The sequence below is a fragment of the Rosa rugosa genome, chromosome 4 (assembly GCF_958449725.1).
Source record: "Rosa rugosa chromosome 4, drRosRugo1.1, whole genome shotgun sequence".
Lineage (NCBI taxonomy): Eukaryota > Viridiplantae > Streptophyta > Magnoliopsida > Rosales > Rosaceae > Rosa > Rosa rugosa.
In genome coordinates, this window is record NC_084823.1 from 31,152,157 (window position 1) to 31,224,245 (window position 72,089).

General features: G+C 36.4%; 4 protein-coding genes and 1 pseudogene across 7 annotated transcripts in view; 2 read left to right on the forward strand and 3 right to left on the reverse strand.

Annotated features, from left to right (window-relative positions):
* Window positions 1-1,590: 1,590 nt before the first annotated feature.
* Window positions 1,591-5,162, reverse strand: LOC133742444 (catalase isozyme 1). The gene is made up of 8 exons (XM_062170099.1): window positions 5,004-5,162; window positions 4,723-4,819; window positions 4,176-4,453; window positions 2,864-3,640; window positions 2,593-2,682; window positions 2,190-2,257; window positions 2,013-2,106; window positions 1,591-1,878 (listed from the first exon to the last, which is right to left on the reverse strand). The coding sequence occupies exons 1-8, from the start codon at window positions 5,016-5,018 to the stop codon at window positions 1,819-1,821; spliced, it is 1,479 nt and encodes a 492-aa protein (XP_062026083.1). The 5' UTR covers window positions 5,019-5,162; the 3' UTR covers window positions 1,591-1,818.
* Window positions 5,163-7,122: 1,960 nt separating this feature from the next.
* Window positions 7,123-10,243, reverse strand: LOC133746090 (uncharacterized). Of its 4 annotated transcripts, none has more exons than XM_062174253.1 (6): window positions 10,149-10,240; window positions 9,810-9,893; window positions 8,356-9,080; window positions 8,160-8,243; window positions 7,721-7,875; window positions 7,123-7,623 (listed from the first exon to the last, which is right to left on the reverse strand). In XM_062174253.1, the coding sequence occupies exons 3-5, from the start codon at window positions 9,026-9,028 to the stop codon at window positions 7,775-7,777; spliced, it is 858 nt and encodes a 285-aa protein (XP_062030237.1). In that variant the 5' UTR covers window positions 9,029-9,080; window positions 9,810-9,893; window positions 10,149-10,240; the 3' UTR covers window positions 7,123-7,623; window positions 7,721-7,774. The 4 variants fall into 4 exon arrangements, with proteins under 4 accessions (XP_062030237.1, XP_062030238.1, XP_062030239.1 ...); XM_062174254.1 differs by having other exon boundaries at window positions 9,810-9,889; window positions 10,149-10,204; XM_062174255.1 differs by lacking the exon at window positions 9,810-9,893 and having other exon boundaries at window positions 10,149-10,243.
* Window positions 10,244-29,674: 19,431 nt separating this feature from the next.
* Window positions 29,675-30,306, reverse strand: LOC133742750 (UPF0235 protein At5g63440-like; annotated as a pseudogene).
* Window positions 30,307-34,569: 4,263 nt separating this feature from the next.
* On the forward strand, window positions 34,570-41,398 carry LOC133745391 (arabinosyltransferase XEG113). Its single transcript, XM_062173449.1, has 13 exons — window positions 34,570-34,976; window positions 35,431-35,727; window positions 35,875-36,080; window positions 36,185-36,290; window positions 37,060-37,316; window positions 37,458-37,593; window positions 38,139-38,233; window positions 38,340-38,393; window positions 39,013-39,126; window positions 39,926-40,024; window positions 40,100-40,219; window positions 40,671-40,757; window positions 40,861-41,398. Exons 1-13 carry the CDS (start codon window positions 34,823-34,825, stop codon window positions 41,026-41,028), a joined length of 1,893 nt encoding a protein of 630 aa, XP_062029433.1. The 5' UTR covers window positions 34,570-34,822; the 3' UTR covers window positions 41,029-41,398.
* A 29,734-nt stretch (window positions 41,399-71,132) lies between these two features.
* LOC133744359 (abscisic acid 8'-hydroxylase CYP707A2-like) overlaps window positions 71,133-72,089 on the forward strand; it is a 2,992-nt gene continuing 2,035 nt past the window's right edge. Inside the window, exons 1-3 of the mRNA XM_062172481.1 lie at window positions 71,133-71,464; window positions 71,561-71,879; window positions 72,012-72,089. The exon at window positions 72,012-72,089 is cut by the window's right edge and continues 312 nt beyond it. Of these exons, the coding sequence (XP_062028465.1) occupies window positions 71,256-71,464; window positions 71,561-71,879; window positions 72,012-72,089 (606 nt within the window). The 5' untranslated portion in view covers window positions 71,133-71,255. The remainder of the gene's footprint in view (window positions 71,465-71,560; window positions 71,880-72,011) is intronic.

Genomic DNA, 72,089 nt, shown 5'->3' on the forward strand with positions numbered 1-72,089 from the left:
CAATTAAAATTTATTTATATAATCACCTCATAAAGATCCCAATTCTCAAGAGAATCTTCTTTGTAATATTTTTAGTCATTAAAAAAATTAGATCATCTGGAAAATTCCAACTCATATTTTGTCATAACCAACCGGTTGATTAGGATGGCTACCTAGTTTCTGATCCAACTGTTGAATCTCCTCACCCCGTTACCATCACAAACTTTATTTAATTACGTTGTATTAAGTTTCTGCATTGTGAAATCATAGTTTCAGAGACATGTCTCATCTCATATTGTCACATCTCAATTAGGAGAAGAACTGATTGTCTTTGCAATTTGCATTTTATTTATATTCTAAAGTTGACGTCACAGATAACAAGTTGAACTTGTATTCTCCAAGTTAAATTTAATCATTGATTCTTTGAGATCCACTGCATTTTTTATAGTTGTGACTTCTCTAATCATTTTACACTTTCAACTTGCTCATCTTTGAAAAATTGTTTTCGAACTCCCCAGTGACTTTAGCCAGCTCTTGATGGATTCTACGATCTCACTTTCGTGTATTCCATTACTCAAATCGATCAATAAAAAATTAAATTCAATATCCTCTTAAACCCATATTGGATTACATGACTGTAGCTTTGCGCTTCCCTGTTCTCTTTCGAGAGCAATAAGGACAAGAACAAGGTTCTTGACGGTGGTGCATGGAGCTTTGTTAAGGCTCTAGTTTTCCTGGTGGAATAAGAGCCCAAGAAATTCAAATTGATTGGGAACCTACTTGGTGGATTTCTATATTTCTATTAGTTGATTAGCTGATATATCTAAAGGAGAGATGCGGATTCTGATACGATGTTTCAAAACTAGTGTTGAAAAGATTGGTGAAGCTCAATCCGGGCGTGGAGCAGAAATTAACATTCTTCTACAAGCACAGTGGCGGAAATTTTTTTTTTTCTTGATCCTGATATAAATGAATCGAGCCTAGAAACCTTACGGCTTTTTAATAAAGAAACATCTTGAGAAAAAATGTTTATGTAGTTTTGTGACCATCGTGAAGCACTGACATCAGTGATGTGCAAGTTGCGGTAAATAAAAAATAAAAAAATTAGGGAGCAGCCTTCAAAGGACCACAGCAGGAAAGTGCAACTTGAAGAAATTCACGACTCCAGCAAGAAGCAAATTTGATATGTTATTCTGTCGGAGGTAAAGGTGCAGATGCAAGGGGTTATTCTTTTGTTAGAACAATTGAAGAAACTATAAAATAAACAACTTCAGTTCACACCACTGGTTTCTTTCCCTCAATTATACGCACAGGCAGGGTAAATTTTTCTATTGTATATGCACACAGCAAACTCTGTACTGTTGCAGCAACAATGCCAACGAAAACAATTGAACAGAGATGCGAAACCAAAACAAAGTTTGATTTCATCGGGTCATAGCGCAGACTAGCCAGTGAGCATTGTGCATTGTAGAATTTCAATGCAAAATCAAAGCGGAATGTGCACGTTGGTGAACAATGAGAACCGAGCACCCCCTCACATCCTGCTTTGTTCATGCACTGAAATTTCACAATATAGAAAACCCTAATAGGCAATATGTCAGCACTCAGCAGTTTAAGCAAAATAGGTATATGTATAACTAAATAATTTATGTATGTTATGTTTGGAAACAAGATAAAATCGGCACATAAGACTGGCACTTATTACACTGTTGTAACAGGTCACATTACATGCAAGGTTTAGTGCAACACATTTCAAAGGAGTAACAAATTTAACATGTGATTTATCCTCTCTCAATATGTTTATCTTGCCCAACTTGAACATCTGGCTCAGTTTCAATCTCAAAAGCTTGGCCTCACATTGAGATGAGATGCGAGTTTCTGACCCAGAGATTTATCAGCCTGCATTGTCAATACCAGCATATAGCATCAGAACAACACGACTCCTTCAAACTAATACCAACTATTTATATTCCTGTATAGAATGATGTTCAAGTATACAAATTCACAACGTGATACTTTGCAAAAAGACTCACCTGCGACCAGTATGAGATCCAAATGCTGCGAATCTCATGGGTGCAACGTGGGTCAGATAGGGCGTCCACCCACCTGCGGATATATCGTTCTTGCCTGAAATAGAAGAAATAAAATGATGCAAGTTATACCATTTAAATACATTTATTTGCTTGTACAGACATCATAGGGCTAGGTACCTGTCTGGTGCAAAAGATCTGTATCTCTCTCCAGGTTGCTTGAAGTTGTTCTCCTTCTCAATGATGCTCTGCATAACCAACAAAGCGTATAATCACTTTTAATTACAAACAGCCATGCATGCAACTCAAAAACACTACAATAAGGAGAGGACACTGATCAAAAGTTGTGGATTTCTCAAGAGAGAATATGTTCCCTGAAGTACAAAGCCGTGCCGTGTGGCAAATCTTAAAAAGTCGCATATGATTTTCTATTCAACTAGAGATAAAAATATCATCTGCAATGCTGGAATACTAGAGAAGAGAGGGGAAAGAGAGCCGAAAATTTGATTTATATGCAGAGGGCACTGAAACGGGGAAGTCAGGGAAAACTCGAATCAACATTGCTGAATTGATAAAACTGTACCTTCTCACGCCTTCCAGTAATGACAGCAGAAGGAATGGGGTGGCTCTCAGCATGACGAACAGGGTCAAACCTTGATGGGAAGTAATTAACCTAAACAATAACAATAGAAACTCCATTAAGGGCAAATTTAGGTGAGTAAACAAGCATAGAGTTAGAGTAACCTCTCAGCTTCTTCAGTAACGAGAGTGTACAGCAACAACGGCATCAATTGAAAAAAAGAATGTTAACCAATATCATACTTTGAAGAAGGGAATCAGTAATAACGAAGTACCTCCTCATCCCTGTGCATGAAATTCATCAATCCCTCATGGTGATTGTTGTGGTGAGCATTCTTGGGAGCATTAACTGGGAGCTGCAGATAGTTTGGGCCAAGACGGTGCCTCTGAGTGTCAGAATATGAGAAGATACGAGTTTGGAGCAACTTGTCATCTGAATAATAGACACCGGGGACAATAATGGCAGGGCAGAATGCAAGTTGTTCATTCTCTGCAAAGAAGTTGTCGATGTTTCTATTCAGAACCAAACGGCCAACTGGCTGCAGGGGCAGAATATCCTCGGGCCAAGTCTTGGTCACATCAAGTGGATCAAAGTCAAATTTGTCCTCATGATCAGGATCAATTGTCTGAATGTAAAGTTTCCACTCAGGGTAATTCCCAGCTGCAATCGAGTCATAGAGATCTTGGGTAGCATGGCTGTGATTAGATCCTCCAACCTTAATAGCCTCTTCATCCAATAAACACTTGACTCCACACGTGGGTTTCCAGTGAAATTTCACGTAGTGTGCCTTCCCAGTTTTACTGATAAGAGTGTATGTATTAACACCAGAGCCTTCCATATGCCTGTAATCTTGTGGAACTCCCAGGTCATCAAATAGGAAAGTGAACATGTGCAGGCTTTCTGGATGGTGGGAAAAGAAGTCAAGAATCCTCCAATTCTCTTGGATGTGAGACTTTGGGTTAGGCTTGAGAGCATGGACCATGTCCGGGAATTTCATTCCATCACGGACAAAAAAGACAGGGAAATTGTTTCCCACCAAGTCAAAATTGCCCTATGTTCAAGAAGAACAATGCATAACATGAGTAAACCCAAATTACAACTACATTAAACTAGTAACCATATTAGCAAGAAACCAACTTTCTGCACAAGAAGAGGTTGCCAAAGAACTCCCATATGCATAACAAAATGGTACCCTGCATAGACATACTTCAACAGACAACTGATGCCAAACCACCACCCCCCACAAAACACACACACACACACCATCCCTTCTTTATTATTAAATAAACAATGAAATGTAAGAAATGAAATAAGTTATAAGACTGCATAGTTTTCTGAGACTGATTGGTTTAACTATCATAGTTTGTCAAAAGCGCCACCTGCATCAATTATATACAACTATGATTCTCACAATGTCAATCTCAGTTATTGCTATAGAGCTAAGTTCAGTATATTGAGTTCATTCGATATCATTACACCTACATCATCCATTGTACACAATTATGATATTCACTGATGCCTATCTGAGTAATGATTTGTACAGCTAAAGTCAGGATGTTGAGGTCATTCAATATCATCAACCTCACCTCTCTGGTGTAAAACTTCACTGCAAAACCACGAGGATCCCTCAGGGTTTCAGGGCTGCCACGCTCGTGGATAACAGTTGAGAAACGCACAATGACAGGTGTCTGAACTCCAGGGGCTCGGAGGAAGTCAGCACATGTAAGATGAGAAATATCATGGGTGACCTCAAAAAATCCCTTTGCACTGGCTCCCCTAGCATGGACAACACGCTCTGGGATTCGCTCCCTATCAAAATTGGCGAGTTTCTCAACCAAATGATAGTCCTCGAGGAGAATTGGACCTGAAAACAGACACAAGTATTTAATTCTTTAGACAAAGTACTTACTTCTTTAAATGCAACTACTACTGAGCTTCCTAAAGTTTTTTGGATCCATTTACGAAACTACATCACAATTTTCATAAGAAAGACGCAGGTAAAACACAGCAAAAATATAGTGGATGATGATGATGATGTAGATCGGAATAAGAACAAGAAAGGATACTGTTTTGCAATTGAAAAACCACAGAAACATATAAATAGATAAAATAAAAAAGGGAGGTAGGAAATACCTCTCTGTCCAACAGTTAAAGAAGAGTTGTTGTTCCACACTGGAGCACCGGAGTTGGTGGTCCAAAACGGGGAATCGAAAGCACTTGAAGGGCGGTACTGCACGAATCAAAACCATGACCAATTCAATTCAGAATTTTCACAATTTCAATTCAAAAGAGCTTGCAAAGACAAAGCTGCTAACTATTTGCGTGTGATTTCCTCCAATAATTGATGATTGATTAAGCAGCGGATAGTTCATCAATTAAAGAAAACGAATCAAAAAAATCGTTGAGATTCGTACCTTGTAAGGATCCATGGAAGAGATAGAAGAGATAGAGAAGGCAGCCACTCAAAATGGAAATCGTGTGGCAATCGGAGGTGGAGTTTGTAATTTTGGGAAATTTATAAACGCAGGGGGGGTCGTGGGTCCTTATCCACACAGACACACTCTCTCTCGAAGCTCGCACCCTCATACACATGATAAATACATCTTTCCCAATTTACCGTCTCACGAGTCGCTACCATTCTCGCCAGTCCTTTCATTCAACAAATAGTGGAACTTTCTTTTTAAGATTAAATATTTTATTTCATTAAAAGCAAAGATGATTAAATACGGTCCACTAAATACAATTTGGTTTAGTGATGTTAGTTTTCTTTTTATAAGTAAAATGTTCTAAATTTGATAAGAGTGCGCAAAAAAAAAAAACATAAACAAAAACAAAAACAGGAAAACTAATCAAGACTGACCGATTCGATCACATTTGGCCCGAACTGTTTAAAAAAATTTGAAGAATCGGGCTTGTCTAGGTTTGAACCGTATCAAACCCAGTTCGGTCTCAGTCCTGGATTTTAAAATATGATAAACCCCGATGGACCCGATTTCTTAATTAATATTACTTTTATTAAGTGTCAAGATAACAGAACTCCTCTATGATGTGTGCACAAATCTAAAATAGAGAAAATGGTGAAATCATGTACTTGATATATGTGTTTATGATTTAGTATAGTATAATTGATTTACGTGATAATATATAAATTATAATATTGGAGAGGGAAATGAACACCCTCCCCCTCCTCTACTTTTGCATTTATACCGTCAATATAATAATGAAAGGATGCACAAAAAAAGAGTGCACAATTTCAACACCTTTGTAAATTTATATGTCTCTTTGTGACGTGTCAATTGTGTGTTGGATAGAATTGTCATTTACATAACTATATAGTTAATTACTTAATTTTGTATTTATCCATGCTTAATTATTTTTATGCTTTAAATTTTAAGAGAATAATGAGACAGATGAAATGATTTTATTTACTTATTTAATACCTAAAGAAGGGAAGATGGCCATCCATGATGACGTGAAGAGGCGCTTTTCATCGAAAACTTGTAAAATTATCGCGAGTGAGAACATCATGCGACATATTGAAATCCTCGCCGATATTTCTATTATGATAGTTAAAGAACGGGGACCCACAAGGAAATATTTTTTATGGTACAGACTGTGAGATTCCTTGAGGCATGAAAATCATTTAATAATTGAGAACGTCATGGAGTCATGGTTCCTTATCCTCGCGCACAGCCACTTATGAATAGTTGTCATGCTCCACTCACAAGACGCCACGTCTGCAAATGAAGGGCCTCGAAACGTGTGCTATTGGCACACAAGCACAAACTATCAGCTAAGAGGCCAGGGGATATGCCTCTTCTCTTCCTATTTTGGTGTTATATGAGAAGACAGTGTGAACGCTTCCAATATTGGCTTATATTCTGATAAGGTTGGGATGGCCCTGTGAGGTAATTAGCTTGGCCACATTTTGTTACATAATATCAACCAGATAATCCTTTTTTTTTTTTTAGGAAAAAAATAAAATAAAATCAAAACTCGTTCTCGATTCTTCATTCTTTGTTTGTTTTTTTTTCTTTTTTTCTATGATGGAAAATACCACAACTACAAAAGATACTCTACACACCATAATCAGTTGGGAGGTTCTTCTTATTCGAGAGTTTAGAAGTATGCTTAGTGCAATTTTACTAAAATTATTAAACTGATAAACTGTGCCATTCAGAAATGCTGCACTCACTTCCCAATACCATAAGACTCAGCAGAATGTCTATTTTCAAACTAAGAATCCCTATTTGCTAAAATGAAATTTTGATGAAATCAGAAAATGATGTTAACAAAGAAACCACAAAAGTGGTTGTATTGATGACCCTTAGGGGGAAGACGGCAAATGTCCTCCTGTATTTGTTATATCACTCTCTTCTATACACTTGTCTTTTATATTACTCATAAAAGAGAATAACCAAGATCTTGGCCATAAAAGCAAAAAGCAGCATATAATTCACCCTATAAGACATCACAACCTAGAACTTTGTATTGAATGGAAGCTAATGCGTTTCACAGCTGCTGCAAGCCAAATAATTGTCAATCATGCTGTAGAAAAAAATAATAATAACAATAACAATTGCCACTGAGGATAATTTCAAGGCTCACAGTAACTGGATTAAGGCTAAAAGGCCAGTCATGTTTCTCAACTTGTTGATCGACAATGTAAGATGAACCACATTTTTGTACCATTGTATACCTAACATCATGGCACGCGAATGTGGTCCGAAATAGTTATTATTTAATTTGTAAACCAAATAACTTGGTCAATGTTGGATAAACAAGATACTGAAAATATAACCTCTTCTACTGTGGTAAAACAAGAATGCATAGGAAAGGCACCCAACGAAAGGGAAAGTTAAAGTTATATGTAACCACAAGAAGTTCTGGGGTTTTAGCTGAAATGGATTGAGATAAAAATCTGGTAACAGACTGCCTATTGAATTGCTGCAGTTCAGAAAAAGCAAGGGAGGGGCATATTACAGTAGAAGACACAGCATCGATTCCTCAATGTGAGAGGTTTCAGTAAATCACCTGGTTATCAGCAAATCAAAAACAGCAGTAAAGTTAAATTTACATCACCAGAGTACCTATAGAAGAAGATATGAATGAATGAGCTAAATTTATTCACCTGGTCATCACTAAAGCTAAAACAACGACACCCAAAGAATGTTGTAATTGCTTTTCACTTCTTGGATTGAACATGCTCAGATGACAATGGGGAATTGCTTGTCATTGGGGACTTGACCAAAATATTTAAAGCCTTCATCCTTTGGATCTCTTTTGCTGCATATGATGCATGGATTACTAAGTTAGTTTATTATATCAATGAAAGAGCCAGAAAATAAATTTGGTACCTACTGCATTATGCCATAATGAAATCTTAGAAAAAGACAAATCAGGAACGCGTTTAATGCTTTAAGAGGCACTCATTCATGCCATCTTCAATGAATGAAGGATTATGACTTTTGCATGGTAGTTTGAAAAAAAAATTAAGAAACATTGAATCACATTCAAATGTATTAACAAATCTTCACTCTAGTTTTCTTAGACATTTTGTATAGAATTACCTTCCTCGACTGATAGCAGCATTGATCGTTTCTCTAGCTCAACAGCATGTCTGTTAAGCTCAGATGATGATAAACAACGAAGCACTGATAACAATATAAACAAGGAGCATTTTTAGCACCGGCAAAACTAAAGGCAGAAAAGTATGTATAAACAACTTGCATATTTAGAAGCAGCACAGCTAATAGAATCACATACTCTGGATATATTCACCCTGATTAGACTCATCGATGAGCTTCAAGAGATTCTGCAGACATAGAAACCGCTCTGTCCTGTTCTCATCATTGTTCCTCTTAGGATCAACCAAGTTAGAAACCATACGATCAGGAGTAAATTTAAGGTGCCTGGAACGAGCACCTGGCGACGCATTACTAGACTTTCCAAGAAAAAGTGGAACTGGTGGTTTACCAGGTGAAAAGGTAATGGGAGAGGTCAAACAGTTTGGTGCAAATGAAGGTGAACAAGGACTCTCATTCTCCTGCTTCTTGGTTCTTTCATCAGTTACACCTGCCTGCTTCTGTAAATGTCGTTTGGAATTGAGACAATCAGCACTTTGTTCTGTCACGTCTTGAATTCTTCTCTTGCCTAGTGCTTGCTCACATGAACCACTGATGTTCGAGAACTGGTGGCAAGGGGAGCTCCGAGGACGCTCAGGGGTGACTATCTTAGTTCCAGAAACCTTAATAAGATCCCCAACTTGCCGTCCTAGATTACAAGAATTTTCAGGATGATTAGGCATATAGATCCTATTATCATTCTGCACATCTCGCAATGCCACCTTTTTCATTCTTAATGTTGATTGTTTATGAGAGATAGGTGAATTAACCACACTGTCACCCAGTGCATTGTTGTCGAGGCTAGAGTTCACCATTAATTTGAGGGACTAGCACAACAAACTTGAATTGAGTAGCCTAATGTCCTGGCTGCACAGGAATTAGCAGTAGAGAAAAATTCAAATGGTTATCCTTGCAATGATGAAAGTTTGTACATAAAGAATATGTAACTATGCCTAACACAGTTATCAAAATGGGATGCAAATTTCCTATCGATACCTACTATTTCTTACACAGGTGGTTCCAAAGGAAACACACATTGAATTAAACACATAGGTTAGAAAACAAATGGTTCCTTCTGATGGACAACTCGAGTGGAATAAACAAACAGAAACAATAATGTAGAACACACACAAGCAAACACATGCTTAGTGGCTTTCAATTACCTAGATCAAATTAACATAATTGACAACACCCCAAATCAATGCGTAAGACTAATGAGGTAATACCACTTCTTGAAGCATTCAGCAATTTGAGACGAAAATGTAATCATCGTAAAATTGACTCACATTCCCCATAATGAAATAATCATACCGAAATGAGTTAAATTACATTAGAAGAGCACGCAACTTTGGAGCGCGCCCTCCATTAGGAAAGCATCTCAAGTTTAACTTGCCCACTTAGAGAGGAAGGCAGTTACTTTCAATTACGTAACGCAAAATCAACAATCCAATCTAATTTCAACAAATGGTAACAGGAAAGGAAAAAAAGAAAATTGATCAGTCCACTACTCCAGATTAGATATGTAAACATCAATCGACTTCTTATAGCATATATATATATACAACAATAATAAACAGAATGACAAAAGGCACCTACATATCTCGTTTTTTATGGTCTAAACTGAGAGTATCACTTCAGATCTAACTTGGGTACTCATCCATTGATTTGCAGACAAACTACCTAGTACAATAGAGTTGCAGTCAAAATTGGAACCAGGGAAGTGAACAAAATCTGTAACTATTGTAAGGAAGTACAAGTTGACCCAAAATTAGATGCGAATTGAACAATTATGCCAGATTATATATAAACCCTAAGAAGAAGAACTTGACGAACCGTAGAAAGTGTAGGAAGATTCGATAATTACGTAATCAATACCAGTGCGTATTTGGGGTAAAGAAACAGTAGGAGAGTAAAAGGGGTGCAGAGAATAATTACCTGTTGAAGCCTTGGAAGGGATCTGAGGGTGTTTTGAGTTCTGAGGGAGGGAGATGAAGACCGGGAGCGTTCGAAAATGGAAAATTGGCTCCAAAGAAGAGGAGGCGTAGAGCTTTTAACTTTGTTTAAATAGGTTGTCGGAGGGTCCACAGTCCACACAACTTGTCTATGTCTTTTCCGAGTTTTTTTTAACAAAAAAAATAATAAAAACAAAATGGTGCGCCTATTGCTACCCCGTGAATTTCTCAATTCAGCCTCCTATTGATTTTGAACCAAACATAGTGATTTTCATTCAACTCAAACCAGAATGGCACGAGTCCGCACGACTATATATATTTCACTGCCAACACAACGGGCAAATAAGAAAAGTGGCATGCTAGCACCACTCACTATTATATTTAATGCTCACTTATAAAAAGCGAGCCTATGAACTATGAAACATACATAGAAAATAAGCACAAAAGAAACACCAAAGTGCATAGTTCCCTACAAAAATAGGGAATATGAAAGCAAAGAAAAACTAAGCTAATTAGAAGTGCAACAACCCAATGGTCTAAAAGAGAACATCCCAGTCCAAAGCCCAAACAGATGGCTTGGTCTACCTCAGCCAAAGGGAGGCACGTGTAGTCATCAATACACGCCGCAACCACCCTCATCCCATAGACCAGTCACCAGTGCCTCACGTCGCATAGAAACCGATGTCATCGAGCCGCCGCATGGAAATATATCCAAACCCAGCCACGACCATAATCCTCCACAAATCAGCCGCAAGACCGAGTCCGGCAACACCATCATATTCAGCCTTCACGCCAAGACTGTCTCAAAACCCACGAAGCACACCCTATATGCATTACTCGTCCGGCAGCGACACCACAACATCAGTGTCGGTGCCGAAGTCGGGCTACCGCTAGACGAGCGTTGATAGACTGAGGAGGACCTGAGTGGCAATAGGAGGAGAGAAAGTAAGGATTTTCTCAAATTGGTATCAAGTTTTTCTCACTCTTACATGTTTGGTTTACCCTTACAAAGGATAAGAAAAACAATAAACTAAAACAAAAAAGATAGGAAAAAAAAAACGTTTCAAAACAAAAATACCCAGCAATCCAACAGTGATTGCACCATCCCTGTCGACAACAAATGCACTTCCCCATGACCCGCGGCGATCATGAATAGGCCACCACCACTAAAATCTCATTCAGAAATCAACCTCACTTTAAACCTGAATTGAAATTTCCTCCAGGTATGATGCAATCCTGTTTCTCATCTCCATCACTACAAGAGAGAAGAAAACAAAGAGAGTAAGAAAAGAGAGAAGAAGAGAAAGAGAAGAAATTAAAGAAAGAGGAAAGAAACCGAAAACGGGTTGCTCTAAGTTATGGTTTGGTGGCATGTTCGTGTGAGGCTACTGCACCATGAGTGCGGTGGTTTGCGGCCGACTCTCTCACATTTTTTTTTCCTCCTCCCTAATTTCAGATTATTTTTTCTTTAAATTTAATACGAGGATAAATGTGGAAATTTTGAATGAAAGTTCAAATGTACGGTCGAATAAGAAATGGATAGGGTGGAAATAGCCTCAACTCAAAACAATATGTCACACTTTTTTTTTGGTACAGTCATCGGTCCAGAAAAGAAAAGAAAAATTTATTTAAAATGGCTCTCACAAATTTCTCTAGGCCTAATGAGTAACCATTGCAGCATCATCATATTCTTTATTTTTTTTTTTGAAAAGGGGTTTGGAACTCAGCCTAACTGGGAGGCTCAGCCCCACGCCCGTTATTATTATTATTATTAATTAAAAGATAATTATACTGCGAGGGGGACATATAACCTGAACCTCGAATACTAATACATGAATCCTCGTAGAGTACATCCTGGATCATCATTATATTCTTTATTGATGTGGATCATCATATTCTTTATTGATGTAGAAAGAGTAAGTTTTTCGGCCGTAGTCACAAAAAAAAAAAAAAAAAAGTTAGGATCGAAGAATGTACTTACATAATTCTAATCAATTATGGGAGCGTTCATCAAGGTTTTAAATATCAAAGTGGGAAAAAGCAAAACCTAGGATTCCAAGTATTCCAGCTGGAAGTCGTCGTGCCCAGCGACGCGTGCCATCGGGAGTACTTCAGAGGAGGATTGAGTCTCAAGGATAATTTTTTCCAGGACGAGTTGATTTGACAGCTTGAGCAAGGAAGAGTTTTCCTTTGATTCGTAAAGAAGGCAGCCCCCGTTGTAGTTTGCTTCTACGGCAGAGTCGATTCCAGTTTTAGGGAATTAGACTAGGGTTTTCTAATCGGTTGCCCTCCGTTTGGCCGATTGTGATTGCAATCCGGTGTTTTCCAAGGTGATTGAGTAGCATGAGTTTCATCTAAACAAGTTTTCTGGTGCGTGGTGTGGTGGTGAATGACCTCGGTGCATCATGGGCAAATGGACGGGTCGGCCGTCGGAGGTTCTGACAAAAATGATAGTAAGTATCAGAAAACTCTGGGAAGGATGGACGCTGAAATTATTGAGCTTGGGTGAATAGTGGGTCTCAAACACTATTTGATACAAACTTTATTTTTGGTATTGGGTTCATAGGAAAGATATCAGGATGCCACTATCTCATGAGTTCAAGGGTTATTGTTCTTAAACACATGGGGGACAAAATCATAGAACAAGTTCATATGTCATGAAATAGATAACTGTTATTGTGTATACGTAGACAAAAGAATCGAACGCATTTCATGAAAATTGAAGAAGTAATAACTCTGTTTTGATGGAAAGATCAAAATGTTTAGCAGTTGTTGAATGTGTGATATTAAACCTCAAAATTTGAGGAATTCTTCTCAAAGCTGAAATTGCTTAGATGCTCTAAGAGGGTCTTGAGGTTTTTTTTTTTTGTTTTTTTTTTTTACTTGAATCAACTTTCATTTCTAATATAGACTTGCTTGAGTGAAATATTGACAACTTAAACAGTATACTTCGTGGACTGCTTTGTTTATTCTCTCCTCTGTTGTGCTTCTACTTCCTTAATCTTTTTCTGTTGGGCTGCATTTTGATTAGATCATGGTGCTTCGCAGGGAAGGAAAACAAAATTCAAGATACTAACTCTCATGTAAAAGAAACAGTTGAATTTTAACCACTCTTAGAGGTAATATGTCCTTTCAAATTAAAGCTTTTTAATGCTTTAAACCTTTTGAGTACTCTTAAATAAAAATTTAATTAATCCAAATCTATACTTTGTATGTCAAAGCAACTTTTCTTTGCTGATATGGTTTCTGGCTACCATATCAATACTGTAGGTAATCCAGGAGTTTATCTTCTTAGGCCCCGTTTGGATGGCAGGAAATCATGGTATGGAATGGGAATTAATTTCATTTTCCATTCAGACGTGCCGTTTGGTTGTAATTAAAGATTGGAAAGGAAATAAAAAATAAGATTTGACTGGAAATTGACTCCCTCATAAAGCCTGAATAGAATTACCTATTCAGGGGTGGTATTCTATTTCCATTTCCCACTATCAAAGGAAAAATTACATTAATTATCCCTCTAAACATTTATATTCCCCACCAATATTCCTTATAAATTGATGTACTTTAATTAGTAAGAGGGCATTATTGAAAATTATAATTTCATATTTCATTCTTATGACTTACCAAACACTACAATAGAAATGAAAAACTAATTCCAAAATTTAATTTCTAGTAATATTCCAAACACTCACATGGAAATACCAAAACATATTCCATTCCATATCCGTCTGGAAAGGAAAATAAATCATTTTCCAATTTTGACATTCCTGCGAACCAAACGGGGCCTTAAATCAAAATATAGGTGAATTAGAGCTCGAAGAAGGGGAATGGCAAATGGTTTGGAGTTCATAGGTAATGGCAAATGGTTTGGAGTTCATAGGTAATCAGAGTCATGTTTGGCCTCGTTTGGTTCACGGTAGGGAAATCAATTCCCTTGTCTTTCCCATGGGGAAGGTAAACTAAAGTTCCTGTCAGGTTTCATTTCCTCTGTTTGGTAAAGCAAGGAAAGTATTCAGGAAACTTTCCCTTCCGGTGTTTGGTTGGTGCAGGAAAGGAAAGTAAAAATATATCAATGTTTCAATAATACCCTTGTATTTTAAAATAAAAACAGCATCATAAAAATTCAAAAGTACACCAATTTTTTATGCAAGAGAGGTATTGTTGTCCAAAACTTTTGTAATAAATGCTGGGAAATGGGAAGGAAAATCAATCCAATGGGGTTTGAGTGGAATGATTTTCCCCCTTACTTTCCCTTTTGTCAAGAAAGTATTTACGGAGTTTGTGGTTACCAAACAAACCAAAAGAGGCCTTTAATTAAAGATTTATATATATAAATGTGATTACAAAAAGCTTATTTGTTTAGTACTGCATTATCTAAAATCCTAAATGAAATAAAATAAAATAAAATAAAAAATGATGAAATATGTAAAATCAAGTTGTTTTACAACTGCTTATAATTGATCTCAGCCCTAAGAGTTGTGAGGAAAAGTGCATACATGCGTGATGTGCTATCTGAGTTTAAGTTTTTAATATGATTCGAGTAATCAAAGTATTAACTGAGAGACTAGAGAAAGTAGAGATGTAGAGTTAAGAATGAATACTTGAATCTCTTTAAATGATATCTAATTACATAAAATAGAGAGTTACATACTGGTTTTATGCTCCATGAGAATTCATGTACACTATAACAAGTTCAGCAAGTCCCCTATACTTAGCTTGGTGGATAACTCTGCCACTAAAACCTCTTTCGCAGCACAACTAATAAGATCAGAACAAAAAAACAACAGAAAACCAGTAGCAGATCTCTCTGATGGATTACTAGCTCAATCAGCATCTATATTGCCATACGTGAATTTTAGCATTCCCTGTTACTTTTTGGATCTTGCTACATTGTTTTGAAGTTACTTTTCATAGAGCAATTTTCGAGGATTATAAGCTGGTAGGGACTATTTCAGTAATGCTTGGGGTATTCCATTCTGAACTGTGAATTTTGTTTCTCATTTGCTGTTGGTATCAATTTTTCTTGATGTGGTAGACCTTGACAACAATATTGTCTTTCATTGATTTGTTTTTGTTCAAGCAAATAACATTAACTTATATAAGAGTACAGATTGTGTTACATATGAGATCTGCTTTTTTTTTTTTTTTACATTTTCTCCCACCATGATACTTAATGTTAACTTTGTTCCCTTTGTATGTGGTAGGAAGAGATAGATAGTTAGCTCGAGAACGCTGCCTATTTCGTACCTTTTCATGCAATTTGCAAATCTAGAGGAGTTCCAAGAAGAGTTTAAGGATATTAACCAAGAAGAGCAAATATGCAGACTTCACAAAATGCTTGCTCCTCATCTTCTTTCAAGTATAAATGCAAATTAAACTCTATCAAGCATATGTAAATGTGCACTGTTTCAAAGTATGTAAATGTTCAATGTTTCTTAAGACTATATATGAATGTGTGAAATTTAGCAAGCAAACTACAAACCCGCAGCATCGCGCGGGCTATCCCGCTAGTTTTATATGCTAAAACGAAGATGAAGGATGCTCTCTTCTTTGAATGTATCTAGGTCGTTGTGCATCCTTTGAAGTAGAGTACTATGAAATCCTCAAAATAAGCACACAATTTAACCCTCATTGTAATCGTTAGATTGTAGTATATTGCTAAATGGATTGTTCACGCCAATGATTAGGAGGGATACTTTGCTTTCCATGTGAAAGCCTACAAAACAAAGACAAGAAAAAGTTCGAAACAAGATTGAAAACGAAATTAAAATCAAACTACCTAAAACTCAAAGAAATTCAAAGAAAAGAAAGCAACGAAAAACAATTTGGATTATTGAAAACGTAAAGAACAAAGAAAATACTTTTAGAATCATTTTTAGGGATGTGATCAATGAGATGAAACACGTTAAGGGCACTACCAATCCACCACCGTTTACATACAATACTTAAAAAAAGATTTTAGAAATATTTAATTGACATGTGATTGACAACAAACAAGAATAATCATGAAACACATTGAAATTGTCTTTATTACTTTTCTTAAGTTACTTAACACGGTGAAACGCACTCTTTCGTTAAAAGCATTCATGAACATGCAAACTAGATTTGAATGCAATTCTAATAAGTCATGCAAAAATCATTAAGCACAAATAAAGTTTCTCCGTTGATTAAGTTAATCTTAGTGTGAAACGCACTCCAAGAAGATACATTGAGCATATTTCGACTACACCTTTGTTTGTTGGAGAGGAAAGATCCCACATTGGTGTTGAGTAAAAATTGCACACAGTGAGCGAAAATATCACCTAACATAATTTCACTCGTATTCATTTAGTGAATAGACTTTTTATTATTTTGGGTTCGACCCATTCAAGACAGAATGTGTCTCTTAATTACAATCCCTTGTTACAGGGGAACACCCTTTGATTCCATTTATGAAGAAACCAATTGATGGGATGTATGTTTGTTTTTGCGGTTGCACCTGGATATTTGACTGGGTTGCCTACATACCCTTGGAGAGGGATCAAGCCACTCGTAGTTCAAGAGTTCCAATGAGTGAATGACTCATTGGAGGACTTTGATTTTGGAAAGAGAATAGTGTTTGGGACGAATTTGGTTGAAGTGGACCAGGGATTCGGTTTTGTGTTTAGGATGCGGTTGCATCTAGATAAATTTGGTTCTAGATTGCCTACATACCCTTTGCGGGATCAAACCACATGTAGTTCCGGCATTTGAGATTTAAATGGGTAGATGACCCATTTATTTTGGATTTGTGTTTGGGAGATTTGAAATGTTTAGAGCCTTTAAATTTTGTGTGATTTGGGAATGAATTGATTTTCTGGTGCTGGGAGAATTTGACTGGAGTCAATGATTCAATGTAGGACTGGTTGAATTTGACTGGTGGAGTCAGAGATTCTGTTTGGATTTGTGGTTGCATCTAGTGGGTTGCTAGATTGCCTACGTACCCAATGTGGGATCAAACCAACCGTAGTTCATAGGAATTGGTATTTTCGGTTTTGTACCGACATTTTTTGTTCGATGGATGTGTATATATATATTTTTTTTTAACCAGTCAAATGTATTTCTTTTGGACAACCAATTTTGGTAGAGTGTCCGCTAATTTGATTTAGGCGCCTATCATGTCGAGCTGTGCAATTGCCTTTGTGGCACTTTCCACTTGTTGCCGAATCATACAACGGAACCATAGTGATCTGCTTCAAGTGAGTAATTGATTTGGACACCTCTTGCTTTCATTTCAAGGTTTGCTTACACAATTTTTAACCTCCCTTGTACTCTGGCAAGATAGACGTTCACATTGGCTTTGTAGGTACAATTTGGAGAAGTGTAGACCCGGGTAGCTATTTAGGAGGTAATCTCATACTTTCTAGGATTGATTATGCATGTTCAATCCTTTGTACATGCTAGACACAATGGCTTGTGAGTGGTGGCAAACAAAGGCTTTTATCATTGCATTCTTTGCTTACAATGTGGTGCCCAGCAAAATCCCATATACATGTTGTGCATAAAGACAAACACCATATATCTTGAACTTCAAAATTCATATTTGGCATGGCATACTTGATTTTGGACTTATATGGCACTTGAAGCGGTGGAACTGCAGGCTTCCAACTTCCTCTTCAATTAAGGAATGAACAACTTCTATTTGTTTAATTATTTTTTTGAGAGAAGACATTTAGCGCACCAAACAATTTGATCAGTGCTTCTTTTGCTCTTGTAGAGGATGCTCACTACATATATATTCGACGAAAGTCCACTGCATTCATGTGTGGCTACTTCCGCTTTCTTTCTTCATCGATTTGTCTCTGAAGCAAATTTTGATGAAGCTTCACGAATGACGAGCCGACTAAATGAACAGTGGTTTAAGTGAGCTTTGAAGCGTGTTCTTTCACTTGTTTGTTGACCTCTCCCTTGTACACGAAAGGTAACAGAACTCAGCTCCTTTTGTTTTCTTCCTCCACTTGGTATGCACCAGCAGAACTGCCAAAGCTTGAAGTCAGTGGCATTGGGCAGGGCTGTAGCTTCGTCTTGTTGACATCTGCATAGTACCAGCTTCCTCCTGTGGCTAGAGAGCTGGCAGCTCACTTCGCTTTTGCCACCTATAACCAGGACGCACCGCTATATAGGCATCAAAAGTTAGAAGTAAAATTCTTTGCTCCTTCTCTAGGCTTACACTTTGCTTTCGCCACCTATACGCAGGACGCACCGCCATATAGACATCGAAAAACAAAAGTGAGCATAGAATGACACCGCGGCTGTGAGTGAGGGCCTGTGGCCAGAGAGTTGGCAACTCACTTCACTTTCGCTGCCTATACGCAGGACGCACCGCCATATAGACATCGAAAGACAAAGTGAGTATAGAGTGATACTGCGGTTGTGAATGAGGGTTCGATGTCGACTTTGTGTCTTTCCCAGAAGTCGTTGATCATTGGCCGAGATTTGAGAGGACGAAAGTAGCAAATGACTTCATTGCTAGAGAGAGCAGAGCATAGAAGAAACATGTCTTTTCTTTTGTCTGCACCACGTAAGAAAAGATCAGTAATTTCAGGTGATAGCCAATATCATATACCTGTGATTTGTTTGAAGCTTTTGCTCCTGCAATGTTGGTTTTCCGTGAACAGCTTCTCTTAGAAAGCTTGTAAGGAAGGACTGCAGCGCTTCGGCTCCGGTTGAATTGCTCTGTTTCTTCCGCCTCCCTTCTTTTTTCTGCTCTTCACTCTCTATTTTTTTTAGCCTTTCTGTGCCTTCCTCCCCCTATCTTTTTTTTCCATCGGTTGGTAGCTCCTTTTATAGGAGAGTAATGGATGAGGTAGAGTTGAGGATGACTCCAGTTTGAATTTTAAATGATTTGATATTCAAAATCAGTTTGACCAAGTTTGTAGGTGTTCAGTGCATCCCGACAAAGCTGCTGGGATTTGAATTGATGATAGCTAGCTTGGCTTTGATCTTATCATAATTGAAAAGTCCAACTAAACACCTTGGACGTTGATTTGCATGCATGCCTCCTTTTTCCAAAAATCATCCACTTGTTTTGCTGAAATTGATGATTTTGAATTTGAATTGGGATGCAAATATCCAGTTAGCTATCTTCACTCCAATTTGAACGATAAGGCTGTGCCACATTCATTTGTTGTTCTGCTGGAGATAAGGATGAAACTAATTGCCATCATATTACTTTGAACCGGCTCTGTATTTTGATCTCCACCTTTTGAACAAACATGTAAGTTGTCATGTTATTTTCATCCAACACGCAACACAACATATTTTCTAAATAAAGGCCTTTGTTGAGTTGGGTTTGCAATTTTTTTCATTTCAACAATTGGAAAAGTGACAAATAAAATATAACTTATAAGTGGGTGGATCACACCCAATTGTACCAAAGCCTTTTATAATTAAAACTCAACACCTAACATGTGGTTAAGTTGGGACAATATCGGTACAATGGTGGATCACGAGCCACACTTGTCGCTGTTTAACATAGTATCAGAGCGGGTCTCTCTCCAATTGCGTCTCCAATTGCCATGAGTCCAAATTTGTGTTCCTTATATTGCCATCGGAATATTCCGATTGGATTGTTAACAAGTGTCCATTGTGGGCCTTGGATTGTTATATTAACCAAGTATCCAATATGAGACTTGTGTCCCAATTTCCAATGTGGGAATTAGATTGTTAATTAATTTCACGTGCAGACCTAGAGCTAAGTTGCACGTGAGGGGGCGTGTTGGAGAGGAAATATCTCACATTGAAAAAGTGACAAATAAAATATAACTTATAAGTGGGTGGATCACATCCAATTGTACCGAGACATTTTATAATTAAAACTCAACACCTAACAGGTGGTTAAGTTGGGACAGTATCGATACAATGGTGGATTACGGGCCACAGTTGTTGCTGTTTAACATTGTTCAAAGTGGTTACTACTTAGTGGGGAAAAGAATCGAAACGATTCGATTAGGTGAATTATCTCTTTAATGCTAGCTCCAATTATATGCAAATTAATCTAAGTTGCGCACCAAATAAAATCAACATGAAAAAGTTATCTATAAATCAAATCGAAATATACCAATCACACAATCAATCAAATAATTTTTAAGTTAAAACATTATAAGCATGCACATAAACATGGCTTCATAGTGACGCCCCTAACTTAAAGAAAGTTAGTTACTCATGGTTTTGAAAACAAATATCAATATCATAAATATCAATAATTATGAAAACCAAAAATAAAAGAGAAGGGAAGAAGATGTATTGATTAACTCTTGATGTTTCAAAGATGAATAGAATCACGACACAATGGATGATACGGCTTTTATACTAAGTGAAGGGTAGGATATTTGAAACCTAACTGAACTATAAATGAGAGAAATTAAAGATGATGTATGACATTGTGAAAGTAAATGGCTTTTTATAGAGTTTGACCTTACAAATCCTTCTCTCAAACAACTTAGACTGTTCTAATCTACTTTGGTTAAGGAAACATAATCTACATAGACTTGGTAACGCTCCAAAGCGTCTTGAACATCTTCATGAATCTACTAGAAGCTTTTTCATGGCCTAGCTTGTGCTTTTGCCGTTTTATTGATGAAGTTCATGGCTGAAAGTGCCTTGGTTGCTGAAATTTTAAGCCTCTTAGACATCCTTGTGAGCTAAGGAATCCATCTTCAAGTTGCAGTAGAAATTATTGTGTAAATAGGTTTTGAAAAGTCAACCAACAACTTCCTTAAGATTTAGGAAAGTTAGATATAGGAAAGTTCTTAAATTTAGGAAAGATATTCCTTAAACTTTAGAAAACCCTAAAAATGGCCCCACATACTCCTTTGCACATGATGTTTACGTTGCACATGTCTTGCACACTTTCATTTAAATGTCATATGCCTTCATTGAAAATGCACATGACACTTAGTTAAAATTTAAACTTTTTAATTATCACAAGCAAAACATGTGTCTAAGCCTCCAAAACGTCATTTAGCTTCTTTATTCAATCTAGTGCTCCAAAAAACCTATAAAAATAAAATTAAGTTAAAAACTAAATAATAAAGGTAAAAGCATAGTAAAATATGAAAAATAAACTTTATAAATGTCGCATTATATGTTCTGAACAAGATGCGAGGTAACTGTGCTAATAAGTCGGGATGGTTCAATAAGAGGAGGAGCGGGATTCCTACCATCATATGATTCAATATTAGGAGCTGGATTCCCACCATCATGTGTTTCTATTATGATATCATTGACAAAATCATGGCAAGACTCCTACAATAAAAAATAGTTTAATATTTGTTAAAATAATGTAATTATAGTTGTGCAATAAACTAAAAAGGAAAGTCAATTTTTTTTTTCAAATACCATTAACATCAACATCATCCTCTAATGTGTCATCTCTAGAGACATCACGTTTCTCACTCCATATCTAATCACGAGTAAAAATTAAAGTCTCACTCTGTTTAAATGAAGTCGGTTTTTATGCGGGCTCACAATTCGTCCACCAATAATAAATGTCGATTATGAGGCAACTGTAGATACAACAATAGCTAAAATATCACGAACTATCTTATATAAAGTAGGATATTCATCCCACTTGTTTTCCACCAATACAAAATATTAAACTCCATATCACTTACCATAGTGTCACGGGCCGAACTTTGCGATGCGCAAAGAGGACCGTGCGGCACTTGCTAGCAAGCAAGTCAGCCAAGTGAGTACCTTGAAGGAACAATGAAAGCCACACGATATTAAAATAGTGCTAGAGGCAAACAAGAACACAATTATATAAACGTTGGGCAACCACGAAGAACAATGAATAATCAAAAGAAAAGATCAAGGAGCAATCTCATGGGACACAGATGATTGAATAATTCCTCTTTTATTGATGGTAAGACGGTAAGTGAGGCAAAAGTACATGTGCTTATCTATACTAGTTTCGTAGTCCAAACTATGCCGACTATGAACCCCTCCCTTAAGAACATAACGGGCTTAAATAACCAAAGCAGTGGAAAACATGCACTTGTCCGAGGAGACTAAATGCTAAATAAAATAAATTACATATTTTATAAATTACCAAAACACTCCTAGCACACAAGCAACCAACCAAAGGCTTAACTAATGACCCTGGACAAGGTTGCTTGCGGCACTACAAGTGCAGCCCCTAACACATAGCTAGGTAAAATAGAGTCATCCGAATATCTATCCAAGTCAGACTTGTAATTTGTAGCAATAATTATCATGAGTTTACAACCATTTTCAGTGGACATATCTTTTTATCCCTAAGTCTCTAAAAATGAAAACAGCGTTGTGTACACAAATAAGGCGAAACTAGCTCTAGACAAGAATGTACCGCTGGACACAACTCAAATACGTTTCATTATCATCAAATTCAATTTTCTCTTAAATCATATTTTCATTCATCACTCTTTCACACTCTGAGTGCTTCTCATTAGTTCTTGAGTTTTTTTTTTGTTTCAACGAAAGATTTTCTTCTCTCTAGATTGGTATTTTATCTCCAACTTTATATGTTGAATTCCACCTTGTCTTGCACACCTAATTAAGCTTCCTTACATTTGTTTTCTTTCTAATTTTGCAGTATTCAATGATATTAACACTAGCTTTTTCAAATTTCATGGCAAACTCAAGTACCACAAAATTGTTTGTGAAAAGTTTGAACAATTATATACCCATAGCCATAAAGCAAGCCAGAAAGCTCGCAAAAATGGAATATCAAGGCTAGACACATTAAGAAAATCATTATACAATCTATTGATTTTATTGCCATGTCTTTCATTTGATCCCCATGTCATTCATTCTAAACATAAGGCTTGTTTGCATTTTTTTTTTTTTTATCTTTTCACGGATAAAACTTTCAAAAATGAAAAAACCAGGAAATATATATAGGCCATTTTCGGTAACTTTTTTAGAAATAATTTTTAAAGAATAAATTCTAAAAATTATTATAAAAAAAATGACATTATATTTCTTAAATTTGATAATTTGTTTGATAGTTTAATGTGAAAAAATATTCTCCATATTTTCTTAACTTGGAGAAGAAAAAAGTGAAAACGTCAGAGGAATTCCAATAATACACTAATCGGGTTTTTTGCTCCAAAAAACTCGGCCGGCTTGGGTCTAGTGATAGGAGCATTTTAATGCGACGTTTTAACTGCATTTCCCTACATTTTCTGCGTTATTTCCTTAATAAAACTCTGTTTAAGAAAGTTTCCATTCTTTGATTGGGAAAGTTCCTATTTGTAAAAAGTTTCTATTTTTGTAGTTTCTATTTTTCATTTTTGGAAAGTTTCCATTTTCAGTTTAGGAAAGTTGCCATTTTTCATTTTAGGAAAGTTTCTATTTTTCTTAATAGTTTCTATTTTCAGGACCTCGGAGCTAAAAAGTGGAAATGAACTCACGAATGGAAAGAGGAGCTTGCGAACGTTAAGGGGAGCAAAAATGAGAAACAATGGACCACAGAAATGAGCAGAAATGAAGAAAAGAAGTTTTCCTGCTTCAACCAGGAAACCCTACGAAAGGGAGGAGAGCTTACCAAGCAAGTTTCCAACGCAACCATGAAAAAGAAATGGAAAAATGAAGTGTTATGACGTTGGAAGGTGACAAGGCTTGAAGTTGAAGCAACAAGGCCCAAGAACTCTCAAGACTTATTGGATTTTCGGCAAAATGGATCAAAAGCCCACAAAGCCCATGCAATTAGGGTTGTGACGCAAGATTAAACCCTAGAGATCTTTTTGCCGTCCAATGCCAAGAGATAAACAAGGGAGATGGCGTGAAAATCAGAAATTAAAAGAAGATTTCGGTTGAGATTTTCTAGGGCAAATTTTTATGGAAAGAAAATATACTTGGAGACTTATCTAGGGGATTTGCCGTGAGAAACTAAGAAGAAGGAAGGAAGCAACGTGAAACCCTAGCATGAGACGCCAAGAGATTTTCTAGGGGAGACTTTTAAGGAAAGAGAATATGTGTTGAACACAAAAAGCTCTCAAAAGGTGTCTAGATTCATCCCTAGAATTCCTAAAGGAAGTTTGGCCGAAATAAAAGAGAAAAATCAGAATATTTGCAAGGGAATTTCGGCCAAGATTATTAGGGAATTAAAATGGAGTTTTGTGATTGGTTGGACCACATCATAGGGCTTACTTGGCAAGCTATCATTGGAGGAAACTATGTGGAATTTTCAGATTAATTCCATGGATTTATTAAAGGTTTACACGGCTTGGAGAGCAAGGAGGCCGTTCCCTATATATACTCTCTCATTCTCAATGTCTAGGGGTCTCCTCTCCTTTACATTTTATACTTTAGAAAAAAATCAGAAAAGTTCCTTTGTTGCCGTGAGCATCTCTCTCCATCCTCTAGAGCAAGCCATGAAGTTCAAGCAAGGCCAAGGAAGAGAAGAAGAAGCCGTGATCTATTCCTCCACCATCCACCTTTGAAGCTTGCTTTCGAGATTCAAGGGATTACAACATTAATCATTCATCCTCATCATCATCCACGGTGTAATCTGACTCTCCTTTGTTACCTTTGTTTGAATTTCGTTGGTTTTGCTTTAGTTGACATATGTGTTTGAACAAATATTAATTTCTGGAATTTTTATGATTAATTGAGAATTTTCATATTCATATATTGTAATTCGAGAGTTGCTTATGTGAGTTTGTTTGATTAAATTTGCTTTATAGATATCCTTTGTGTATTAATCTTGTGTGGTTCGAAACATATAGGGTTTATGCATAATTGTTGCTAGGTTTAAGAACATGAATCAACTTTTTGTTTTGTGTAAACTTGAATCAAAGTAGTAAAGGTTTTGGACAAAGATCGAATTTAATTGAAGAGGATTGCAATTAGGTGGACTTTTCCATACTAAGTTGTACACTTGAGTTGATAGCCTTTCTCTATGTCTAATGCGTTAAACATGTCATGATTGACTAGCTTTCTAGGGTTTGATTACATGTTTGATAGGATTAATCTAGGTGTTTTCACTTAGGTTAATTAGCATTGAAAAGTAAAAAAATAGGAAATTATTTGCTTTCGAATATTTCACATGATCAACTCCTTTCTCATGACTTAGATGAACAATATTAGGGTTTGAATTGATTTTAATCATAGTTTCGGTTTTGATCCTTGTTCTCTCATTCCATTCGTGTTTTTATGTTTTTGTGTTTTATTTGTTTTCTTAACTTAGTTAATTTTTCGAAAATCAAAACCAAAAATCCCCCCTTTTCGTAAATATGTATATATTTTGTTTTATCTTTGTGAATATGATACTTTGTTTTAATTTTAATTGTTTAATTGTTTGACAATGACAGGTGTACCCTCAATCCTCGGAATAGAACGATCCCTATTTGCTTATACTACTAACGATATTTTCAGGGTTAAATTATGCGCTTGCTCAAAGCGTATCATCTAGGGTTTGCGACTTCCTCCTCGTCCGGCGGCGCTCATGGTCGGCGTCGGTCCGCCTCGTCGTTAATGGTTGCTGTCGGACGGGTGTTTGATCACTAGGTGCTTGAAAGTCTTGTGGGATGTGCTTTTGGCTTGCGGTCTGGCTCGATAGTCTGACGATAAGCACCGGACGAAATCTAGAGCGTGGTGGGCGGCGGTGCGGCGCTGGTTGGCTTTGTCAGAGCACCTCCAGGATCGGCGACATGATGGTGGGGTGCTGGATCGGCATCTTGGAAGGCTGTGGTTCGAAGCAGCGTGGCTCAGTCGGGCTTTGGTGGTGCGTCCGGCATGGAATTGAAGCGGCGAGGTCTGACTCTGGATCGGTGGCGAGGTCTGGCATTGGATTGAGGCGGCGACGTTCGGCGGTGGTTTGCAGCGGCGAAGTCTGGCGCTGGGTAGTAGCGGTCGGCGACCAGTGTGGCTGGAGATTGATTTGGGGCTCGGGTCAGGGCACTCTTGTTGGGCCTAAGTCGGGTCTTCTCTTGGGCTGTTGGGTTGCTAGTTTTTTGGGCTGAGTTTTTGATCTAGGCCCTCTTATTTAGTTTAGTCATTTTGATTAAAATAATTCTCTTCTTTGTTAGGGAGCTATGCTTCTAGTTTTTTTTTAGTGAGCGTCATCGAGTCTAGTTTAGTCGGCCTATTTACTATGTAGTAGTTAATAGTCTATAGGCTTTCTTTTGGAGCATGGAACCGTCAAATGATTGGACCTAATCTATGTATCACTGTGCTACTACCACAAACTCTTTATCTACCCCTTGATGGTAGAGGGAGGACATGTAATGACCTTTTATGGCTTTCGATGAATGATAGTCGCCCTATTTGGGTTTGTTAAAAAAAAAAAAGTGAAAACGTCAAATTGTTGTTTTCAGTTTCTCCTAATAAAAATTGAAAAATATTTTCAATATTTACTTTTCGACGTTATGTAAATAGATCACTGAACACATTTTCACCCTAAATGAAAATACATGCAAGAAAATATTACCAAATGCCACCTAAAAATATTTGATCTTTCAACATCAACAACGTTTCTTCATATGTAAAATCTATAGTTTAAACAACAATAACACTAAATAATGACATTCACTAATTGAATGTAGAAGAGATCAATTTCATCCATTAAATGAAGGAAATGATGCACAAACAAAGCCAAATCTGAAAAGTCCTTAATAGTTATTCAAGCAAAGTCAGGATTATTGCAACAAATAATTGTTTTAGGGTTTACAACTTTTTTTTTTGACAACTTAGGGTTTACAACTTTGACAACCAAAATCACTAGAAGAAATCTAGCAGAAAGTTTTAGTGAACAGTCTTTTTTATATTGATCAATTTGCAGAAGAAACCTTAGTTGTTAAAGAAAAATGTGTTAAAAACATAGAAATAACAAAACAGAAGTGATAAATTTTGTTTTGTGCAATTGATTTTGATCTAATTGTGCACTTCTTTTGGGAACATGAGGCAGATGCCATATTCTCTATAAGGGCGGAACCAGGATTAAATGTTTGGGAGGGTCCAAAATGTAAAATTTTCTTTTGTCATCCTAAACATGAACAAATGAGTAATAGTAATTAATGTGTTTTTTTACTATTGAAGGTCTTTAGTGTTTGATTGATTGATTCATTTGATTAAATACAAACCAATTAATTATAATGAAAGATTATGGGGTTCAAGCATATCATAAAACTATGAATAGATAAAGTAAGATTAAATATAGGGAGGGTTCAATAGAGTATATATTAATCAAAATACGCTTTTGTACAAACCTGACATGAAACTCAAAAGACTCCAAAACATTGGTAAGGGTCTGGACCCCCCCTCCCCCCACGACCCTAACCTAGATCCGCCACTAATTCTCTATCCCTTTAACTTTAAACCTTGTTTTAGATAGGCTATGTTGGCATTATATTAAGAGTGTTGTTTATATGGTAAAGAGTATTTATTAATTGATACAAGATAGTAAGGAAAAGACTGAAAGTGGAGTGGGTTGCTCATACTTGCAGGATGATCTGATTTAGAAATATATTTGGGGCTCACGGTACCGGCGGGAGCAAGGGTCTTCGGTTGGGTGCTCTTTAAGATATTTTTTCTTGTGCTTAGAATTAGCATAAAAGTCATTTACTTCGCTCTCCAATTTGCTTTCGATGTAACTAGCTTCTGAAACTATTATGCATATTTTATGGTCTTGTCCTGAAGCAAAAAAGATCTAGTTGTTCTCACTTTTTTCGAAGTGCTGTAGGTGGTTGGTAGCAAGGGTCCTTCAAGGAGTTGTTTGAATATGTTTGCTCTATTTTATCCAAATATGAGATTATTTTGGTGTTGCTACTTTGTAGTCCAATTTGGCAAGCTAGGAATGAAGAAGTGTTCCGGCATAAATTTGTTAGTGCCCAACATTTATTGTCTCAAGTTCTTCATCTCCATACTCAATTCTTATCTACTTCCCTAGTTTCTCATCAATCTTCTCACCCAACTAGTCGTCTTGATTATTGGGTCAACCACACTTTCCCTTATTTAAACTAAATATGGATGGAGCAATTAATTATGCAACAAGTGTTGTAGCAATGAATATGCAATTCTGCAGAATAAGGAATAAAATAGGAGAGCTCTTACCAGCATTTTCAAAATGGATGCATGGAACTTTTAGTGCTAAAGTTATTGAGATTTATGATGTTGCATTGGGTTTACAATCTATATTTCAAGCAAATTTTCACTCTACTAAAGATTGATATTTTGTAGATGCTGAATGATCTCTATAAGGAAGATGTATATTAGTTAGTGGAAAGTGTGCTAATAGAGGATGTGAACTCAATGTTCTGCTAGGCAGCTCATGTTCTAACTTCCAATGCACTTTCGTTATTTGCATTGCAAATTTGATTAAGGGATGAGCCGCAATAACTCACCAATGTACTCATAGTTAATGTACTTGTCTATGGATTTCTTATTCTAAAAAAATAAGAGAAGAAAAAAAAATCCACAAAAGAAAAAACTAATGCTACAAAGTCTAAATCACGTGATATTAGGCATATATTTTTTCTTGCCAAAAAATCACAAATGATCATTGAGTTTTGACTCATTTGATATTTAACTTACTCACATTTCAAAAATATCACTTAACTCACTCACTTTCTATGTTGTTATTCATTTTCGTCACTGTAGTTAAGTCCCTCGTTACAAAATGTTAAAATTGAGGGTAGCTTTGTCTAACACCAAAGAATAACTTTAACAAAAATAAAAAATAAAAAATTCAGACTCTAACAACCCAAAACCAACATCGCAAACCCGATCACCCATGAACCCAACCCGATATGATCTCTTCCTTGAAGCAACCAAAAGACGTCTACTTGGTAGCATTAGCTTCATCTTGACACCGCGAGTCGATCCATGGTCTTTGAATCTCTATTTGAATTCACGAGAAGGTGAATCGAGAGAAGAAAGTCCTTAATGGTTTTTGTCTATTGTTTTGCATTTTTTAGGGACTGTGACTACAATTGGCAAGAACCCAGGTACCCATCTCATTCGCTCCTCATGCTCTCTAGGTAGCAAGCGTTAGATTTCATATTGAGTGGGGGATATACGAAGTCTGGGTCTACTACAATGGTGGTTTGATTTAGGGATTTTTTTTTTCTTCTAAGTCTTCTTTCTCTCTTAATGCTTTCTCAGTATTGCCTCCTACTATGTTCCTTGAGAAGAAATTCTGAATGTAGCCATCACTAAATTAAATAGAGTTTGTTGTTTATTTCTCATCTCGTGGTCTCTATTTTGCTATTGATTGCCGCTTACTTGTTTTGTGTTTCTATAGAATTAACCATGGCAGAAGCTTTGGTTCTGCCTGTGAACTATAGTAATCATGTGCTTAGGTCTTCTCATTCTTTTTATCTTCTGGTTAGTGATGTGGATTTATGGATGAAGAACATCTTCATTGGTTTGCTTGACCAATTTGTTTGATTAAAAATGGGAGTTGAATTTCACATTGCACCCTAACACAAAATAATATGAATCCCTGAAGGTTTAGTTAACACATTTATTGTTCATTACAATTGTCATTTGAATTGTACAGCCTCAAGGTTACATAGCCTCTAGAAGTTTCTCATATACTTGTCTAGTGGATAAATCTTCCACCACAAGAAGTTTTGAATTGTTATTCCATCCTCTCTACAGAGTCATCTGACTCTGTCTAAGACCCAATACTTTTACCATAAATTCCAAAAATTTATTATTTACTTCTCCTCTAGCTGTCGTTATAGCAACAGTAACTTTAACATCATCTGCATTGACTGTTGTAAATAATGAGCGTTGTGCACGATCTTCCACTTCTATAGCTACTTGAACAAGTCCTCCATCTATTTGTGATATGCCGGGTGACACGGGAGCATCATGTGGGTTGGTTTCAGCAGCAACTGTGCTAGGAGCACGAAGCACCGTCATTAACATAAATGAAAGCAGTACATTCCAAATCTTTTTCTACATGATACATAAAAGATAAAGAGTGCACAACCAACACAGTTCATATGAAACTACTTCTCTAATATTCCTTCACCCCTTTTCGAAATAACTTTTCCACCCTCACTAATTTTTAGCATTGCAAGGTGTTTGGTCTTGTCCAAGATATAAGCTTTGTCTGTCTTCTTTTTTATGAAGAGGTGATCGAGATCCACAGTGTTTGTAGTAATAAATGAAGAGATCATAGTCAGGTCCATCTGGAGTTGCGTCCTCGCTCGAGTACGTGTTGCTATTTGGAAGGTCGCATTGTATAACTAACAAATGTTTAATATAATATCTAACAAAAGATACTTTATAAGTAATTATTTATGATTTGACAAAGGTACCCTTGACAAATAGTTATATTTATAAAATTTTAACGGTCAATTTGACGGCAATGATTAAAGTGATTAACAGTGTAAAAAGTGAGTGAGTAAGTGTTATTTTTGAAATATAAGTGAGTTATGTGTCGAATGAATCAAAACTTATTATAGCAAATTACCATAAACTACAAACTCAACAAAACTTTTCCCATGCGCAGACCTGTTTTTTTTTCATATCCTTGCGGTACCGTAGCAGGCCCATGCGGCATTTTTCTTCTATTTTAAATTAGTTTCTGTTAACGTGTAAATTACCAAACTGACCTTTACAGAGTTAGTGTGATTTAACGCTACTGACCTTCAATATCATACTGAAGAATACTTCATTCTTATCTTTGTTCTTTTCTTTGATTGTATTGTTTCTCTCTAGAGTTCAATTTGTTGGCTAATAAGTCATTTTGCATCTACATATATTCAATTTGTTGAATGTGACAGTAAGCCCAGTTTTCTCTATCCCATAAATCAATCTCTTCCCACCCATTATGACATGAAATAGAGATTGATCATCAGTAACTAAGTGTTTCCAGTTTGAGCTGAGAAAACTGATATTAGAAGTAAATAGAAAAATGGGATATACAAGCTCAAAATTTGATCATAATTAACAATAGTCAACCTAAAGTCACATAACTTTAGACACTCATCTAATAGAGCATAATGTATATTCCCAAAACGACATTTTCTTTAGCTTTCCCTATATTTTCTTTGTTCCAATTGGTACGTCCTCTTGGTCTATTGTAGCAACCATCCTCTTTTGCCATTGCAATTAATCTGTGTATTATGAGAAATGCAAATATATGAGTACTGACCCTCAGTAGTTTGTTGACCCTTAGTAGTGTACTGACCCTTAATATTTTACTGACCCTCAATTTGATTAAGAAAATATCCACAGAACAATACTAACTGCAATAATAAGGTCAAATATCCACAGAGCCTATAGGTAGACATAATTGCAATGACCTTCCCATAAAGTAAAGCTAAGAAACCTGTCTAAAAATGCAAGCTCAACTGAACCCATAATAGAATTGAGTTCAATACCTCATGCAATCAAGCGAATGCACTCATAAAGCTGAACCTATTGATCCTCATAAATAAACATCAAATAAGGTTGCAATACACATAGGGTTACTGACCCTCAATAGGCTGATCCTCAATAGCAATACACATGGTTTTCTAACTTCAGTTACACCATTCACAATCTCAAACCTCTTAATCAACCATCACATACAGAAAGACACATATGCCATCATTGCATAAAGTAATCATTATGGAACATAAACTCGATATAATTCGGCACCATTATGTATCCAAACATTTTAAGACCTATCTAAGTAACACCATACTGACTTACAACAACATTATCCAACAGAGCATGTCAATTATGAAGATCACAAAAAAATAGAATAATCAGCCTCTCTATTCTACAAAGCTCCAGCAACATCATCATGCCAATTCGAAACACTCAATTATGAAAACCAGAACCAATAGCTATTCTTCTAACACAAGTTTGAGGACAATAAACATGGTGTTAGTGAAAAGGGCTAAAGTCTGTTTAGTCCTTGTACTATGCCTCTCTCATCGTTTCAGTCCCTGACATTCTAATTTAATCTGAAAAGTCCCTGAGGTCTCAATTTCCGTCTAATAGGTCATTTCCGCGGGAAATTAGGAATTGACATTGGGTGAAATGTCCAATATACCCCTCAGTTATTTTTTTTTTTTTCCTTTTTAATTTCTTTTTTTTCTTGTTTCTTTTTTCTTTTTCCTTTTTAATTTCTTTTTTTTTCTTTTTTCTTTTTAATTTCTTTTTTTTTTCCTTTTTAATTTCTTTTTTTTCTTTTTCCTTTTATTTTTCTTTTTTTCCTTTTTCCATTGTAATTTCTTTTTTCTTTTTTCTTTTTAATTTATTTTTTCCTTTTTTTATTTTCTTTTTTCCTTTTTAATTTCTTTTTTCCTTTTTAATGACCATCGTATTCTGCTGCATCAGTAGCGCCACGTCGGCGAACCAATCCAGATCGACCCGAAACTCTAATTCTTGTTCTCCACGCCAGCGGCCATTTTTCTTTTCCATCATTATTCTTCTTCTTCACTTCTGGTTTTTGTCAACTTGGCCATCAAAAACCACCATTTCAACCAAACCCAAAATCCAAATCACCATTTTGAGCAAGACCCAAACACCTCAGAGTTTGAAAAAATGGTAGTTTTCAGTGAAAAGTTAAAAAATGGTAATTTACAGTTGAAAGTTTCCAAATTGAGGCTTGATGTGGAGAGAGAAAGTGGGATTTGAGTGGGAGAGAGAGAAGTAGGCTGTGAGAACAAGAGGGGAGTGGTTTAGCGGCGAATTTCCGAGCTGATTGGGAAACAGATGGGTTGTGGAGTTTGATCGGAATGAGATTGGTGGGTTGAGGAAGTAGAAAGTATGCAAAACGAAAAAGAAAAAAGAACTTAAAAAGGAAAAAAAATTAAAAAGGAACAAGAAAAAAAGAAGAAATAGCAAAAAAGAAATTAAAAAGGAAAAATAAAAAAGGAAAAAAAGAAATTAAAAAGCAAAAGAGAAATGAAAAAGAAAAAAGAAAAAAGAAAAAACGAAAAAAAGAAATTAAAAAGGAAAAAGAAAAAAATGAAAAAAAGAAATTAAAAAGGAAAAAGAAAAAAGAAAAAAAAAGAAATTAAAATGGAAAAAGGAAAAAAATAAAAATAAAAAAAGGAAAAAGAAAAAAGAAATTAAAAAGGAAAAAAATAAATTAAAAAGGAAAAAAAAGAAAAAAGAAATAACTGAGGGATATATTGGACATTTCACCCAAGGCCAATTCCTAATTTCCCGCGGAAAGGACCTATTAGACGGAAATTGAGACCTCAGGGACTTTTCAGATTAAATTGGAATGTCAGGAACTGAAACGATGAGAGAGGCATAGTACAGGGACTAAACAGACTTTAGCTCTAGTGAAAATCATGAATCTAAGGCTGCTGACCCTCAGAAACTAAAGCTCATACAATTCATTTTGCACTATTGAGTCACAAAACTCATCATTTTCCATCATAACAAGCAAATCTCAGAAAATAAAGCTACTGACCCTCAGAAACTAAAGTGATGATCTTTAGAGGGTTCATAAAATCATAGATCTCACATATTGCAACATTTTAATGCTACTGACTCTTAATAATCATAGATTGCACATATTGCAAGCATTTTAATGGTACTGACTCTCAATAAGCTCATACAATTCATCATCAGTCACATAACATCAAGTTTCGCTGCCTAGTGACTCATCTTAATTGATACTAACCTTGCTTTTTGGTGGATTTGCAAGTTGAGAACAAACCCTAGTTTCGCTGCGTTCCTTGCCGGTAGATTTGCAGGCCAAGACCAAAAAATATCTTCTCCGTCTAGCTTCGCCGCCTAGCTTCACCGTCTCGCTTCGCCGCCTTGCTTCTCCGATCTCTTTGCTGCCTCGCTTCTCCGATCTCTTCGCTACCTCGCTTATCCTCCTAGCTTCACCGCATCGCTTCTCCCCCTCGCTTCTCCGCCTAGCTTCACTGTCTTGCTTCGCCGCCTTGCTTCTCCAATCGCTTTGCCACCTCACTTCTCCGCCAAGCTTCACCGCGTCGCTTCTCTGATCGCTTCGCCTCCTCGCTTCTCCTCCTAGCTTTGCTATGTCACTTCTCGAGGCGCTTCACCGCCTAGCTTCGTCGGTGAGCTTCTCAGATCTAGAGAGGATTTTGATTTTGGGAGAAATGGCTAATATTGGTGTTAATGGCATGTTGCGTAATTTCTTTAAACTTTGAGTACTCTTTCTCTCATCAAGTTTCAATGAGTTAACAACCCGCTAGTATTTTTGGCCGCACGGACTTCCGGAATACGGAGCCTGCTCTTGGTAAATATATGTGATTATTTGTAGTTATTGGTAAAAAGCTCAACTTATTAACCATACATACCAAGTCTATTTTTTATATATTTTTTATGAGAAGGTATGATCGTGCTAACAAATTATTTCGAAATTCTATTGTTACCCTTATGTATTTAAAAAATTTAATTTTTGGCTTGACTAAATGAGAATCCCCAAAAAACAAATAGGATTAAGATATGGTGCAAAAATGGACCGAGTAAAATAAAACAAGAGGGAACATGGAGCCTGAGAGTTGACCTTGGCAGGCAGAAGTGATCTGTTTATGGAGAGAATTAAACGAAGTGAATTAAACCCTCCTCAGATTCAGATTTATTGGCTTTGAAATTAGGGGGTTGTCTTTCTTGCTTCGAGTTCTTGTTCCTTCCCAAGAAGAAAGAAAGAAGACGATGGTGATCAACGTGGGCATGATAGTCATCATATAAACTAATAACCAGAAAGCCCAAGAAGAAACAATGGGTTGGAGAAATGCGTTCGATAACTCGAAGCCACTGTTCGTGGCTGTATACGCCACCGTCATTGTTGGGATTCTCTTCTCATCTTTGTATGTCATATCCGCCATTTACTCCGGCAAGGCTGCTACATTTTCCGCCACCTCCTTTCAGAACAGTCAGTCTTTTCTTTCTCCCTATTTTGCCCTTTTCAATTCCCCACTGACCCCATTCATTCTGTTAGTCACTGTTTCTTATTCATGTGCTTCAATTCATATATGGGTTAAATTCGGAAATGGGTTCTGGAGATTTCAGTTGCCCCTTCAATAATTCAAATGAGCAGAGCTAAAGAACTGAACTTTTTTTTTTTTTTTTTAATCAAGGAAGACTCCATTCATGCTTGTTGATATAAAATGGGATTTGGGTAACTATCTGCTTTAAGTATTATATATGTTCAGCACAGAAAGATGGAAACTTTGATTTCCAGACTAGAGTTATTGTCTCATTGATGTCTTAGAATACTATAGTCTGTTTGGCACTGTTATGATGTTTTGTGCTTGTTCATTATCTATGAGCTCAGTCTTCTTTCCTTTGAGTGTGGTTTACTTATGTCTCTGCACAAATTGTTACAGATGTTGGTTCTTCGTCTTTAGAGCAAGCACCCAATGTTTCACAACCGGGGATTGTTCAAGGGGTGTCCACACCTAAATTCGAGAGTCAAAATGTGTCGATGAGGCCTATTTGGGAAGCTCCCCCACGCACAAAGAAAATGCCACGGTTGAAGACTTTTAGACTGACCAAAGAACTGGTTCAGCAAAGAGTGAAGGATAATGTAGTTATAGTGACGTTTGGTAACTATGCATTTATGGATTTTATCCTGACATGGGTTAAGCACTTGACTGATCTGGGGATTTCTAACCTTCTCGTTGGTAAGCGACCATATGATAAGCTGTGGAATTTTATTCTTTTTGGTCTTTTGAATTTCTTTACATTTCTTGTACCATTTCCTGTTAGAAAAAGAAATGTGCTTGTAATTTTTATGCATGCATTAAGGGAATTGTTACTGAATGGCTTAGGTGCAATGGATACCAAACTGTTGGAGGCTTTGTATTGGAAAGGTGTTCCAGTATTTGATATGGGCAGCCATATGAGCACAATAGATGTTGGATGGGGATCGCCGACATTCCATAAGATGGGAAGAGAAAAAGTTATACTGATAGACTCAATCCTCCCGTATGGTTTTGAGCTCTTGATGTGTGATACAGACATGGTTTGGTTAAAGGTACTTTTGTGCTTGTCCTTTAGTTCTGAATCTTTTGACTTGTTTGATTTAAAATTTAAGCGTTGTTAATTTCTAATGCATCATTTACAATCTTCCTGGAACAGAACCCTCTTCCATTTCTTGCCCGCTATCCTGAAGCAGATGTCCTAACGTCCAGTGATCAAGTTGTACCAACAGTAGCTGATGATAGGCTGGACATCTGGCAACAAGGTGAAGATCTTATAGAAGAATACTTCTCCTTTTTTCTCTGTTTAATTGAAGCATCTAAAACCCCCTTAATTTGTACACATGGATGAGATGTTTGGAGCTATGTCATATGGAGAAATATGTGAATACTTGTGGAGAAATATGTGAATACTTGCACAAGATGTGGTGACATGAAACTGTTTCCAGTGAGAAAAATTAACTATGCCAACATTTTGAAGGGAGTCTACCCCTTATGGGTACTATTATTTTTAAAATATGATCTCAACGCTCCTTGTTACTGTAGATGCCTTCACTAGAGTACCTATAATATTTTGTTACTCATGTTTCTGTTTAATGCTTGTTACTGTAGATGCCTTCACTAGAGTACCTATAATATTTTGTTACTCATGTTTCTGTTTAATGCTTTGGGTGCTTCTTCATAGACATACCGTGTTAGACTAGTATATTAAAAGGTATAAGTGTAGCGTACTATAGAATACGTACACATGTCATATGTTGTCCTAAACTAAAAGATTGACGCAATGTTATATCTGAGTATGAATCTGCAACCTTCAGCAAATTATATGTTTTAAAAGGTCACACCCTAGCCTGATACTTCTATACATCCCGACTTCTACTCTAGCTTGATCTTTAAACTTTGAACAGTACAATTCTCTGTTACATTTTTCTGTTGTATATGTTGAATTGCTGTGTTATTATTCTTTTTCGTGATCAATAAGGTTATAGTCATCTCACATACAGAGATTTAATGTCGTGTCTTTACCTGTAACAGTTGGTGCTGCCTATAATATTGGAATTTTCCACTGGCGGCCAACAGACCCTGCTAAAAAATTGGCTAAAGAATGGAAAGATATGCTTCTAGCTGATGACAAGATATGGGACCAGAATGGGTTTAATGATCTCGTAAGGAAGCAGTTAGGACCATCTGTTGATGGAGAAAGTGAACTTGTATATGCTTATGATGGAAGTCTCAAGCTAGGAATTTTGCCTGCGAGTATATTTTGTAGTGGGCATACATATTTTGTCCAGGTAGGTACTATAGTTTGACTTTGAGAAGTTTAGATGTTATATCTTCTTATTTAAAGTTTCTTATCTCACTTGGAACTATTCCATGTAAGCATAGAAGACAGTTCGAAAACAAGTCCTAAGCCTTTTAGACTTTAATGGCAGGCCATGTACCAGCAATTGAGGTTGGAGCCGTATGCAGTGCATACCACGTTCCAGTATGCGGGTACTGATGGAAAGCGCCACCGACTACGTGAAGGAATGGTTTTCTATGACCCGCCAGAATACTATGATGCACCAGGTACAAATGGAAAATGCACTAATGATTGTGCCATACATTACAGATCTTCTCAATTTTCTTGGACTGCATTTGTCTTGAACTTGCTTGCTTCAGTCAAAGTAAAACATTGCAATCTTATGTCTTGGCACCCTCTTAGTAAATGTTTCCTACCAATCTCACTGAACTCTCGTTCATACAAGTTTACAGTTTTGAAATTTATTCTTCTAAGGTAGCGTTTAGTTGCTTGAGTGAACACTGGGATGAAATGGAACCAAAATAAGACGACAAAAAATTAGATGGCAACTACTTAAAGTAGAAAGTATTGCAAAATGGTCATTCCCACAGTACTGCCAGCTCATCCCAATATGTTCATTCCCAAGGACCAAACACTACTTGGTACTTAATTTCCTTGAAAATTTCCGCTTTATCAGAATTCTAAAGGTTTTCATATAAACTAAAAAGTAGGGCAGGGGTTTGAATATATTGATTTTTAACTCTGCCATTTGTTCATATTGTTCAATGAATGGTCATGCCACTAATGCTGTATTCTTTGGATACTTATGCAGGGGGGTTTTTGACTTTTAAGCCATCTATTCCTAAGATCTTGTTACTTGAGGGGCAGCATACTGTTGAATCACATTTTGCTCTTGTTAATTACCAAGTATGCCTGTACTAATCTGGTTTCACTAAATTTTACCATTTGTCTGGATATTGCACTATTGCATCTTATATATATATATATTTATATGCTATCTGATTTTGTTCAGATAAAACAAATAAGGACGGCACTTGCTATTGCTTCTGTGTTAAATCGCACCCTGGTAAGACCAATTTCAGTTCAGTTCACATTTTGCTGGACTAAAATGGTTTCCGTGTATAACTTTTAGTTCGGAGTTATTTGAAGGATTTTCAGTTTTATTTCTTTGGATAGAGTGGAGTCAAATTGCAAATTTTTATTCACGATTATTATAATAGTTGAAGCAATTGTCATCATCGATTACTACTATACTAGTGTACTTAGGTTAAACTCACCTGAAATTGATTCTCATGATACTGATTCTCTTGTTAAATAGATTATAAAGTGATGGAAACTGGGATTTGTGTCCATTCATATTTTTGACATGTGTATGTTTATGTGTATCATATGTACCCGAAAATGTGATAAGAAAAAGAAATTCCCTTAGTATTAATCGTAGATCTGCAAGTTTGACAAAATGATAGAATGCTGACGGTCCTTGTTATAATGTATAACTGTGTTGGGAATATAAATATCCCATATTGAGTATTCTAAACCTTGCATCTCAATGTATGAAACTTTGGGCCTCTTCATTCATTACCAATTGGTGTTGCGTATTGAGTATTCTAAATGTATGAAACGATGCATTGAATGCATATGGAGGTTATGTTTTAATCTCCATTTCTGTTCTTTGTGATTTTTAGGTCATGCCTCCACTATGGTGCAGGTTGGACAGGCTGTGGTTTCCCCACCCTGGAGTTCTCGAGGGATCTTTGACTAGACAGCCTTTTCTTTGCCCTCTAGACCATGTATTTGAGGTATGCCCTGTCTCCTGGAGTTGATTTCAAATAGCTGTTATGTTTTGTTCCTCAACTGAAAAATTCTTTGAAGAAGTTTCTTTGGAGAGGATGGTGGAGAGGATCACCGTCATACGTTCCTACTAAAGCAGCATTTGTGCTAAAACAACTGGATATTTGTCGCATTTTTAAAATCAACACAGCTAATAGATTAGCTCATGGATTTTGCCATAGTGTTTCATTTGTTTGAAGTAGTGGTTCTAGTGAATTGATAACAGTGCCACTGGAGAAATGTAGTGATTATATATTCTTGTGTTGATCAACATTGCATCCCTGAATTTTAACCTACCAAATATATCTTTCCCTGTTCACTTCTAAAATTTGTAAAGGACTGTTTAGAACTCTATGTCCGTTATTATTGTCTAGAAGAAGAAGAAGATAAGTTTTAGAACCATCAGTTGAGTTTTCTGAATGAAGCATATTATGATGTCCCATTCTTGTTTTCGAGGTCTTCCAAGAGGGTCTTGTTCTGGAAGTGTGTGTTATCTTTTTATTTGTTGTGATGGTATGGGTATTAGGGCTTGCCCATTGGTTTGTTGCTTAGTTCGTACGGAAGCCAGAATAATCCTACTAGTTGGACTATATCCTTTTTAAGGAAAATTAAACATACACCTCCACCCTGTGGTAACTTTTATCCGCAATTTACGTTATTTTTCCATGTGGATTCTTTTATGGGTTATAGAGTTCCAAAATAGTTAAACAAAGGGGATTGTCATCAGGTTTAGACAATGAAACCTAAGGCAAGTTTTTGGTGGTGCAGGTAAATGTCATGCTCAAGGAACTGCCAGTGGAAGAATTTGGGCCCCAGATCAATATTAGAGAGTACTCATTCTTTGACAATCCATTGATGCCAAAACAGGTAAACGAGTAGAAAGGAGTTTAAGTCAAAGTATCTCTAGTCTTGCCGCGTCAGCATTTAACAATTTTGTTTCAGGTGAAAGATTCATGGCTTGAAGTCCAGCTTTGTCGAGAAGGAATTCGAGACTGTCTGGCATCAAATAATACAAGCCCATCAGGAGTGCTCAGATTTCCAAAGAGAAGCAGTGAAGAGACGGTACTGAGAATACACACAATTAGTAGCATGTGTTAACCTCTTGTCTCATTTACTACATTCTAGATTAGCTACTCTTTACAAAATCTTTTATAGCTAAACCTGCATTAATCAAATCAATTGGAGTTGACCTTGGCCTATGAAGCTTGTCCTCTTTAAGCCCCCTCACAAAGACTATGATTTACCCATGTCATTTTTTGGTACTAGCATGTATCATGTTCAACATTATACCGAACAAACTATAGCTCATGAACTGGTCAGAGAGTAAGCTGGCCTTTGAAGTGAAAAAGTACTATGATAGTATAGTATATGTGGTCGGACCTATTTGAGATTGTGAAATAATTATTCTGGATCCTTTTTATTTTCTTTAACCGTGCAATGTCTGTATTTGAGTTATGATGTTCCTTCAGCCCATGTAACTTGTGATGATTCTGCATTTCTTTTGTATGTACAGTTAAAGACAGTATTTTCCTTGTTCAAAGATGTCAAAGTAATTCAGTTTTCATCAATGCAAGATGCGTTCCTTGGTTTTGCTGACAAGGTAAGTCTTTTCATTTCTTTGACCTTTGGTTTCATACAGGCTAAACCTGTAGACCTGTTTAGTTGCTATTTGTTGATGCTGTGCGAAATTATTCTATTCTCAGATAAGGGAAGAGAGATTCAGGAATCGCGTGAAGCGATACGTTGGTATATGGTGTTGTGTAGCTGAACATACTCCTGGCCACATATATTATGACATGTACTGGGATGAGAAACCAGGTTGGAAACCTATCCCACCTCAAAACCCACAGGATGACCACCCACCACCGTGAAAACCTTGCTACAAAGATATATTCGTCAAACAAAATACAAGCACAGCATGGTGGAGAAATACAGAAACATGCGTCTTACAACCGAACCCTGATTAACTTAATTGTCATTGAAATGAAACAAAGAGGACTGCATCCATGATTGTAAATGGAAGAGGCTGTATCCACCCTATTAAGAATGTAATTTTGATGCAGAGAAACGATTATGTGTTGTATCAGTAAAGAGTCCCGTTGGACATGTATCAATATGTCCACAGCTCACAGAACAGAACCAAAGTCTTTTGACGCATTTCATATGGTAGGAAAACCCAAAAAATTAACACATGTATGCTACTTGGCTTCTATGTAGCAATAAATGACATCTCCCCAGAAATGTTCCTTTTCAAAGTTTCTAACCCCTTCTTGAGGCACTGTGTGCTTATAGGACAACATTCTTTCTGAGCTGTGTACCCCAAGTTAGTACGCTTCCTGTAAAGCTGTCACAATAACTAATAGGAAGAATACAATTTTTTTTTTTTTTTTTGAAACAATTTAACTCTCCAACACACCCCTGATGGCAGTGAGATTTGAATTCATGACCTCTACGGTGTTAATTAGACTAGCTAACCAACAGGCCACGGCTCACCGAAGAATACAACTTTGAGACGCTGAACAAATTCCCTAGACTGTTGTTATAGATAGTGTCGCGTACGGTTTCTTTGAGAAGGGTGTAATACTACCACATATCAGGCCCGACCAGCTGCCTATATCTCTAGGTTCCAAGCTATCTGCCCGCCCTGTCTACCTCGGGCAGACGGTGGTAGCTCGACCGTAGGAAGAGGAGAGTTTGTCTTTTTGCTTACTATTTTTTGACTTCATTGGTATCCTATTGTTATGCATGCGAACACTTAAATTTTTGTCTGTGTTGTATTTTGATACTTTAATTTACTAAACTATCTTCAGCCGAATATATTTTGATTATGGCATTCGCATCACTTGATCAGTTCAGTTCATCATGATATCATCAACTGATTTATTGACTTGCTCATACGATTATTTCAGTTAGTGGAAATAATCATTTTATCTACCGTGTGATAGTGAATTATGATAAGGGATATGAGAACCATATGTAATCTCTGCATGGCTGCATCTTTGAGCCTTTCATACATGATTATTTTTTAGCCACAAAAGTTGCAAAGAAAAAAAGAAGACTAGCTTTAGAACTGAAACTGGCTACCGAACTAGGTGCAGAAAATATGTTCGAGAAAAAGTGGCATAGACAAATTAGTCCTGATAATTTCTCAATAATTTCTCCTACCACTGAAATTTCAACGGAAGTGATGATACGCAAAGAGTTGTGTGAAATCCTTTACGATACTAATGGTAGGGATTGTCCTACAATAATAGAGTGCGTACAATAGTAATGCATGCGACCAATATTAGTATTACCAACTCTTCGTTGAAGGTTAATGATGGATCGGTGGATATGCACAATGTAGTAAGGCATGCTGATAAGGGGTTTAAAGAAAGAATGAGCATAGTCATTGTGTGTGAAAATAGCAAATGTGATGGACATTGGCGAGATTTGAATGTGAACTGGCTTAATCTCAATATTGTTACTACGTGGTGCAAGCAAATACAACTTAGCCAGACTGTGAAGTTACTTTGCTCGATCATGTCTGCGATTTCGAGCTTCAAAGCAATGGAGTCAGGTAAGTAGACTGTTAGTTGCGCTGATTATTGAGTTGATGGACTTCCATATCAGATACGGTTCTGTTAATAAAAATATGCAATTGTTTGCTAGAATGATTGTGTAGAATATCAGTAGGGGGCAGGTGAGTTTGCATGATAATTGGGAACTGCTTACCAATAAGGGCATATGATTTATTAATAGTACGTGTCTTGGTGCATAATAGAAGTTGAAGCTAGGGTGGGGTGTTCATCGCCAGAACAAGCTGCCAAAGATGAAAGGCATCGCAGCTGTTCTCTAATTGAGAATGAGATCGAGAACAATGATGACAGCTGCTGTGTGACAGAGGACCCTTGGATTGTGGAGTATCCACAATGGCCTTATGTATGATGGACTGCTGGTGACTTGAAATGGCTGAGCTGATCGGAAATTAACGGATGTATTTAGGGAGGAAAAGAGGGATTCGAAGAACTAGAAACAATGGAATGGTACTTGAGGAAATTAACTACATGTCTGAAAAAATGATAGATTTTCATTTGAAATGATTAAAACAAACCAATAACATAACCTAGAAAAATGCATTTGGTAGTTTTAGCCTGCAGCTTATTTGTTGTATAGCTTCATCACAGAATAGCAAGCAGAACCAAAACCTCTGATATTGTCAAGACTGATATTGTGGTTTATTATACAAGAACTGATAATTAGGAGGTTCATAAAGTCTAGCTAGGTCATGGAAATTATTAGAAGTTTAGGGTTTAAGGAGAGATCAAATTAAAAGTTTAAAACGCATAAATTTCAGGCATTTGGAAACACTCTAGTATTGCGTTTGCGTCGTTCTACTAAATTCCTAAATTTGAAGTCACCCATGTTAAAGTCAAAGTTTTGCCAGATAGAAGAGTATACTAGTTGCTTAATCATGCCAGAGTAAAATAAATACTAAACTGAGTTTTAAAACTTTGACATTGAACTTGTAAACTCTGTGATATAAAAACATATCTTATTCTACACAGTCAAGGACTGATGAAACTCAGTAGCAACTTACTAGGATCCAATTAATACTGTACGTTGCACTCGATCCTAGGCTCACATTCCAAATATTTGTATATTAAATTCTGAATTATATAGTTCTTCTGGATTGATATTAAACTACAATAATGTATCTCATCGATAAAAAACGACAATAATGTACATCACGACTTCACGAGCAAGCACTATATGCATGGGAAGCTGAACAAATAAATTAACCAAAATATTAGAATATAGTCAAGCTTAAATTCATTAATTTTTTTCTTCTTGAATTAAACAAGTGCTCTGCCCTAACCAAACCTGACCCACGTGTCCACTGCATGAGATAGTCAACTTCATCTACAAATTAACTAAACGAATTAGGTCCTTTTGATTAATTCTTTTCTGTATATATAGAATGTCTAACATGATTAATTAATTATTTCTCTATACAATAATATCTTCAAATGTATTAGCTCCAAAATACAACTGGCTTTGTCTGATCAATTCTGACTTAGTAGATTTAATTATTTAAATTTACCTCAAAATCATAGAGGCAAAGCTTCCTTCGGTCAATTAAATGCCACTTTGCACCGTACGATTCGTCGAGTACTCGTAAATATCTACCCCTAAAATGTATATTCTACACATGCATGTACATTTTACGTACGCATCTGTACGTCGAATAGTATCAAACAACGTGTCCACAGTGGCATGCATGGATCCGCACGCCAGTTGAAGTTTATAGGTCAAAACAAAGGAATCAAACTAATTACGTGTTAATTAGCATGTAAATGATAAACTATTGGGAGTTGACAGTTTTGATTCATCATGAGCCTAATAAAACAATTAATAGTTAATTAGTTTAATTGAAGTGTGACACAGGACACTTAATTGGAAACAGCTAGCTAACTAAGTCACATTATCTGTAAAGTTGAGAATGACTTGCACAGAAAATGATTATGTGAAATTAAAGTTGTAATTAATCGAGTTTTGTCTCAGGTGAGGACAAACCTTGTGTAGGTAGATTACAACGGCGTTGCTCCAACGATTGGGCACGTAAGAATGGCAATATTATGCATAGCATAATCAAGAACTTCAAAAAGGACAAATTATAATATTTTGTAGATCACCAAATACTTTTAGATCAAACTATTTGCTTCAGTACGTAACGATTTAGAAAGGAGAAATTAAAGAATGAAGAAGTTTGATTGAGCTCAGTTACTGCAGAGCAGCTGTTAAAAATGATTCTCGTAAATGAAGAGTAGAGAGAAGACTGTTTCATGTGTTTTGTATTAATAAACTATTATGCATATATTTGTTAAACAACGATTAACATGACACATGTTGTTCTCTACGTAGTACGTACTAATATATTATCAAGAATGATATTGTTTCCAACTTCACTTATATATATATATTTTTTTTGACAACGTTTCAACTTCACTTATTAGAAGTGAGGTTTTATCAAAAGAGTTTGTGCAATTTTTTCGTTTATATAAACTAATTTTCTTTGACCACTTTTTAGTGTAAAATGCTTCAATCTTGAAAAATGGGATCGACATCGTTTATAGCCGCCCTAATATAATGAAAGTTATTAGATCAGTAAGATCTCGATATAAGTATGTACCAATTAAAGGAAGACATGGATCAGCAGGTGCGTTAAATTAGAGAGAGTGGCATGACTGGCATCCACCCCTGAAGGTTGTTTTCAATATATCAAAGTGCATGGGATGAGACATATAGAAAAGGTTGAATTGTTTTCTCTCATCCCATATTCCCATCCCCTTCTGTCTCCAGTCACGAATAAAGTATAGATCTGGAGAAAGACTGAAAGAGACACATAGAGAGGACAACCTTTTCAATTAATTAATGTTGAATGGGAGGTTAATGCATCATATATAATGCTATTTGGATCTAGCACAATGACCAATTTCGAGCAAGGGGGATTATTGATAATCGAGAAATTTTTGCGTAGGGGCACCCGCACCACGTGGTGGTGCGGCTCTCCAATCAGAAGAAAGAAAATTTTCTCTCTTTTCTGAAACAGTTCTTGATTTTTAATGTGAAATACTCAAAATACCCTCCTGTTTGGACACTGATTGGACCGCCGCACTGCCACATGGTGCGGGTGCCGTACGGAAGTCTCTCTCATGATAATCGAGATATGACCCCATCAAACCCTAAAAAAGGTTTGAACACGTCAATATATGAATTCAAACAACGAATCAAGTCCACGACTCCATTCAAATTGCAACCAAAACTTGGACTCGATCTCCTCTTGTATTCTTTGTATTCTAGCTGACCAAGTGGGTATTCCTCAAATTGCGAGTCTTCTGGATTTCGATGGTTTTGGTTTTGGCCCATAGAGTTCAACTTTTAGTGGCTTGAGTCGTATACCTAAAGTATAAAAAGACGTCTACGTTGACATGCATTAATGTTAGATCATGGCTTTGGTCCTTTAATCCGCAACATCTGCCTTGCCAAGATCGTAGAAACTAAAAGTTCAAAAAAAGATCGTAGAAACTTTTAAATGCGCTATTAGAAAACCACCATGTGTAAAAATGAACCTTGTAGTTTCTCTAATCTAATTCAAGGTTCATCTTCTGTGTTGTAGAACTTTTGTACTATATGTAGTCAGAGAAACAAGTGTGCGTAATTAGTTCTTGACTCAATCGTGTTTAGTTATTTTAGATCTGAATTCATTGTTTGAGACAAACTATCTTATTAACCATTGAATTTAAATCTAAATGCAGTTGAGTACAACTAAATAAGAAATTAATTAAGTAGAATTTTGGGGTATTCATAGAGTAAAGAGATAACAACAGTAGAACGTTCGAGTTCAAAATTTTAGCTTAAGCTTTCAAGTATTTTTATTGTCTATATTTGTGCTTCACTAGCTACCTTATAATTGAGATTACTTCAGTAGTGTTCTTTCGTCGTATCTCAAAAAAGGTAGAACATTATGTGTATTTTCGGTTCTTCTTATATTGTTGATCTTCCCCTATATATAAGATTATAACCTAGCAAGGTTAGTGATATCTTATTATAACAATACATCCGAAGCTTTTGCAGGTAAAATTTCACATCAGAAATATCAGATAGTGAATTTATTAAGTCTAGAGAAATGAGGGAGAAAGACAGAGGCCTTAACAAACTAAACTATTACTACCTTTTTTTTCTTTTCAATTTTCATGAAGTATATATAAAACTAGGAAGCCCTAAAATTTGAGGCCTTATGCATTGACACTACTTACACCATTATAGGGCCGGTCCTGACCAAAATGTATTAGACTTAAGAATATCAAGTTGGAGGGCATGCATATGGTATCACATATTCTATATTTCAATTTTTTTAGTTCAAGACAATCGTTATTTTATGCAGAAATAACATGTACAACAAACGGGGCAATAAGCACTTCACATTGCAGCAATGTCGTCAGCAAAATTAGATGCATAACAAGAGCTACTGGAGACCTAGAGTGTGACACAGAAGATCAAATCATCCCAGTATGAAGGTTGAGAATACAAAATAGTAGAGGTTGTCTAAATAAACCAGAAACCAGAAACCAGAAACCAGAAGAAAATGATTCTAGCGAGTTAAAACTTGGCTAGCGAATCACTAGCTAACTAGTTTTACCCCGGTCAATATATGAATATACTAATATTTTCCAATAGGGATGAAATAGGTTCGTGGAGCTAAAGATTGCAATCTGATCTTTCCATAGTCGTTTTGTCCGTCATTTGTTTGGTTACATCTTTGCATGAGTTGTGCTTCTTGGCTGAGTTTGTGGATCAGACCAAAAAAAAAAAAAAAAGGTTGAGTTTGTGGGTGGGGTTCACTTTCCCTTTGCCCATAATTATATCCATTGGTTGTCATTTGTAACATGGTTTGTATACAGTTTGACACAAAAGGAAAGCTCATGATGATGTCAATTTTTTCAAAAGATTTGAGACCCTTTTTCGATATCGTTGTGGGGGGGGGGGGGGGGGGGGGAGTATCACATTCCTACTTCCGTAAAGAGAAAGAGAACTTTGTCTCTCTTTTTGTTTTTTTATTATCTTATTTAAGTGGTTTAAAACTCAGTCTAACGAGAAAATTCATTTCCACTCTGGGTGATTTATATTGAAAGTTGTAATGGAATATCGGTCCTCCTGCCATAAAGAGAAAGAGAAACTTGTCTTTTTATTTATTTTTTATATGAAAAAAAGATTTAGAACTCAATCTAACTAAGAAACTTATTTACACGTCCGGGAGTTTATATTAAACAAGAACTTTACGTCGTAAAAAGAGAAGAGAATATAAAACTTGAACCTTAAACTATATTAGAAGCATTATAATTATTCTCATAAAATATTTATCGAATAATAACATAGTCCTAAAGAGAATCTTGTTTTTTCTCTCTCTCTCTAATTAACCCTAATTTATAATTTGGCAGTGTAGTCCTTCAGAGTAAAATCCAACAATTCTTTTGGGGATGGAGATAGATTATACATATGAAAGGTGAATACCCACACCAAATGTCACATTGGTCGACCTAGCTAGTGGACTCTCTTTGAATTAATAATACGAGTGATAGCTGGAACCGAGTACTCTTCTTAAAAGGAAAAAGAAACCAAAAAGATCCAGTTCAGATGGATCCAAAAGATTGACTTCCCTCATCCGGCATCCGGCATCCAACATCCAACTCACCAACTGAGTCTTATTTTAAGTCTTTCTAGAAAGCGCTCTGCTATGCAACAATTTGTGGATTTATCCAGTGGGTTGAATAGTGCTAGTACATGAATAACAAATTAAATGCAAGTTATATGCATGCTAGCAAAGAAGAAATGCAAAATCTATATATACTACGTACCGAATCTATAGAGAGCATATCAGCCTATAATTTTTTTTACGATGGAAGAAAATAATTACAAAGAGAAACTTCTAGCACAGTCACAACCCAATTGGTTTAGGCTAGGTAAAGGCATTATCAACAATTAGATGTAATCTTCATACCACCCAAAAATATTAACTGAATGACCAATTTTAGAATTCTCTCCAAATATGTTTGAAATTGATTTGCGAACAATAATTAGCTGACCCTTGAATATCTTGAACAAGAAATTTAGTCCTCCAAGGAATTAGGATTATATTTGAGAAGTTGTCTATAAGAATTTTAAAGTCTCCCACTACTGAAATATGAGAACGATACTTAAAAATAAATGCTTGTCTTACACCGTCTCTAAGTGTCAACATACATTTCAGCAACAAGGATAGAACAAATTAAGACCAATATTTTTTGCAAAGGCTAAAATCAGGATGCCTTGGTGATCAGGAATATCAAAATCAGCAGAGGCTTGATGATCATGCAAGACTGAGCCATCAAAACCAAATTTAACGTAGTCTTTATCTGGAGGATGCTATATAATCAGCTTGCTACGCTTAAGGGGAAGCTTGGGAGGATTAATAATATGCCAAAATTAAAGAGTAGCAGAGATTGTCGCATGGCACACTCCCATCCAATAGGTTCAATCTGTCAAGTTTTTCATCTAAATTTACTGTTAATTCGCTAACAGGACAACCCTTCACGCCAAATCATCTATGTGGGGCCATCTCAATGGTAATCCCTAGTTATTTCTAAGAAAGAAAACTCTTTCTACCAGGACATCTCTAACAGACTAGCTATTTCAACAAAAAGTTAAAAATTTAGCTAATTTGAGATTAGCACTCCAGCAAAATAGTTATATGAAAGTCAAATTTGGCTTTTGCTAAAATCTCTAGCTAAATTTAGCTAGGAAGGAGAGAGAAAATAACAAAAAGTTAAACACTCTACGTTCAATTTTTTTAGTTTAGCTAACACTGTTGGAGCAAAAGCTAGAAATTTACTGACTAAATTTAACTTTTAGATGATTTAGCTAAAAAAATAGCTTTTACTGTTGGAGATGCTTAACTGCTTTATGAGAAATTTCATAGATCTCTCAAGTATCAATACTGATAATAGGAGACATATTAATTTTTTCCATATCCTTCGCAAACATAAGAGTGAGATTTGTACTCTAAACCTTAGGCATTGTTGATCGACTCTCACAGCCAATGGACCAGAGCTCATATCTATATAAAATTAAGGCATAATTGCCAGTTTACTATCCCAGGTTGCACCTTAGTGTTAATTTGCTACCCTAAGTTTTCAAAATTAGCCAATTCACTACCTTAAGTTTTATTTTAGCCAAATGTCAATTTTACTACTCTTTTGTCAAATTTGCTACTCTAGGCCAGCGACCGAAATATCTAATGATATGCCAATATATCCTTTTTTTGAGTGATCAATATATCATACAAGAAAATTATCTTATCTTCCTCTGTTTCGGCGAAATTTCTCCGATATCATTAAATATCCCCGATATATCAGATATTTGAGAATCTCGACAAAATGAAGAAATATCTGTAAAATTTGACAAGAGAAAAAATAAAAATAAAAAAGTAACTTAATTATTCACAAAGAAATATACATGAAGGAGGTTTTGTGGTGTGTAAGATTTTAAAAACGGTTTCTAGTCAGGAAATGCCCTAATAGATCCCCTCAAAGCGAACATGGGTGAGGAGAAAGTCCCTTTAAGGAAAATCTAGGTGAAGAGAAATCTCCTCAAGCTAAATCTGGGTGAGAAGAAATCCCCTCAAGGCTAATAAGAGTGAGCAGAAATTCCCTCAAGGCGGATCTGGGTGAGAAGAAATCATGATGGAGCAATCTTAGGAAAATAAAACAAACCTTATGGAGACATGTTTCAAAAAGCAACTCACTCACCTTATCTTTCTCAATTATAAGGACCAGCCTCAATTATATGAAGCACCAGCCTAGCTACAGTAGGGCGAGAAGGGTCAAATGACCATTCTCAGTTTTGAAATTAAACCATGATTGGCTGATACATACACAACTTGCATACATATATTATATTTAATACCATGTTTGACCCTTCTAACATAAAGAAAAAAATATTTTTAAATGCTTTAGACCATTCCCCCATAACTTTTGATGGATTCCATGGTAGTTTTAATATATTTTATTCATTCTCTAGTTCTATTTTTTTTTTTAGGATAATAAACAAAATTACAACTTGAAACTGAAAGTCTGAGTATTTGCTTAAAAGAGAAGAAAGAAATCTCTGGAGAAAAATATTTGAGTCTATTATAAAATGCTTGGTTGTTATAGAATGAGGGAGCTGAGCCTACTTATACAAGAAATGAACGCACAGATGAGCACCACGTGTCAACCATCTGAGCACAAGCTCTAACTAACTCGTTGTAACAGAAGGCTAATAACTAGCTAATTAACTGACAACATAGTTGAGTTAACAGAGCTAATTAGCAGTAGTAATTAACTAAGTAAGCTAATTAACTAAACTAACTAATTACTACTGCTAACACCCCTCCTCAGCTTGATGAGGGGGAGTAATCATCAAGCTGCTGCAAAGATAGGTATGTTGGGGAGAACACAAGCCTTTAGTAAAGACATCAGCAAGTTGGTCATGAGAAGAGACAAATTGAACCCTAATAGAACCGGCCTTCACTTTTTCTCTTGTGAAATGCACATGGACATCAACATGTTTCAATTTGGAATGATGTATTGGATTTGAAGCTAAAGCAAGAGCTGAAATGTTGTCACAATGAAGAACAAGAGTGTGAGCTAAATCAACATGTAGATCTTGAAGCAGATTAATAAGCCATTGAAATTCAGAAATAGTGTCAGCCATGCTTCTGTACTCAGCCTCAGTGGAAGATCTAGACACAGCATTCTGTTTCTTGCTACACCAAGAAATAGGTGAGTTGTTAAGAAGAATAACAAAACCTGTTGTAGATTTTTTGTCATTGGGATCCCCTGCCCAATCTGCATCACAGTAAGCCTGCAAATCAGCTTGCACTTGACTGGATTTGGAAGTAATCATAACACCCCTCTTGAAAAGAATGCCATGATCCATAGTGCATTTGATGTATCTCAAAATTCTCTTGGCAGCATATAAGTGTTCCTCAGTAGGAGAATGGAGGAATTGACATATGGAGTTCACACTATATGCTATATCTGGTCTTGTAAAAGTTAAATACTGCAGACAACCAACCAAGCTTCTAAAATGTGTAATATCAGATTTTTGGAGTGGAGTACCAGAGTCTTTAAGAAGCTTAACACCAGATTGACAAGGAGTAATGTGAGAATGACAAGCATCCATACCGGCCTTATGAATGAGATCCCTGGCATACTTGTGCTGAGAGAGAAAAATGCCATTTTTCAGATACTTGATTTCTAAGCCTAGAAAGAAATGTAAATCACCTAAATCCTTCATATCAAACTCAGCTTGAAGAGCCGCCTTGACTTCTGAGATAAGATCCTCATTATCTCCATTAATGATGATATCATCCACATATAACAAGAGATAAACTCTAGCAGTACCAGAAATTTTGACAAACAAAGATGGATCAGCATATGAAAATTTGAAGCCAATTGAAGGTAAAAAATTGGTAAACCTCTCATTCCATGCTCTTGGGGCCTACTTGAGACCATAGAGTGATTTCTGGAGTTTGCAAACCAAGGATGGGAAAGTAGGATGTTCAAAACCACTTGGCTGAGACATATAGACTTCTTCAGTGAGAATGCCATGTAAAAAAGCATTTTTAACATCCATTTGATGAAGCTTCCAGCCTGAGTTAGCAGCCAAGCAGAGAATGAGTCTAACTGTTGTGTGCCTAACAACTGGGGAGAAAGTTTCCTCAAAATCCACTCCATATTCTTGACTGAACCCCCTAGCAACCAACCTAGCCTTATGTCTTGCAATTGAGCCATCTGAATTTCTTTTGATTTTAAAAATCCATTTGCACGATACTAGGTTTTTATCATGAGGTAGAGGCACAAGAGTCCAGGTATTTTGATGCATAAGAGCATCATATTCCTCCTGCATAACTTGCTTCCAAGCTGGAATTTTTAGAGCAGCCTTGTAACTAGATGGTTCAAAATCTGTAGGATCAGTACTTGGTTAAGTTAGTATAGATAAAAAACTTTTCTTTTATATGACTCCTCTCTTACCCCTGGTGAGCATGCTATGATCATTGACAACAACATTAGTCAGGCCTTCAACAGGATGCAAAATATTTGAATAAGAAATATTGCTGCTATGTCCAGATGTGTGACTAGGACAATCTAAGACCACTTCAATACCACTACCAGGTTGAGTACTAACATTAATATTGCCATTTGCGTCTTCAAACTGAATCCGAGTATGAGCAGTTGGACTAAAAGGAGATAAAGAACTAGTAGTATTGCAGGCCTCAGAATGGGACTTGGATCCTGTGGAATGGAATCAAACTCACAAGAAGTATTGGTGATAGACATAGGTAGCAAGTTAGGTGAACAACCTGAAAACTCATTATTTTCTGAAGTTGAGATGTCAGAATGTAAAGAAGTAGTAGGGTTGTGAAATAGACCTGCATGAGTAGATGCATCAGCTGGTGATGTGTGTTGGACAAGTGTGGGCAAAATAGACTGAGTAATGGATTGGGACTGAGAAAGATAAGGCTGTACCATTGACTGTGGAGACTTGGCTGATGACCTTTGTGAAGCACTTGAAGGCTGTGAACTGGACAGATTTTGTGGCACTTGGGCAAAAGGAAAAGTGTCTTCATCAAAAAATACATGTCTGGAGATAATGCATTTCTTTGTGCTCAAATGATGGCAGATATAACCCTTGTAACCAGCAGCAAAGCCAAGAAAACTGCATTTTGCAGTTTTTGATTGCAATTTGTCACTTCTGTACGGTGTCATAAGTGGATAACATGCACAGCCAAACACCCTTAAAAATTCCAAAGAAGGCTGAGTGTGATAGAGTTTTGCAAAAGGTGATTCCATATTATTCACTGGTGTAGGCATTATGTTGTTGAGATATGTGGCCAAAGCACATGCATGATACCAAAAAATGGGAGGTAAAGATGCAGTTTGCATCAGAGTTACTGCTATTTCTCTCACATGTCTATTTTTCCTAGAAGACAAGCTTCACACATAGAGCTATTATCTGGCTTACTAACAATATTGCCTTTATTCAGCATTTGACTCACAACCTTATTTGATGGATGACCAAATCTTTTATGCCAAAGGGAATATTTGACAATCCTGCCAAGAAAAGCTGAAGATGCTTGTGAAGAAACCTGAGCTGAAGTAGATGCACTTGAAAGTTTCTGTAACTGAAGAGGTAAGTCAAATGGTATCAGATACAAGCCTTGTTTACTCAGTCCTTGGTACAATATTTTGCCCAGCACCTTGTCCTGTATTACACACATGAATTCATCGAACCAAACGGAGCAGTTATTTTGCTTGCATAACTGGTATATAGAAAGCAAATGTGCAGCAAGTTCAGGTATAAGTAAAATATTGTTCAATTTAAGTCTACCAAGCATTGCATCACCAATATGTGTAATCTTGAGATAGTTACCATTACCAACTTCAACTGAATCAGTAGCATTGTATGGTGCAACATTATTGAGGAGCTGAACTTCCCTGGTCATATGGTTTGTAGCACCAGAGTCTGCAAGGCAGAAGTGTGGTGGATTAGGTGGAGTTGGTGCAGCAAGCATGGCCTGGATCTCTTCATTCTATTGTTGTTGCTGTTGTTGACCAGGAAAACCAATGATATAATAGCACCTATCAGCAATATGATTATCTCTGCCACAATATTGGCATTCAACATTTGAGCTTGAAGCACCCCCAGGATTGAAATTGTTGAGAAACCTACAAGTCTTTGCACCATGTCCAATTTTTCCACAGAGTTGACAAGTGATAGATGTGCCACCAGCATTGTTGTTGAAATTCCCATTGTTGAAATTTCCATTGTTTTTGTTAAATCCATTTCCACCAGCAAAATTGTTGTTTCTGTTGTTGAAGAAACCACCTCTTCCAGCACCATTGCCCCTGCCACCAGTAAAGTTGTTATTTCTACCTCTTCTTGCATAGAATCCAGTCATTGGAAAAGAAGTGTCCATGATGGCAAAGGGTGTGTATGGAGAAAAGCCAGATGGAAGTGCAGGTATGGGAATATATGGAGACTGTGAAGTAACAGTAGGTTGTTGAGCTTGAGTAGTCTGAGGTAAAGGACTGAAACCAGGAGGCACTTTGGTATTAAGAGACTGATGTGTTATGGTGGGGGAGCTGGAAGCACTTGCCGATTGAAGTGAGATTGTGGATGAACCAGAAGCACTTGAGGGTGATGCTTGATTTTTAGCTAGCATAGCAGTGAGATTCAGTGAGGAGCTAGACTGCATTTCATTCTCAATATCAACCTCAGCAGCTTTGAGCAATGTTTTCAATTCTCCCATAGTGCAAGACACAAACTGACCTCTAATAACTATCTTGATTGTAGCATATTTAGAAGGTAATCCTCTCAGAACTACTACCACAATGTCTTCATCATCAAGAAACACACCAACAGTTTCTAGTGCATCTCTAGCTGCCTTGACTTTATCCAGGTAGGTTTCTATACTATCTGACCCTTTCTTTAAGCCCTGAAGATTAGATTTCAGCTGTAGAATATTTTGGCGATTAGGAGCAGCAAACTTGAGCTTGAGATTTGCCCACATTTCAGCAGCAGACTTACTGCCAACAGCACAAGACATGGCAACATGACTAAGTGTTTGTCCAAGCATATTGACTATGCTTTGATCCTGAGTTTTCCAAGCAACATATGCAGAGTTGATAACATTTGTGACTCCATCTGAATCAAGCACAAATTGTGGTGTACATCGAATAGTTTCATCCACAAAACCATAAAGATTCTGGCCTTGGAGAAAAGACTCAAGTCTAAACAGCCAAGTTGGATAGTTTGTCTCATCCAGTAGAATATTAGGCATATATACAGTGGTTTGTGTGGCCTGAGTAGTAGTCATGACTATAATTGAAGTAAAGCTTGGTATAAGAAGCTAGGGTTTCAACAAATTTGCACTAGCCCGAGTTTGTGACAAAGTAAAGTCTCCAGTAGTGAAAGTAAACACAAATTGTAGCAATCCGAGCCTTGAGATATAAGCAGTAACAAATCTTTAACAAATGAGCTAGGGTTTCAACAAAACTTGTAGTACTCTGATCTTGTGCAAGCAAATAGCTACTAATAGTGAAATCGAACACTGATTATAACAGATCTGAGCTCCAAGGATGTAAAGCAGTACTGATTCTCAACAAATTTTAGTGAATCTTGAACAAATCTGAGTTTCTGAACTTGATAATGAAAATCTAGCTTCCAATACTGAAATCGAGTACTAATTATAGTAGATCTGAGCTTTGATGATGCAAATAGAAAGAAAACTTCAACAAAAACTAAAGAAAATCTGATTGAAGATGAAGGACATATCTATTGTTGCTGAAATGTGAAGATGAACAAAATCGAGTGTATAGAAGCTTGAATTTGTGCTTGAATCACTGAGAAATAGCTGAACAATTGAGGTCACTGATCGACCTGAGCTCTGAAAGCATGAAAGTCTGAGTATTTGCTTAAGAGAGAAGAAAGAAATCTCTAGAGAAAAATATCGAAGTCTATTATAAAATGCTTGGTTGTTACAGAATGAAGGAGCTGAGCCTACTTATACAAGAAATGAACGAACAGATGAGCACCATGTGTCAACCATCTGAGCACAAGCTCTAACTAACTCGTTGTAACAGAAGGCTAATAGCTAGCTAATTAACTGACAGCATAATTGAGTTAACAGATCTAATTAGTAGTAGTAATTAACTACGTAAGCTAATTAACTAAACTAACTAATTACTACTGCTAACAAAAACCCCTAGAACAACCAAAACTAAAAGCATCAAAATTAAACGCTGAAATAGCAGAGAGAGGTAGTTTTCCCTTCCACGTAGTTGGAGCCTTCAACTTGTGACCGTGAATTGCAATCGCGTCTACGACAAAGTTTGCCTCCCGAGGGACAAAAGAGAAGATAATGTGATCAAAGTTACTAGCTAAGCTAGCAACAACTCTGGCAAGGGTACAAAGTCGTCACAGAATGACGCACTTCCTATTAACCACATCAATCACGAGCTTGGAGTCTCCTTCAACCAACACTTTCTTGCAATTGTGAAGCAAGGCATGATAGAGGCCATCCCGAAGATCGTTTCCTTCAGCAACAGGTACAGAGGCTAGACCAATATTTCTAGAACCAGCAAAAATAGGAGAGCCTTGTTCATCTCGTAGGACAAATCCCGAAGCAACACTCTTGTTCCCATAGACAGAGCCATCAAAATTGAGTTTGCAATAGCAAGGAGGAGGGGGCTTCCACCTTATAACTGAAGGCAGAGAGCAGGGCAAAGAGGAGGTACTAGAACTTCTCATTTTGTTGGTCAGTCTATAATCTTCAGCAATGAATGCAGATGAGAAAGTCTGAAAACAACAGAAGCAAGAGGTGTTGTTGTTTTCTACCTGAAGATGAGGCTATTTCTAGCCTCCCAAATTTTCCAGCAAATCAAAAATAAGATTTTCAGTAGTTTGTTTACAATAACCAGTTCTATAGACACACACACACACACACTTTATTGGCATTCCACAATAGTTTAGGTTCTTAATTAATGAATAATCATTTAGTCTTATATCTATATATTTAGGTTTATACACTTTGGTTTTGTCTCCTGTTAATTCTCTTTACGTCTTTTTCTCTCGCAATCTTTTTTTTTCCTTTCAGTAAATTGTCTCTAGAAAATTAATTGAAAATTTAGAATTATGAAAGTCTTTTTGGAGAAATATCATAAACGAAAAGCGTGTTTGTTTAGTATTATTATTTAAATTATGACCCTCCTAATCAAGATTTCTGACTATGCCACTGCTATGAAGGTTTCAAAAAGAAAAGGAGACCTGATGGACATTACAAACAGTAAGAACTGTAAGTTAACCTCAGTACAGAACGTAGTGGGACTTCAAATGAATCTTATGAAGTCAGCAATCAATTTGGCTATAACGCTTATGAATATAATTAATATGGAAAAGTACATGAATAGTCATCGAGTTGGATTATTCTTACTATCCCTCACAAGGAAACAATTAGCAACTCAAAAGAGATCTATGATTATCATGTTCATCACTATAATTCGTATTATATGGATTATATGTCTTAGTCTGATCGATTATTGTACTTTCATAGATCATTGAGCGTCTTTTCAACCACTTAGAGTCTCTTTTTGGATGTAGATGAAGTTAATATATATTTATATCTATTTATATGTAAATTCAGGGGGGTGTATTCAATTAGGACTCTGTGAAATTGTTTTGGATTTTAAAAATCTATAGGTATTCAATTAAGATTTTAAAAAGTCCGTTAAAATCTTGTGGTATTCAATTAAGATTTAAAAAAATCCTTCTAAATTTAATGGTATTCAAAAGTTCATTGATTTTCAACGATTTTATTAGATGGTGGATTGTGGAGGATTCTAGGGTGTTTGGTATAAATACCAAGCCCTATCAGAAATCCACTCTCTAGACGGGAGATTTTGACGTCTTTCGTTTTCTCTTTCATTCTGAAGATGAAAAAACCTCAAATAGTAGAAGATGAACTGAGAACGAACTGACCTTGACCTGATGGGACCTGCAGTTGTTCTTGGGTCGATTTTCGGAGGCGGGTTGGATTCGGAAATCAAAACGCTCGGACTTTTGCGAGGTAGATAGGGCTGTTGTTTCAAGTTGTGGATGACGTTCTGGAAGTCTTCATACAATTTGGGGAAGACTACTGGGAAGGACTTGTTGTCTGATAAGGTGACTTATCCTAAGCTAATGCAGATTGAGAAATCAAGGGAATTTGTGGACAAACAGGGATGAACAAGAACAGCTCATCGGATTTGACCCGAAAAAGGCTGCTTCTTTGATTGGTTTGGCTAATTCCATTGCTTACCGGTAAAACTGGAGTTGTGGCTCTGTTGTTGTATTCTAGAATTGGTTGTTTACAAGAATTTATGAGAATCTCTCACAGTTTACATGATCTTGTGTTTGAAAAAAAAAAAAAGTTGTAAATAGCTGGAGATATACACATTTGTACTTTTTCAAATCTGTGTCAAAATCTTTGTTTAATGTGGAATAGTATTCGTTAATTTTGTACTTTACATTTGCATTCAACTATCAGTTACAATGATTTCTGAGAAATTTGTGGGTAGGTATTAAAATGCAGAAGTAGAAGTTGGTTGTTTTTGGCAAGTAGAAGTTGAGTTGTTAAGCAAGATGATTATATGGAATCTGTTGTGAAATAGAATGAAGATGATCATGGATTAGGGCATGGGGTTTGATCCAGGGAAAGCAAAATTGATGGAGGCAATATCAGTCATTTCCATATGTATATAGGAGTTGAATGTTCTAGTACTACAGTGATTCGATTTTTACAAGGAATTGGTATTGTAGTCTTGTGCATTAATGGGTATTATCAAAAAGCTGCTCAAAAATTTCTCTTGCCAAGGTAACATACATTGCTCTCTTTCTGCAGAAGCTGAACACTATTTTCATTCTGTTAATCTCATGCTATAAACAATGAACGCCTCTATTTTCACTCTTTTCTTTGTGTATAGTCTCTAGTTCTCTTACTTTATGACAAGCTATAGAATGCTCTTGATGATTTGTATTGGACCATAGTTGGTGATTCTGAATAGATTTGTGACCTTTTAAAGGGAATATGGTAAGTGGGTTAGGATTAGGATAGGCTAGGGTTTGATCCTATAGTATAAGCAAACAAAAGGAAAAATGTAAATGTAAAATTGAGTTTGGTAAAAATACATCAGTCATGAAGGATGTTCCAGTGGTGATTATGTCTTCTGAAAACATAACGAATCACATTAACAAGTAAATATTGTTAATAGTTGTTGAATTATGCTCACTTTCCTTTGGTCTTTGTTTTGTTACATTGAGGCTAACGTCATAAATATTATGAAATAGGTGCTTGGAGGAAGGAGCTCAGATGTTCATGCAAAAACCAATCAAACAGTCAGACATTAAGCAATTGAGATGTCATCTGATGAACTGCAGAAGCTTAACACACATACCTTGTTCTGGAGGAGAAGTGGAGAGAAGCTAAAGAAATCACTTGCTAATTTTGTTTTTGGGTTTTGTTTCCTCAGAACTTGCTATCTTCATATCTTGATGAGTTCTTTTAAATGCACTTCCATCTCACTGTTGTCCTTGGTGTGACTGAAATCATTTGCTACTGTGGTGAATTCACTGATAAACTCCGAGTTTGGGCCAATAATATTGTTTGTACATCATATTATGAAGTTCTTCTGTTTGAACCTGGGAGTCTAGCTTACAAGTTACAACTGTTATAGCTTGTTCTTTTCTTACCAAAAAGACATTTAACTCATCCTACATAAATATTTCGAGGCCAGTGGATACAGAGCATGAAATTTTGACCAAATCTCAGGTTATGCAGTACAACAAATATTCCCAGGAACTCTATACTATCTACTAGTCTTTTCAGTCGTAACTGGTTATTACACATATTACATGATGGTACATTCATAAATTCCATATCAAAGTATCAAACAAACATAAGAAATATCTGAACTTTTTATATAACATTCCTTGAGATGATACACGTGCATCATATCCAAATATTTAACAAAAAATAGTGCAGCTGGAGTTCACATCTTAGTACATAAAGAAATCACCTGCTAATTTTTGTTTTTGGATTTTGTTTCCACAGAACTTGCTATCTTCACATTTTGAATATGAGGCAGATATTTTGAATTAGCATACATTTGTTTGAGATTCAATTTGCCTCTAAAAAGTGTTAGAATTTGTTTCATTGCTTCTCTGATGATTTCCATATATGTTGTTTATTAGATAAGAGAGATAGATGGGCATAGGCATAGTTTTGTTTATTAAAATCCAAACAAATCTTGCTACTAGAATACAATAGAATCTCTTCAAATCCATGTAGAATTAAAACAATCCATGGATTCTACATAATCCACGGATTATAAAAAGTTAGACAGAATCATTTAAAATCTAGATTGAATACACCCCCCTCAATAAATTGAATCTTTCAATAATTTTTTTTTTCTAGAAAATCCCTGAAATTTTTGATATCTCATCTTTTCAAAGTTCCGATAGATATGTATCGGCCAACATTTTAATCTTTGCTATTTAGGTTTTCAAAGTTAGCCAATTTGCTACCTTAAATTTATTTTAGCCAATAATTTGCTACTCTTCCGTCAAATTTGCTACTTTAGGCTTTCAAGATTAAGCAATGTGCTTCCTAAAATTTTCAAAATTAGCCATTTGCTATCCTAGATTTTCAAAATTAATCAATGTAAGGACGGAGAAATAGACGAATTAACATAACGAAAGGGTAGTAATTTGACTAATTTTGAAAACGTAAGGTTGCAAATTGGAAGAAATGATACTTAGGGTAGCAAATTGACTAATTGTGAAAACCTAAGGTACAAATTAGCTGAAATAAAACCTAGGAGATTAACAGCCGATCCCCCATCTATCATGATTCTTGTTATCTCCAATCCATTAAGGTATCCTGAAATGAATGGGAGCAAATTGACACTAATTAATTAAGGTGAAACCTGGGTAGCAAATAGATAGTGAAACCTAAAATTCATATAAAATCAAAAATTGAAATTCAAAAAACAACAACCATGAATGGTATTGATACACCCCGTATCTAGTTCACCTCCTTACTGTATTCAAGTCATTTACTCTAAGTTTTACTTTTCTCGATTTCTGTTTTAACAATTAGGGGGGGCCTAAAGAGTTGACTTTTTATAGGATAATCATTTGAGAAAATTTTCTTCTTGAGGTTGTAGAGGACGTTAAACCCAGTTCGTATACATGTGGCATGCTCAAATCTGAATTCGTATGACGAAGTTATGGTCTAAAAAGCAAAAATTACTGTTTCAAAAAACTGACTATAAATAGCAATCTCACTTTGGTCTGTTTCTATTTTCAGAAAGTTACCCCAAAACTCTATTTCCCATTTTCTCTCCAATTGACCTGACGTAGAAACCAAAATCGGCCGTAACTCCGTCGTCTGGCCACCGATTGATGCAACACTGGTCCCATCTGAACGAGGTCATCCTCCTGTTCCGCTTTGTGGTGGTGGTTTCGACCGATTTATGGTGTAGAAGGTGAATTGAAGAAAAATTTATCTCTGCCGACCCGAATTTACGACCCGATCGGAACTTAAGATTCCGACCACCAATCCCGGAAATATCACATGAGTTTTGAAGCTCTTGGGGTGCATAACAAACCCTCCAAGTAGCTTGGACCAATTTGAATTGAGGAAGGAGAATTAAAGCTTGGAAGATTTCGGCCCCTTTTCTCTTTCGAGTTAAATTTCTGAATTTTCGCTTTGAATTGAATTTTGTTGTAGTTAGAAAAGTGGTTGGGGATGTTGAGAGGAAAATTTTGGCATAGGTCTTTCTACACGAATTGGAGTTTGAGTTGGTGGCACGAAAAGCCCACGTGTCGCCGCTTCTGGAGGTGCGTGGGGCTGCTTCTGGCCTTCTGCTTAATTTAATTAGTTAGGTTGAGTTTAGCATTTGATACTTGTGGATATGATTTTGGTGAAAATTGATAACGGTTTGAATGTTTGATATTGATGGGGAAATTTTGAAGTTCAGAGTTTCGGTTGTTGAATTACGGAAATCCAATCGTTAGATTTTCCTCGATTCGATTCTAGAACATTTAAATCAATAAGGCGATATTAGTGGTGAAATTTGGGTTGAATCCGAGGAGAATTTGAGATGTTAAGTTACAGGGGGTCGATGTTTAGAGTTCGATTTTTAATTAACGTAAATTTAAATTTTGGCCTTTGGTTTGGTTGTTCATGAGTGCTGCTTTGTATATGACGCGAGGAGACCCCATTTGAGGAGAGTTTTGATCAACGGCAGGCTTAGCCGTATACTGGGAGTGGAGTTTTGGTTTTAAAATAATATGCATGCAATTACTTTCTAAATGAATGTTTCTATTTATCGTTTTGAGCATGTTAGATTTGAGTTTTGGAAATGATATATGATTAATGCCTTGGTTCGTTTTTTTATGAGATAATTCAGGTTTGATTTACCTTGGAGATTTCTCATGATTTAAATTTAATTATTTATTATGAATTCAAATGATGGATTTCGATGAAATATTTCCAATATGGATTTCGATGAATAATTCACATGATGGTTTTCGAATGTTTCCAATATGTTTTCCAAAAGATTTTTCCAAAAATGGGATTTTTGATGGAGTTTATGATGTTCTTATTAATCTCGCAAGTTACATTATCAAACATGATTTCTTTTACGAGTTTGTTTAATCGCATTGGGCGAGATGTTATAGATCACGATATTTTTCGTTTATTTTCCGAGTGCGGTTGGGAACCGTTCTTGTGTTTCTCTTTCTCCATTTGCGATTAATTACTCTTAATTTATGCGAGATTTTTTGGGAAGTGTTTTATAATGGTTTTCAAATTTGTATTCCTTCACCATACTTGGGTTGTCATATTTTACTGCTAGCTAGCTCATTGCTCCTCCTCACACTACCTGTGGGTTGCAGTCGAAGCTTTAGCCTGGGAGCCTCTCTTTACTGTATGGTGACTTTTTCTTCCCCATGTTTTACTTTTATGCTTAACCAGCGGGATTGATTCATTTTAAAGAAAATTTCATTTTAAACATTGCATGCATCGATGATTTTAAAGGAAAAATGTGAAAAAAATATTAAATTATTATTTCATTTCAATTATCATAAATGATTATTTTTGTCCACTCACGCTAACGTTTTTGCATACTTGAAGACCTTTTGTTTTCAAATGCCCAATTCACAGGCTGCTTGGCACTCGGAGTCAAGGCTTAGCACCAGCATTGCTATCTTTCATCCGTAGATTACCTGTTAACCTACTTGTTGTATTTTCCTTAGAATGCTTTGATTACCATGGGATGTTGATTATTAGAAGTTCGGAAAATATGGGTTATTACCCGACTTTGGGATTTCGTGGAGATCGTGTGAGTTGTTGTAGACTTGAAATGTTTGGATATGGTGATATTAATTGTTGGTTTGGATATATATGTGTTGTTTTTATTGTGGAGTTAATTATTTGCGGGGATTAGCTAAGCTCTAGGAGATGAGGGTGGATGCGTATAGAAGTATATATATATTATGAATTTTTTACAGGTTTGGGTTGTCCACTTTTAGGGAAAGTTTCGCTGAAATTTTCGGTAGAATTTCTCGAAAAATAAACCATGTAAGACACCTCGAATTTTAAGGTGAATTTCGGGGCGGGTCCTGTCAGGTATAAAGACTAGAGACTTCACTTTTAATCATGTCTTCAGGGAAGCTAATATAGTCGGAGACCGTTTTGCTATCTTAGGACAAAGATATTCTTGAAGTATTATTTGGTTTGAAAATTTTCCTTCTACTGTTCTTCTGTAGTTGTTACTTTTTGATGCTTCGTTGTATAAGATTCTATAAAAAAAAAAAAAAAAAAAAAAGAGACTAGAGACTGCGAAAGACTTTCCATAATCATACGCATTCGCATTCGTATAAACTCCAATGTAGCAAGTACTTACATTAATGCTGTGGCCTTACTTTGCTTGTGAGTTGTGACGCGTGGATACGATGACATAAATGCATGCAAATATTTTGGGTTTCTTCTTCTGTGTGGTTCATGCAGCAGCTTCGTCTTTGTGGACCTAAATGACGACGCTTCATCATCATCAGTCATTCATTTGGTAGCTAGCTAGCTATGGCCACTCTCCTACTTTGGCCTCCATTAATGAATAAAGTTGCATCCATCAGTTTTGACTTCATCTTCGAAATCCATGCAACTAATTCAGGAAGACTTTGGACATTGTGTCGATAGAGTGGACACCTGGGTCACCCTTATCCAAGGTCGGTCCTGACATTTTGGAGGCTTGAGGAGAATAATTAAAATGTGGCCTCATATAAAAAAATCATATAATCGAACAATTTTTTTATATATATAAATTAAACCCTACATTAATAGTAATGAAAAAGAAAAAGATAAAAAAGGTGTTCAATTTCAAAATAATATTTCTCTTAGAAGTTGAAAAAATAAAAAAGAACAAAATATATTTAATTACAAAAGAAACCAATGAAACAAAGAGCAAATACATTAGTATTCAGTTCCAAATTATTCTTTCCATAGAAGCTGGAAAAAGAAGGAACAAAAAACGTTTAATTACAAAGAAACTAATTAAGAAAGAAAAAAAGACCAAAAAGAGGCCATTGTGTTTCAAACCTTGGTGCTGCAAACAGCAGCAAAACTTTGTTACCACTGCACTAGCACGGCCACATTGCAAAATGCAGGGAAAAGAAAAATATATAATTATACAACGTATATATGTAAAATTGAAAAAAAAAATAAAAAAAAATTGACGGAGGCCCGCCGGAGAGTGGTGGCCTAAGGCGGCTGCCTCAGGTAGCAGCCCTCAGGGCCGGCCAGACGATAACCTGCCTCAGGTAGCAGCCCTCAGGGCCGGCCTTGCCGCTTATCGTCTGGAATTTAAAACCTTCTGCAGTGATGGTGTCCTCCCATATATTTCAAGATGGCCAACTAACTGAGCATTTGCCATCTAGTACATCGAGAGAGCCGGCCGTCTTCGTCGTTCCTTGTTTTTCTCAAGTGAGATCAGAGAGAGAGGATCAGAGCAAAGCTGAGCTCTAACTATGGATCAAGCTAGCATTTAAGATACCAACCTCTGGGGGTCTGGCCCCTTGTCTCTTGGGATGGCTAATGAACAGAAATGAGGTCGGCCACTGCAATCTTCACTGCTGGTCTGGAGTTGCACGTACGATAGGCCCCTGCGGAGCCAACGCGTAGCTAACTCGCTTCACGAAGAGCATGAAAAAAACACACTTGAGAGTTTATTTCAATCTTGATCGGCGAGCATTTGTTAGGATTCATTTATTTGTTGACTACTAGTGAGATATCATATAAGTTCAATCTCTTTGCTAGAGCAAAAATTGGAGTTAGGATGTGTTTGGTACGGAGGAAAAAGAGAGTCAATTTAATTCGAAGTAAGAAATTCATAACATATGATTTTTGTCTATTTACCCTAATTTTATAGGGGGGAAGATTTAATGCACCAACGTGCACTTGCACCTACATAAATAGATGGTTAGATTACATTAAATACACTCTTAGATTATTAATAAAAATATTAATTATAAATATCAAGGGTTGAGATCATCTTATAAGTGTTGGGTCATTTGCACCGTCGGTGCATAGAATAATTTACATTTTTATAGTCATTTATCTCACTTACTCTATTAAGTCTTTTTAATTCTCCCTTACCTATAAAGACTCTAATAAGGTCTTCTCTAATACCAAATTAAATATTATTTTTTTTGTTTATTTTTTAGACTATTTTACCCTCACTTCTTTGTTACATAGAGAGAGAGAGAAAAAAAAAAAAGATAGAGAACCCATAGGAGACTTCGCTGGAGTCCGGTAACCGGCCGTTGGACTCCGATCATCGGCAATCGGATTTCTGTCACCGGCCACCAGATTCTAGCCAACGGTCGGCGAATTCCGGGCCCCTGTCGCCTGAATCCGGTCACCGGTCGCCAGAAAGGTTTATTGCCCCCAATAAACCTCTATTGCTCCCCCAAATAGACCTTTATTGAGGGGCAATAAAAGTTTATGAAACCTCCAAAGAGGTTGTTGGAGATCTTATATGATACTGGAGAGGTTTATTTTCATATTAGTTTAAAAATTTTCTTATTCAAACATCAATCATGAAAATTTAATAAGTCAAACTTTATAATATCATCGGGAAAACATAACATTTAGACAATTCTACGTTAGCTTTAGGGAAGCTCTGCAACCTAACATTTCGGCTTGACTAGTGGAGTTGCATGCCATTATTCAATAGGCCTTGTCAATTTTCCAATTAAATAAACTTTTGCAAAATCTTTCTCAATAGGTGGAACCTTTGATTTGGTGACATCTTTTCTCTTTAATATCTAAAGGGTGAGTAGTTATCAAAACCAAAAGTCCATAAGACATTAAAAAACAAAAAAGGTAGATGTGCAGTGTAATTTTGGAATACTCTAAATAGAAATCTGTATAAGAATGTTAGTTGCATTATATATGAGGGAAATTTAATGATCAACTCCTTAGGAATAAAGCAAAAATGAGTTACTACATAAATAAAATCACTTTTGACTACTGATCATAGTACAAAAGATGACAAAAAATTTACATATCCTGGAATAATATATAATCTCTAAAAGCGCTTTTGTATAGTCAGAATCCATAAAAAATAAATAAAAAAGAATCAAGATTGAATAATTCAACACACACACACAAAAAAAAAAAAAAAAAAAAAAAAAAAAATATATGTATATATATATATATATATATATATATATATATATATATAAACTTGCTCAGGTGCGGATATCCGCACCAAAGCAAAAAGGTGCGGATTTGCCATTTTTTCCCACTTTCCGATCATATTTTCACATCTTAACCGTTCAATTTTTAGGTCCTAATGTATAGATCATCTCCACAAAATTTCAGCCAAATTGATGATCGTTAAGGCATCCAAAACTGCAATTTACATGAACGAACCGAATCTGTCAAACCGGAACCGTTCGTGTTTATAATGGTAAATTGCAGTTTTGGATGCCTTAACGATCATCAAATTGGCTGAAAATTTGCAGAAGTGATCTATACATTAGGACCTAAAAACGGAACGGCTAAGATGTGAAAATATGATCGGAAAGTGGGGAAAAACTGGAAATCCGCACCGAAGCAAAAAGTGCGGACGTCCGCACCCAAGAAGGGCTGTATATATATATATATATATATATTTTTTTTTTTTGTGTGTGTGTGTGTGTGTTGAATTATTCAATCTTGATCCTTTTTTAATTTTTTTTTATGGATTCTGACTATACAAAACTTTGCTATGGAGGTTCTTAGATATTAATATCTAAGGATTTTCTTGATATGCCCGCTTTTCGATCCCATATCCACATCTCGACCGTTCAGTTTTTAGATTTATATGAGTAGTGTCACGCCCCGAATTTCGAATAAAGAAATTTGAATCTGAAACGCGATAACTTAACAAGCACAAGAAAACACTTAGAAAATTTTTCATTTAAACAAAACAACAAAACAAATTGAGCTCACAAACGTCAACACGGACTCGTTCTTTAGAGTTACATAATACATTACAGAGAGTTTACAAATTAAACTGAACAACAATCAATGAGTAAACATATCCACCACATTCACTACACGGTGAAAGACTAAACCAAAAGTACTTATGCATTCAAGCTACGACAGCAACAAGGCCTCAGCTTCAAATATGATTACTCGTTACTCTGACCTGGATAATAACCCCTACACCATGGAATAGTGCACCAGGTTGAAACAACAAACCCCATAAGCTTTTGCAAGCTCGTGTGAGTAAACCCAAATAACCACAAAACACCTTTCCGACTCAAGGACAACAAATCAACTCAATGATTATTTCAAAATCAAATCCTTTTCTTTTTAAGGAAACTCAAGTCACCATCATTTGAAATCTCAACTACAAATCCAATAAATCACTTTTCTTTCCTCTCGACAGGAAGAATTTATCACCACAATGTCATGATAAAGTATTTCTCAACTCACTACAAGTCTCAACCACAATTGTACTCACAATTTAAACTAAAAATACAACCAGTAATCACTGCATAGAAAATTAGTTCAGGAGATCACTAAAAAACACACAATCCAAAATCATAGTAATCCCTGCATATAGTTTAGTACATGAGATTACATTAAAATCAAACAAAAGAAGAGAAAAAGGAAAATAAATAAGGAAATCAAACAACTCACGCTAAAGCCAAGAAATCACTCTTTCAACTCAAGTGAAAACTTTCACAATTTAGTGAGAACCAAAGTCCCTCATAGACAATAAAAGAAAGAAACCACTTGAAACTCTCTTTCAAAAAACGTGTATTCATGAGTCACAAGTAACCACGTGTCACCCTCATGACATACAATGGCAGACAAATTAGAGTTCTAACTGATAGTAACCACTCACCCGGCCAAAAGAGTGGTTCCCGATTTATTTGCCTCAGTCACTACTGTGACACCAGATCTGTAGACTGAAAACATTTATAAGCCAAACAGAATTACATCATTGTCTCTTAAACCAAAGAAAATCTAATCCAATGAACTAGCTGCAAAAAATGGCAGTCGTCTAACTTCTTTCGGTAACTGCAAAACAATTGTGACCAGGGGAGTAGAGAGATGTCGGTAGAGCAAGACTCACTTAAGTACCACTAATCTCAAAACCTTCCTAGATATTACACTTATTTTGGATGAGTCTAGTTTGAAGAAAGACTAAACCATTGGCATTTACTACAAAAATAATATGGCAATTGCCTATATCTCTTGGAAAAAAATAAAAGACTTAAACAAAATCGCTAGTCTCTTGATCTTGGCCTTTGAAGTCTTCCACCCTCAGAGCGAGATCGTCATCTTGATCTTCTTGCTCCATGTAATTTGTTTCTCATGCTTCACGATACATCTTGTAAGCGTTTGCAACATTCTGGGATGCTTTACAAGCTTTGGCCCAATTTCTGGACGCTCCACACCGAAGACAAGCATCATTATGGTCAGGCTCCCTTTATCGAGGCTCTTTTGGGGCGCGTTAGGGACATTTATTATCCTTGGTGACGCCACTACCATAGCCGGAGGCTCTGCCTCTCTCTCTCTTCACACGTTGACCTCCACGGTTCCGTGTATGCATATCTTGGCGGTTTCCTTCCTCATTGGGGCTAGAATATGGACCAGAATGTCCAGAATTATCTCTTTCCTTAGGGTTTCGCTCCTTGTGTCCTCCCTTAGGGGCGCGGCTATAGTTAGACTCCGGAATAGACTTGGTTCCCATGTAGAGTTATAGTTCTTCACAAGGATATTGTTGTGCTTTTCAGCTACATTCATGGCTTAAATTAGATCATGAAACCTTGTGATGCGTCCTGCAATTACATCGATTCAATAATTTTTGGAAATCATCAATGCAGAGAAGGGGAAGGTAGAGAGAGTCTTCTCGATCAACATCGGATCAGTGATACTCTTGCCACATAATTCCATAAAGACTTGATACAAAGGGCTTCCGAGTTGTAGTCAAGTACAGACTTGAAATCATAGAAGCGGAGGCTATGCCATTTCACTTCTAAATCAGGAAGCAGGCAGTCACGAACGTTGCCAAATCGCTGCTCGAGTTCTACCCATAGCTTTCTAGGGTCCTCTGCATTGAGGTACTCATTATGGAGAGCGTCATTCATGTGCTTTATTATTATTATTATTATTATTATTATTATTATTATTATTATTATTATTATTATTATTATTTATTTTTTTTATTTTTGACTTTTACTTTGATAATGTCAGCTACATATATAAGTTTGACCTAAGTGAAATTAGTGATGGGCTTGATGGTGTTTATTCATTGATGCTGGATTTTGCTATTGAAAGATTTCGTGGAAACATGTGCGTAAGAAACACAACCGAGTTGCTCATAAATTAGCTGATTGTGGTTGTATTGGGGTTCTCTATTAAGAACAGCTTAATTGACCTAGTTAATGTACTCTATTTTGAGTTAATAAAGTCTTGTTCAATAAAACAAAAGACTACATATAACATATGATAACAAAGCTTTCTTATATGTGACATCACTGGAATCGTTATTAAAGAGTAATTCTTACATAGCTTTACAAAGTTTCTCACATAGTAATTCTGACATAACTAGCTTTGCGTGTTGGTAATTCTTACATAACTAGCCTTACGTGTTAGTAATTCTTACATAGCACCTAAAACACTGAGATCAATATTAAAGAGTAATTCTTATATAGTTAGGCTATCTAACTAACATGCTACGGCTCATTGACTCCAAAAAATTATTTTAAACCCGATGAATTATTTTATTTTTTAAATTTCATGTATTAGTGTTCAATTGCCTCGCCAAAAAAAAAAAAAAACGGTTCGCAATGTAGGGTAACGTGATAATGGTATCATAATTGAAGGAGTACGGATAGAATATGATTAAAAAGGGACCCTTTGGTCGTGCTCCGGACTCAACTCGAGCTGTTTAGATACGATTTCCTACGTTTTCCCATCGGCGGTTTAAAAATGTTGCAAAACCAGCGCTGCACTCCCACTGGATTACTTCCGTGATCCTCATCACTAACGCCAGATAAGTCCCTCCTCCTCCTCCTATTGTACGGTCAAATGCCCTCTATACTACAGTACACGTTCTATTAGGCATTAGCTTTGCTTCAACACGTGCTTAGCTCTCTCTCTCTCTCTCACACACACACACACATAGCCCCCAAGGACGTGAATAATGAGCTGGAAGCAGCAGATTCCGTGTGCAGCTGGAATTGAAAGCTCTCCTCTCCTTCCCCTGCTCCTTTCGCAACTCATTACCACCCTACCTGAGCCTATAAATACTCCCACTTCACTTGTTTTCTTCACCCAACTCATTCTTACTTCTTTTCCTTCACCGTTTCTGCTCTCACTCTGTCTACTCTGTTCCTTTTACTACTTCATTACCCAACCAATTAATCAGACATGGAATTACTCAGCCTCAACTCCATGTTTTGCATGTTTGCTGCTTCTGCTCTCATCTTCTTCTTCTCTCCCATCATCAAGCTCTTCCTCATTTCCGCTCGCCGCAAAATCCCACTTCCTCCTGGTTCCCTCGGTTGGCCTTATATCGGCGAGACCTTCCAGCTCTACTCTCAAAACCCAAATGTCTTCTTCGCCTCCAAAATCAAGAGGTAGCTAATTAGTTATAGGCACTTCACATCATTTCATTAAACTAGTCTTAATAAAATCCCTGGTTACTGAATTTCTTGTGTTTGTAATTGATATAGGTTCGGCTCAATCTTCAAGACCCACATCTTGGGATGTCCTTGCGTGATGATTTCTAGTCCGGCAGCTGCCAAATTCGTGCTCTTGACGAAAGCCCATCTGTTCAAGCCTACTTTTCCGGCGAGTAAAGAAAGGATGCTGGGAAAACAAGCCATATTTTTCCACCAAGGAGACTACCACGCCAAGTTGAGGAAGCTTGTTCTCCGAGCCTTCATGCCGGCAGCCCTAAAAAACAAAGTCGAAGACATTGAATCCCTCGCCAAGGACTCCCTTCAGTCCTGGGAAGGCCGGTCGATCAACACTTACCAAGAAATGAAGACGGTGAGCGCACATTAAAAACATCAAAAACAGAGCTGCTCTGAGTGCTAGTACTAAATGAAAAAACAAAAAACAAAAAAAACAAAAATTTAATCAAGAACTGAAAATTGAACAAATTGGGGTTCTTTCTTGCAGTTCACGTTCAATGTCGCACTGCTTTCTATCTTTGGCAAAGATGAGATTCTGTACAGAGAGGATCTCAAGAGGTGCTAC

Bases quoted from the DNA above. Each gene is read 5' to 3' on its own strand.
- LOC133742444 (XM_062170099.1), bottom strand. The intron at 4,454-4,722 runs GTATTTCCTACC...GTCTGTTTTCAG, and splicing joins TTTAACTGTTGGACAGAGAG to GTCCAATTCTCCTCGAGGAC. The intron at 2,107-2,189 runs GTACCTAGCCCT...CTTCTATTTCAG, and splicing joins AGATCTTTTGCACCAGACAG to GCAAGAACGATATATCCGCA.
- LOC133746090 (XM_062174255.1), bottom strand. From the start codon at position 9,028: ATGGTGAACTCTAGCCTCGACAACAATGCACTGGGTGACAGTGTGGTT. The intron at 8,244-8,355 runs GTATGTGATTCT...TATTGTTATCAG, and splicing joins TCAGGGTGAATATATCCAGA to TGCTTCGTTGTTTATCATCA. The intron at 7,876-8,159 runs GTAATTCTATAC...CATCATATGCAG, and splicing joins GCTGCTATCAGTCGAGGAAG to CAAAAGAGATCCAAAGGATG.
- LOC133745391 (XM_062173449.1), top strand. From the start codon at position 34,823: ATGGGTTGGAGAAATGCGTTCGATAACTCGAAGCCACTGTTCGTGGCT. The intron at 36,081-36,184 runs GTACTTTTGTGC...TTCCTGGAACAG, and splicing joins CAGACATGGTTTGGTTAAAG to AACCCTCTTCCATTTCTTGC. The intron at 38,234-38,339 runs GTATGCCTGTAC...GATTTTGTTCAG, and splicing joins TTGCTCTTGTTAATTACCAA to ATAAAACAAATAAGGACGGC.